Raw genomic sequence first — 72089 nt, 5'->3', positions numbered from 1 at the left:
GAATTGTGCTCCTGAGATGCTGCTTGGCCTGCTGTGTTCATCCAGCCTCACATTTTATTATCTTGGAATCTCCAGCATCTGCAGTTCCCATTATCTCTGTATGAATTGAGTTGGCTTCCAGTGAAATTTGTTTCAACACATTTTGTCTAAAACTGAATGCAAATTGGATGATCGTTTGTACCTAGCTGACATTGGTATGACATTATTCAGGCCTGTCTATTCTGAAGTTGACTCAAGGTCATCAGAAATAGCTGAAAGTTTTATTTTTAACTCTTCCACACTCTATCCAAACAGTGGTTTTCCTGAAAGTTCATCACAACCACTGAAGCACAGTCACCATTCAAATATCGGAAGGAATAATGTTTGATGAAGCATCTTTAAGAAAAAGGGTCATTCAGGAAAGAAAATTCATCTGACAAATGTCATGCGACTATTTCTCCTGCTAATGCAGCTCCTCTTAGAATATAGGTCAGAGCTGTTCTTGTCAAAGCTATTTCATACTTGACACTATTCCATCTTAGATATGGGGCAGATTTTGTAGCATTGACTAATACAGTTAGAACCAATTTAAAACAAAAAACTCAGACGGCAGTTCAAATGCGAATGCCACTGACACTTGTGCTAGGGCAGAGTAGGGTCTAATCAGAAATTGCAAACAATTGTGACTTACTGGTTCTTGTCTTTTTCTTTTAAAAAGAATTTAAACAGGCCTCTTGACATGAAATAGAAAGAAAAAATTCAAAAAAAACAAAGGAGTAAGTAACAATTTGCCAAAATAGAAAAGTAAAGAGACAAGGAATCATTTGCTGATTTTCATAGACCAAGCAAGACATCCACCTCCTCTTCGTCAGTGAGGGTGCGCTGAATCATGCATCAATCTAGTCAACAAGCAGGCCTTTCACCAAGAATCAGGGCCATAAGTTGAGGTGCCATCTAGCAAGAGATGCTGGTCAATCAGAGGCGAGCTGTTCCTGTGCACAACAGCTCCACCAGAGGAGGTTATGGTTGATGCTGATAGAACATATCAGAGTTTGAGGATCTCAGAGACTGGGCAACAAATGTAAACAATGTGGAATTTGTTGCTCCAGGTTGGGGGTAACCAGGAAGGAGGATTCAGGACCGCTCAGAAGCAAGCATCATGTGACTCCCATTGTATGCCGATTGTCTATTATCGAGGCTCTTGTCAGGAATTGATTGCTTTTGAGAGTGTTGCCTCCCCATCCACCTCATATCAAGCACACCTTCGTATGATTTATCACACATGACAAATGAGAGCCCCACTGGCTGTCTTAATCCCAACGTATGTATAACAAGGCCCTTTACGTGGCCATTAATTGACGACAGGAGGGTCGCAATTAATGGTTCGAAGGAGGTGGGGAGTTTAATTACAGAACTTGTCAATATTTCAGAACAAGCAGAAGATTCCTGTGCTAAAATAGTCACTATTCGCAGCCCTCATCCTTTATGGAATTTTCATAGATTCTTTGGGCCCCTTGCTCTACCCACAAACTTAACTGATCCTGTACATTTACTTGATTAGTTGCCGGACCAGCATTATCAAACAAAGCTGAAGCCCATCGTTGAACACTGCATTTAAATATTCAGAGAAGGGTTCTTGTGTGGCAATGATAGTTTCACTGTCTCTGAGTCAAAAGGCCCAGGATCAACCATTATCTGCTTCAGAGTCCTAACAGCTTGATTTTAAGATTGAACTATAATGTTCCAAGATCGATATTTCTCCAATTCTGGCTAAGTCTAATTTCTGTTGTTCTATCATTGGCAGTTGTGCTGACAATGGTGACAGCCATAAGGCTTGAAATTCCCTCATGAATTAGCTTTCGCTTCAAACACTTCTTATTCTTTTAAAATGTTCTCATCTTTGCAAAGCCCTTGATTGATTGATTAATAATCAATTTATTTTTAATTTTGCTGCTCATTATTCTCCTGTGAAGCAGCTTGGATCATTTTATTAGATTCAAGGAGCTGAACTCAGGTTGGTATTACCGATGATTTTTATCTTGTTCTATAATATACGGGAGGAATGAAGAATTCATAAATCACTACCTATATTACACGATATTGTGTTGTAGGTCAACATCAATTAAACTTGTACCATTCTTTCATTCTTGTAAACCATTCAATTTGCATGTGTATTTGTCTAGATTACCTTGTTTGAATTAAAGTTTATGGTAAACATCTTGAAATAAAATCCAACGTGAGAGGAATGGCCTTCCTTCTGCCTCACTCACGTAATTCTGTGGACTACTGTTCAACATTTCCTGGACACTGATGCAGTATGAGGAAGATAGAATTTATCTTTAGCTGATATTGTGATTGGAAAAGATAATAGTTGACTATTTTAGGTGTCTCTGTAATCATTTATTCAGAATCAAAAATAATTCCTATAAATTTATAGTACATTAACCTTATACGTAATAGGAAATGTACAATGGTTATTCTTTGCTCATCTAAATTAGGATTATTCTTTGCTATCCATATTTCATGTTTATACTTCTGAGATCAAAACTGCAGCACATTGCAGGTTACAATATAATTTGGCAAAAGTTTTTGCATAGAAGTCTGTTTCCCATTTCATTCATGGTTCTGATTGATCAAATGTCTTGTCTCAGTAGAACTGATTTCATGAAATACTGAAGTTAGTGATGAATAAAAAGCCAAAGTGATCTTACGTTGCCACTATTTGCCAAATAGTTTATTTTGGCCTTTAACGTATTTCCCAATTGCCTTTGCTTTCTGTCTATCATTTGAAATCTAATTTGTATTTTGTACAATGTGCCTTTTGGTCAGTGACCATTCAACCTCACTTGTTGAAGAGTCTTGCTGTGCCTTGCTGTTTCCACAAATCCCCTGCCACATTTAAGGGGTGTTGCACTGGGGGGAAGACTGCACTCATAAGAGTTCAAAACGTCAATGGACAAGCCCATGCTAGGTGAATGGCACAGGCTATTCTTTCATCATTCAATGAAAAATCTGGTCAATATCCTGTTAAGTGGGTCAATCACATTTTTATCTGTTAAAAGCTTCAGTAGTGGAAATGTAGTGTTAAACATTCTGAATATAATGCATACATTTGCAGTATGCATCTGTATACATTTATTGAGACATCTACAAAGGGATATGGAAAGGTTAAGTGAGTGAGTAATAATCTGGGAAAATGGTGTATAATGTGGGAAAGTGAGAAATTGTCCACTTTATTAGAAAGGACAACAAAGAAGCATAATATCTAATTCGAGAGAAAATGCAGAGCTCCGGGGTGTAGCTAGATCTTGGCAACCTAATGCATTAATCACAAAAGATTAGTATACTTGTGCATCAAGTAATCAGGATAGTTAATAGAATGTTTTATTGCAAGGGGAATTGAACGAACGTTCAGGGAGACTATGCTTCAGCTACATAAGACACTGGTGAGACCGCATCTAGAGGACTATATAAAGTATGAGGTCATTGTACTGAGGGAAGGATGTTAATGTTGGAAGTTGTTTAGACAAGACTAGGAATGATTACCTTATGAAAAGAGGGGCTAGACAGGCCAGGTCCGTATCCTCTGCAGCTTAGAGTCAGAAGTGTCTAAATTGAAACATATTAAATCCTGAGGGGACTTAACTGGGCGGATGTAGAAAGGAACTTTCCTCTTGTGGGAGAATATATAACTCAGGGTCATAGTTTAAAAACAAGGGGTGGCCCATTTAGGACAAAATTGAAGATTTTTTTTCCTCAAAGGCTTATGCATTTTTGAAATTCCCTTCCTGAAAAAGTAGTGGATGCAGCAATGTAAAAATATTTTTAAGACAGAGCTTGATTGATTCTTAATTGCCAGCAATATGAAAGTTTTATCAGGGAAATGCAGAAATGTAGAATTAAAGTTAAAATCAGATCACTCATGCTCTTGTTGAATGGGTGTGCAGATTCAAATGGCCATGTGACTAGCAGTTTGCATGAGGCAGGTGGTTCAAGAAGGTTCCAAATCTGTTCCTTTTAATGTATTTTCCTTACCCAGGGCAGAACCCAGGATGTGGTATTTAGGTCCAGAATTCCTTTACTTGGGAGAAAAATCATCCAGAATGCCACCACACCCCTCCCCACATCCGTTTGTTTTCACTTCTGGTTGCACACAGGGTAAAATTTTCAATGCTTTTTCTGCAGCACAATGAGGGAATAACCTATCACTGCGCTGTTGCTATTATGGTGGCTACATGGAGTTGTAGTAAAGTCGATAGTTGGATCAACAGTGTGCCAAAAGTATGGTGCTAGACTCACTTATGTTACAAATCATATCAGCTCAGCTAGCTTGTGGCCCAGCTGAAGAGACAGTCAAGATTAAGTTTTTCTACCTTTTCGTAGAACTTGGAGGCGAACGGCTGTTATTCTGAAATCCATAGATTTATCCTGGGGTGATGTTCTGAATTCCACCTCACCCCTCTGGACATGGGATGCATCGAGGCCTCCCTTACCTCAAGCAAACTCTTCTTCTTTGGCCAGGAAGCCACCTAGTTTCATTGTGCCTTTCTTTGACTGGGCCTCAAATTCTAAGGGCAACTCAGCACAAATGATGGTTGGGTCTCAAAATAGACTTTCGGTTGGTTGTCTATCATGGAGGTCACTGTCCAGATTCATATGAAAGAATTTCGACAGAAATGAAAACTTATCTCAGCATGAAATGACATCTTTAGTAGAACAAAAGCAGAGAAAGAGAGCAACAAAAAGGGCACAGCTGTATAATACTGCTAAAGGTTAATGAGTACACTGTCAGTTAAACTGGTACCATTACTGAATACAGAATCAATCTTCACTCATGTGAAAATTTGTGAAAAAAAATTCTCTCATATGAAATAACACTTCATGGTTGGCAGGAGAATGCAATGCTCCGGAACTCATTTAAAAGCATGATCAACATTCAACTGGGAACTCAGGCAGAATGAAGGCCCAAGACAATTAGGAAGACTTTCACCAATGCAAATGCAATCTTCAATTCTTTCAATTAAAAGAAAAGTTATCCCATCCACTTGTGGCCCCACTACCCTGCACAAATGAGAGAGTACCTCAGTATTGTCTATGAGGTATTTGAACTTATTCTTGGGTATAACCCCCTGATTCCTGAACAGTGAATTGATCTTTTATAACACATCTCTCAATTGCATCTCCCTTGAATTCCATTGGCAATTAGTAGAAAAGGTAGATTACAGAAATCTTACTACCACAAATGAACTCACTCAAATTTTAAACTGTGGTTTATACTTTGAACAATTTTTCATGAAACCAAAACAAGAACATAAAGAACTCTGATTGCTTAAATATTCAAAGTGTTCATGATTTTAGTGAGAAATGAAATAATTAGCATATTCTCTGCTACTTCACTTCTTCCATCTTAGCCATTGAGAGCCGTACTTTATTGGATCAGAGATCTTTGTTTTAAAATAATAGAATTAGTCATTTTATCATCATTGTATACACGGTGAAATTGTTTTGAAAATAATGCCTTGAATCACTTCTTAGCAGTGTACATTTTACTGCCCTGCAACAGGTTTCAGAAATGTCTAGTTTTACAAATTTCCTCAAGCAAGACTTGACAGAGGATTGTCTCCAAATAAATTGTTTTAGTGAGTAGGCTAATGAACTTTGAAGTCCTATGCAAATTAATGAGATGGCGCCTATTAGAAAAGTTTACTATTTGAAGTCAAATTGATTGGAAGGGCAATAACAACTTATATCTATTTGGTTAATAGAAGAACAGAGAGAAAATTTTGCAGAAGGGATTGGAAAGATGAGGGCTATTGTTTAACCAGACTATAACCTCACAGTTCATTCATTTTAAAAAAAACCTCAGCTACAGCTATATCTCTTTAAATTACTTCAGTTCTCAAATGATGTTGTTCTTTGTCATTTAAATTACACATGTGGCCGCCTCAAAGTTTATTTTGTTAATAGAACTGCATATTGAAATTCTGGTTTACTACTTTCTAAATTGAATACACTCCTTTAAACTTTTTCATCTGCGCAAAATGCTTCAACATGTTAGATTTTTAATAGGCTTTACAATTGGGCTATCGAAAAGGAAGAAAGTACTTCAGTCCTGTGCTACGCTAACCAGAAATATTAGGGTCAAAAGGTGAAATCTTTTAATGGTTATCTTCTCATGCATGTTCTTAACAAAATCCTGTAGTTGCCATTGATCAGAAACTGTACTGGACAAGCCACATAGATACTGAGTCTGCAAGAATAAATGTCTAGCATTGCTCTGGTCTCGTCAAAATCTGTCTACAATCTTTAAGACAAAAATCAGGAATATGGACGAATGCTGTCCACTTGTCTGGTTGAGTGCTGTTCCAACAACACACAAGAATGTCAATGGCATTCAGGGCAACACAGCCTGCTTGATCGACACCCCATCCGTCACCTTAAAAATATGTTTCCTCCATATTGCGGTGCGAGTATGATACAGGCAGCTTCAATAAAATCATGCAAACGTGAATTAGATGGATATTTGTAAAGGAATAATATACAGCGTTATGGGAACAGGCTGGAGAATGGCACTAACTTACAAGCCCGTTTGGAGAACTGACACAGATACAGTGGACTGAATGACCTCACCACAACAATTGTGATCTACAAGATGCGTTGCAGTAATGACCATTCTTTAACACCACCTTCCAACCTCTCAACCTCGGTTACCTAGTGGGCAAATGGAATCTGGTTGGTGTGAATTCTTTGATCTATGGTAGAGGCTTTGACAAGGAGGTACATCGTTAACGCTGATTGGCAGTTAAGAGCAAGCTTTTTGTTATTTTTTTAAACTAGACATGTTGACTCCAATTGGTCAGTGCATTGCCTGGAGAAATGAAAGCAAACTTTGAGTTGAAGGAGGTGCAGTGTGTGTATATGTCCTCTGTGTATTAATATGTTGTGTCCATTACACAGGGTTGCCGCACTGAGTCCAGTTGATAATCCTAAATTGGTTGTTTGAATAATTCGTCACACATTATCCAGCAAATGTTGTCCAATTGCAACATTACTTCAAACGTTCCAACCCTGTGTTGCATAACTTGCAAACATAGGCCAGTTGGGTACATTCAGTACCTTGGTTGTTGCAATCAGCCGAGGGAAAATGCTGTTTCATATGATTTGCCAATCTTTTGGACATTAAGCCAATTCACAGGCCATCTTAAACAGCATCAGAAATAACAAGAACCGCAGATGCTGGAGACCGATGTAACACGGTATGGAGTTGGAAGAACACGGCAGGCCAAGCAGCAACAGAGGAGCAGGAACCTAATTTTCTGAAGAAGGATCCAAACCCAAAACGTCACCTTTCGGCTGCCTGGCCTGCTGTGTTCCTCCAGCTCCACACTGCATTATCAGTAATAAATAGCATGTTTGCAGAGCTTTAATCACACACACTCTATATTTTTGAGTCAATCTTCTACCACCAGTTACGAAAGTAACAGTCACTAGCACTAAGCCGTTATATATGTCTGCCTAAACATTAACGACTTAGCATTTACTTCTGAAAGATCTCAAATTTGCTTTTCAAATGAATTCATCCTCTGTCTACAAACATCAGCAGTAACTGCCATCCCATCTTACTGACTAATCTCCAATTTTGAAGAAATTCTACAAATCTTTGGTCACTTGAACCCTGGCTTTCAAATGAATTGATATTAGTTTTAGTATTCTTAGTGGAAAAACTCCATTATTTTTCTAAACTAATACGCCTGGTTTCAAAATTTTTAAAAAGTGACTTGTTACAAGTAAAGCAAGACTTCATGCAAAACAGATGAATGTATCTGATATCTGATATCTAACAGAATTAAAGACTGTCTTCCTAAACAAAGCAATGTCAGCAACAAACTTGGAGACACAAAACTAGGTTTGATTTGTGAGGAAGATAGAAGGAGACCTCAGGGTGATATAGACAAATGAGTATTCATGCAAACACACGGCAGATGGCGTATAATGTACATACATGTGAAGTTGACCACTTTGTGAAAAATGTGCAGAGTATTATTTAAAAGGTGAGATATTGGGAAATGTAGATACACAAGGGAATCTGGTTGCTCTTGTATACCAGTCAATGAAAGTAAACTGCAAACAATTAGGAAAGTTAAATAGTATGCTGCAAATAGATTTGAGTTCAGAAGTAAGGGCTTTTTACTGCAGTTGTACAAGCCTGAAAAGTAAAAATGGTAATTGTGAGCCAATGAAAGACGCCGTTACTATCGGAGTTGAGACTGGTCGACAACGTAGGTCCTGAAACCAGTAGTATGAGTCATGACACCAACAATATTGATCCTGCCACCAGTAACATGGGTCACTTACAGGTGAGAGAGGAGGCAGATACTGCAAAAATAAAGCAAGAACTGCAGATGCTGGTTTCAGAAATAAGTGCGGAGCTGGAGAAACACAACAGGCCAGGCAGCATCAGAGGAGCAGGAAAGTTGATGTTTCAGGCCGGGAACCTCCTTCAGAAATGGGGGGAGGGAAAAAGTGAGCTCAGAAATAAATAAAGAGAGGAGGGGTGGGGCTGGGGAAGGTAGATGGGATGGTGATAAGTGAGTGCAGGTAGGCAGTGGTGGGGATTGGTCAGTGAGGTGTGGGGAGCAGATAGGTGGGAGAGAAAATGGGCAGGTTGTGTCAGATCAAATAGGCAGGATGAGAGAGAGGGTAGGACATGGGGGTGGGGAGATTTTAAAACTGGTGAAATCCATGTTCAGGTCTTTGGGTTGTCAGCTCCCGAGACAGTATATGAGGTGCTGCTCCTCCAGTTTCCAAGTGGCGTCATTGTGACACTGGAGGAGGCCCAGGATGGACATGTCATCCAGGAGGGAGAGTTAAAATGGTTTGCCACTGGAAGGTGTTGTCGTTTGTTGTGAACAGAGTGCAGATGCTTGACAAAATGATCTCTGAATATCCACTTGGTCTCATCAATGGAGAGGTCACACTGGGAGCAGCGGATGCAGTAGACCAATTTGATGGATGTGCAGGTGAGTCCCAGTCTAATATGGAAGGTTTGTTTTGTGCCTTGAATGGAGGTGAGTGGGTTGGTGTAGGGGGGGGTGTAGCACTTCCTGCAGTTGCAGGGAAAGGTGACAGAGGTTGTGGGATTAGTGGTAAATGTGGAGCCGACGAAGTAATCACGGAGAGAGCAGTCCCTACAAAAGGCAGACGGGTGGGGAGCCAAATGTGTCTTTAGTTGTGGGGTCGGATTGCAAGTGGCAGGAGTGGCAGAGAATGAAGTGTTGTATTTGGAGGTTAGTGTGGTGGTACGTGAGGACAAGGGGAATTCTGTCTTTATTTTTGTTGTGGGGAGGTGGTGTGAGGGCAGAGGTGTAAGAAATGCAAGAGATGCAGTTGGGGGCATTTTTGATCTCTGGAGTGGGGAAGTTACGGTTCTTGAAATAGGAGGACACCTGGGATGTGCGGAAGTGCACCGCTCCATCTTGGGAGCAGACATGGTGGAGGCCGATGAATTGGGAGTAGGGGATAGCATTCTTGTCTAGGTAGCTGTGGGAGTCTGTGGGCTTCTAATAAATGTCAGTTTTGAGGTGGCCACCAGAGTTACTGCAAACTCTTCTTGAAATGCCCGTCCTGGGCCTGACAATGTCAAGTACTCTGGTTTGCTTCAAGGTGTATCTCTTGGCGAGGAACTCCGAAAAAAAGTAGGGTTCAATGCTGGCAGAATGGCATGCATGTGTAAGCTAGTGCAACACTTGAAAAAGCTGAGGCACTTTTTTGACAGAAAGCCATTCAATCTTATTGGTATGAAGTTTCAGTTCCTTGGGAAAGTTGGAGTAAATCTTGGCAAAATGTCATTGATTCTCCTTGGTAAAAATGTTAATGTTCTTGATGGGACTGACACAGTTACAACGTAACACAATGCCTGCTTGTACTAGCTACAGAGATCCACAAGTTAGCCAACTCAGCAATGATTGTTTTGATTCTGTAAGATGTTAATAACTTTGTCACATGGTTAAGTGTTGTTTCAAAATGATTTTTAATTGGAAGAGCTCTGCCTTGAATAGCTGGACACTAATGTCTGATGTTGGAAGGCGTACAGTGTCAAGCTATTCTTAAGTGTTAGCCGAAACAATAATAGTTGTTCCTGACTTGAGACAAGATTTTATTGTCAGCATTCTTGACTTCTAAGGTAACTGATCAAACCTTCTGGCTCAGATCATTAACTTTTGCTATCTGGGTCAATGATTTTCAATTGACCAAGAAAGAGTGCAATTTCCATCATCCCTTCTTCTTGTTGTTCAATTTGTTGCATTGTGTGGTCAGGGTTAAACAATTTGATGTCCTTTTCTAAAAGGTGATCTGAATTAGATGTTTCTTAAAAATGACCAAAACTGCTACAGTAAAAGTATTTGGTGTCTTCTCCCAGACAACCTTGTTGTTTGTGTTGCTTTCCTGCCAGCATTTCAAAATGACAATATTTGACTTGTTTCCCCAATTTTTAGGGACTTCACCTTGGACAGGATGGACAAATTTTCAGGTTTAACTAACTGACAGGCTCATAGTTGAATTATATCCAATTTTTGCACTTTGCTTTTTTTCTCTGGCTTGCATGCAGAACCATCCATGCAGATGTTAAACACGTTCAGAAATAGTCAGCAGGCACCTGACCACTCTTTTTGTATTGAATAAGCTCAGCCTTCCATGTGCAATAATTACATGTACCAGCTACCTTATACTAATCATCAATAACAGTCTGTTTATTTTGTCTGGCTTCTGGGATTACTCGCTGAAGGAGGGGCATTCAACAATAATAATTTCTAGAGTTTGAACTGGCTGTTGAATACTTTTAAGGCTGACAACTGAATATTGGCTGAGGTTTTATCAACATCTTTTCTAATGAGAACATCATCCACAACAGGAACTCATCGTGTAAAAAGAGAGTACTGACATGCAGCTATTCCTGTTTAAAAGACAGACTTGTGCCTGCCCTGTACCTGTGGAATTGTGCCTTCCATAAATATTATCTATCTGCCTGCATCCACCCTTCAATGGTATCAAACGACAGTGGAAAGCATAAGGGCTTCTCAGCTTATGGTGATGGAACCCCACTTTGGAGTACACATCAATTTAAATTGAAGACATGTTTGAAGTGAGGCAAAATATTTGCATAACTTTCTCAGGACATTGTTCCTTATTCTCACCATGAGGTCCTTTCAGTCCTTTTAAAAAAAAGCATTTTATCCAGATCAGTGTTTTCACCAGTGTCACTTTATTATCAGTATTTGCTCATCTGTTCCACCAAACATTTGGGCCAAATTTGAAGGTGTTCCTTCAAATAGAAGTATTTCTGAGAAATATATACCTGAGCAGCAGATTTCCCTGTCCTGAGCTGATATAATTCCAACCTTCCAACAGAGTCTCTTTTACCTGATGCATGATGTCATAATTACATCACAGAATTCCTCCAAAACACATCTGCAAACTTATTAAGCCCTGACTTTACAACAAACATGTCCTTTGACAACAGTTGATAATTCTCAATGAAAAAACAAACAGGTAACAAGAGCTAACAAACAAGTCAACTCTCTTCCCAGGATTTCCTATTGATATGTTAAGACCTGATAATGCTGCAGCCTCTTCTGCTAGTGAGGCTGACAGCTGCTCACTACCTCTGTATACTCCATCCAAGCCATCATGGCCTTGTTCAAAGGTTTCCTCTTCTCATTTGCAGGCCTGAAGACGTCTTGTTAATCGCTCAAAAACCGAAGGTGGACTCAAGGAATCATGTGAGCTGTTCTTGCTTTGGGCCCCTCATCGGGTGAACTTTCCATTCTCCATTCTACATTGTGGCTCTACAGCTTCTGCGGAGGAAACGAGAGTTAAAGGTTGGAATTCCTTTATTTTACTAAACATTGTTTCAAATCTATTCTTTCATGGGAAATGGTTCTACTGTCTTATTCAGAATTGATTTTTCTCCCATCCCTAATTGCCCTGGAGGAGAAAATGATGAGTTATACTCATCAGCTGGTGCAGTCATATGGTATTCATACAACCAAGGAACTGATAAGAAGGAAGTTCAATTTTTTGATCCAGTGACAGTGAAGGAATAGCATTTTAGTCAGAAAGATGTGAAGTTTGGAGAGGAAATTTTGAAGTGGTGGTGTTCACGTGCATCTGCTGCATTTGTACTTCTATGGGGCATAGCTTGTGATTCGGAAGATGCTATTGAAGTAGCCTTGGTGAGTTGCTGCAATATATGTTGTAGGTGGTACACACTGTGTGATGACAGAACATTTCACACCTGTTATTTCACCGTGACTTGAACAAAAACTTGTTAATGAATTGCTGACGGAAAAATTGGACCTATAACCCATCCTAAGGCAGCAGGATTCAGCTAATGTTTTCCTGGGGAAAGCAGCTCAGGATCTGATCAAGCTCGATATTTTTATTCACATTAAACTTGAATTTGTTGTCTAAAGGCAAATAAAGTCTGTATGTCTTTGCTAGTTTGAAATAAGTTTAAAGTAAAAATAAGTGCTTAAATGTCAACACATTGTTGATGCATAATATAATTCATCATTTAAATTGCTCTACAAGGTATGAACAATGAGCTCGCATGACCTCTCTGTACGATAAATAGAGGCGAGATTTCTTCAATTTGTTTGATATTCCAATATCATGTGCAATTATGTTGTTTTTACTTGTTGTTATAGCTGACTACCATGACTGTAATTTTAGAGGCTGTTTAATGAGAAGTCCTTTTAATTTGTCTCTGTTGGTTCCCTGTTTATAAAAACAAGGGGAAATAGCCAATTTTGTTCACTTTCTTTGATTATTATAATCAGTAAAGCTGTTTTGGAAGATTAACTGGCCAACCTCTTCAAATTGTTAGATTTCAGACCTGCTCAGTTGAAATCCTGGCTGAATATCCATTTTACACTCAGAAATCACGTGACAATGTTTAATGCATCCATCGTGCAGCTCACTTTCCCCAACACCACTCCTACTTCCTTTTGGTTACAAAATCCATTGCTGGGAGACTGAATGCATTGAATTTATACTGATAGGTTTGCTGAAGTCTGGTCTCATCTGTTGTCGCCTTGGTCATAACATTCAGCATAGACTGTATACTCTTTCATGCATCTGAAATATTTATAGACATTCTTGTGTTGAGGTTTCTGACAACAGCAGAGTGTCTGCCCTGTGACTTTCCTTTTAATGCCCTATTGGTGATTCCGAGAAGGCAGTGGCACTGAGATGGGATCTGGCATCAGAAGGATCTGAAAGCTGATACTGTCCCTTTGGATCCACAAAAGACTTTGCACGTTAATAACACTAACAAATAAGTACGTTTGCATTTTGGACGCAAGCAGAAGCTAATAAATAAAAAGCAAACAAAAACCCAACAATCATTTTCAGAGTTGTTTTTCTTAAATACTTTGAATTAATTCAACGTGTTTTGCTTTGAATGGAACTTTCTGTGGCTGGATTTTGTTGTGACTGCTAGCTTACCATTCTTCAGCTTAGCTTGTACATTTCTGGTTTCTTCCCTTGTTTTACAGTATGAGAAAATAAAACAGACATGAAAAGAATAGAACACATTTAACAAAAAAAATCACCCAGATAGAGGAACTGTCGATGCCGTTAGAAGAGTGTTCTCTATCTTCTAGTTTCTTTAATGCTATTTGATCTCTCATGGCATTGCCTAGTGACTGGGAATTTATCTTTCTGTAACAGTGGCCTCAATTTTAACAAGCCCATCTCCACTGCTCTCCTCCACCCTTTGCACCCTGATGGGCAGGAAAGGATGCATGAAGGAATAAATTGAAGTCTGGATTTTTTGCTTTTTCTCCCACTTGAATTTTTCTCCTCTCTCTTTCTCTAGCTCACCCATTTTGAATTATTTACTATGAGTTATGCTTTTGATGAGCGTAATTTTACTTCTCCTCGGTCAATTCACATTATGCTCCAGTGAAGTTCCTTGGGGTGATTTCCTAGTTCAAAGACACTGTGTAAGTGCATGCAGCTGTGTCACAGGAACATTGACAAAGTGTTGCAACATTTTTGTTTTTCATTTCCCCATTAAGAAGAGATTGGTTACCACCACATCCAGTTTTCTGAACAAAATATTGGCATTGAGGCCACAACTCCAAGCCATAATTTCTCATACCCAATCTTTTCCTGAAGTGTTCAATGGTCAGTTAAGAAGCCAGTGACTTCTAAAAGTTCAGATCTCCTGCCTCAACCAATGCTAGGCTGTGCAAATAAGAAATAGAAGCAAGATTAGGACATTCAACTGCTCGGGCCTGCTCTATAAGATAATCGCTGATCGCCCCTTATTCTTTCATATTTGGAAATCTATCAATCTCTGTTTGAACTTCTCCAGTTATTGTGCTTCCACAGCTCTGAGGAAGAGAATTCCAAAGATTCATCACTGCCTGAATGAGAAAGTTCCTCCTCATCTCAGTCCTAAATGGCCTGTCCGTTATTCTGAGACAGGTTTTTCTTGAATCTAGATCTTCAACCAGGAAATTGTCCTTCTTCTATCTCCGTTGTCCAACTGTGGAAGAATCTTGCATGTTTGAATGAGATCTCCTCTTATTATTCTAAACTCCGGAGATTATAGGTTCTATATAACTTTTCCTTATGGAACAATCCCTATATGCCAGGAAATAGGTTAGCAAACCTTTTCACTCTCTTTGTAGCAAGCATATCTTGCCTTTGGTAAGGAGACCAAATCTCTGCACAGTAGCCTAAGAGTGGTCCCACCCAGACTCTATATATGTGCAGTAAGTCTTCTTTACTGCTATACCGTCACCACTTCGTAATAAATCTGAGTATTTGCTTTTATTAAATGTTTGATGTAGCTCTGTGGTTTGTATGATCTCTGTTTAGTTCCTTATTCAGGCCTTCTGTCCAACTGGTTCATGATGACGATAATCATAAACAAAACTAGTGTCACCTGCCTGGACTTGGCCCTCATCTTCCAAACATTTCTTATCCATATACTTATCCAAATGTCTTTTAAACATTTTAACTGCACTTGTGTCCAACAGTTCCTCTGGGAGTTCATTCCATATGCGAACAACTTTGCACTTAAAAAAGATTGCCCTCATGTCTTTTTTAAATCCTTCCCCTTTCACCATGAAATTATGCCCCCTAGTCTTGAAATCCCCACCCTAGGGAAAATACACCTGCCATTCACCTTTATCTATCTTTATAAACCTCTCAATTTCCCAAGAGCCAATGAGTATGTCAAATTAGAGTGGCAACTTGGGACTAATGACTAACTCTAAGTGGGGGTTTTTATGAATTCTTACTTTACGTATGCATTCTAATCATGGCACTCATCCAGGGCATCACTTAAATTTCTCACTGATTTCAATTTTTCTTTGTTCCTTTCCCTTTAATTTTGTTCATATTCAGCTTCTTGTCATCAACATCTGCCTTTTGGTCACTTCATGACAAGCTTGTAGTTTACAAACCTCCTTTGGTTCCCATTCTGTCAGCAACAAAAAAATGGAAAGAATGGCTGAATCTTACGTTATTTTGGGTAAGTCAGAGTTGCATCAAGTTATTTGAAGAGCTTATCCCTGGGAAGACTAATGACTTATCTTGTCTGCCTTTAATTTGCTTCCATTGCTAACTACCCCACCCTACTAAAATGTCTTTCATTTCCAATTTCTGCTCCAGCTTACCACAGGAACCTGGTGCCATTTGGCCTACATCCCAGAATTTACTAACCTCTGTTGCACCTGTACCATCTTTAAAAGCCTGATGTTTGTGCACCTGGTCACACATTGTCAGTCCAGAGCTACCCTTGGTTCTAGTAGATGAGCTGGTGTCAATGGAAACTGTCTTCCTCCTCCATGATTGGCAGGGAAGGCCATGACACGAGACAACATCAAACTGGTTTAAGGTTGCTACCTGGGTTAAAGCAGTCTCAGTCCTCTGGATGCATACCCAGCATTGTTGGATGAAAGTTGATGTTCTTTTCAATTCCACCAACCTAAAAGTGCCACCAATTTCTTTGATACTTCACACTCTGTTCCTGCTTTCCACCAAGGCTCGTGTTCTATCACTCTTAAATGCAACTGAATTTCTACTCACGTTCATAACCAAACTCCCAATATCATTAAACCTGTGTGCTCTCTGCTGTGCCTAATCACAAGCTTGCGACAACTGCACACCTACACCAATGGTAATAGCTGTGCCAGCCACGTTCAATTCCTGTAATATCTGCCTTTCTCTCATTCCAGGAGGAAAACAGCCTAAAATAGGGCAGATTGAGTCAAGATAGGCGGTGTTTTGCTTGTTGTTCAGTTCCTTGTCCCTTACGAGGAGAGCATCCTAACTCTGACTGGCCTGAGCAAGACCTCAACTTGTATTGGAGATTTGTATTTGACTTATTGTGTTGGGATCCCTTGAGTAACAGGCTGTTTTCCTTGAGAGGCCTGATCACAATTTGACAAGCATGCTGTCTTTTGCCCCTGCACTAAACAGCAAGCCAAGATGGCGGTATTATAAACCTAGTATCTCTGGCTGGCTGTAGAGGCAAAGCGCAACAAGACAAATCAAGGCAAAAGATGTTGTGATCCAAGTAGGATCAGAGTCAGTGGGCAAGTGTGTAAACAGCCTAGAGAAGTAGACTTGTTGAATGAGTTGGGTCCTTGTGATTGGACTCAGTGTCTTTGCTGCAGCTTTAAAATGATAGCTGCCAGTGCAGGTTGAGGTGCACGATTAAAGTGTAGAAGCAACCTGTACGTGAATTGGAGATGTGTCATGAGGATTCTTAAAGGGCAGGTTCTTGCCAAATGCCAAAGCCCATGGATATGGAGGATGTGGAATATGTGTGGTCATGTTGGTGCTCCACATGAATATTGTTCAGAGCAAGTGGTGAGCTGAATCTGACAAGTGCTTTGATATCGTTGTCAGGTGTTCTCAATGTTTGGCTTGTTTGTTGAGTTTAACAAGTGAAAGGGAATTGGAATATCAACAAAGCAAGTGGTGCCATTAAAAAGAATGTTTGGCATGTGATAAGGATTGTCAGTTGGCATCTCGCCACTGCACCCTATAAGATTCCACTCAAAAGGCCTGACATCAGCCTCAGCTTTTCAAAGCTGAAAAACATCACCACTTCTCCATTTCTCTCTGCGATGTATCATACTTTTCAATGTAGCTCTGTGGCTCTCTGATCTTCTATTTATAAACAAATAAGGCAAATTATTACAAAAAATTCTATTTAATTACATTTTAGCAACTTTTTTACAAAATTTGTGATTTAAATCAATTTGAATTGTTCTTTGTTATAGCATTCGAAGCCATTTGGTGGCATATTTTCAAAGAAATCACCACTCTATTATTAATTTTCTGTTCCTAAACCCTAATCTTGCATATTAGAACCTAGCTGTACTCTGCCATTAGAGACACAATCTTGTGAGCTATTCTGTTCATACTAATTAATCCAATAACTGTTGCCTGGGGAAACAAATGCATCTTTCCCCAATTGTATTAGCAATGCCTAATGCAGATGCTTACGTTTTTTCATTGAACAGATAGATTGCCCATCATATGTGGGGAGAGTTTTACATCAGGAAGGGGGTTTGTTGACTTTCCCTTCCTCCCTAAATCTTGAACTTTAACTGCAACAGTATGTTATTGGTACAGCTAGCTTCTACAAACATTGATTTAATTATTACCTTACTCTGGAGCATTAAGTTTTCTAGCCTACCACTTAAATTATTAAAAGCATTGAATATTGGTCACCTGTCCATAGATGTTCATTTTAGTGATTTTATTTAAATCAACCAATCAGTTTTAATAATTTGGCTAATTCAGGAGACTCATATTTTCCCTTTGGCTGCTCCCCAACAACCTTTTTTCTTTTCACTGTTTAATGCTAAAACCTTAATGTTTGTGCCAAGTGGCCAGCCCAATGCAAAATTTTGCAGCTAAGCATCATTTCTATATCAATTGCTGTCCCTGTAATCAACACAGACATTACCTAGTCTTCTCTTCAAACTTAAATAATGTGTTTTACCATTTCAATCATATTGTCTTTTTAAGTTGAAAATGGGAGCAGTCTCCTCAGTGTTTCTCCCACGCATATTAACAGGCAGTTAGTTATATAAATGATTTCATGGAGGGCTCCAGCCTATTGTTTTCGTCCAGTTTTCCGTTTTAAAGTATTCTTGCCTAACACAAAATTCAGCTTAATGGTGCATGTCAGCTGAATTGAATGAGTAATACAGCCATTATGAATGTGTCAGCAACTTTTTTGTTGTTATTTAATCTCCTAAATGCTTCCTTCACTCACAGTAGTGGTCTGTATAACTCTTCCAGAGCAGTTTCCATGACGTTGCTTGCCCTTTAAACATTGCTCACTGTTTAAACATGATGCTTCTTTTTAAAATTAAACTAAAATTAAGCTCAAGATAAAAAAGAAATGAAATGAGGTGATTGTGTTATGTTTCACAGTCAGCATTTCAGTATATACTTTCAGAGACATAATATACCGGTAAACCTTTAAAAGAGATACTCATGATATCATTACTTTATATGACCAGTGGGTGTAAAGATTTGAGACTCTTCACTTGTGCAACTTGAAGCCCAGCATGCTGTTGGAAGCCTTTTTATCATTGTAACTGAATAGCTGAATGTTAGCCTAATGTAATATCTGTATCTAAAAGTAAAGACCCCATAGTACTGATCTCTCATGAGAGCAAGACAAGTGATGGTGTTTTAACCAGAGTGTCACTCTGCCTGAGGTGAGGGGAGATGTTGAGAAGGAGAATCTTGTAAGGTTATTTTAAGAATTGAACCCAGGCTGCTGGTATTACGCTGTATTGCAAATCGGCTGTCCGACCAATTGAACTAACCGCTGGTGGAGGATTTAAAATTAGGATGCACAAGAGGCCAAAATTAGACAAGCCAAGGTATCTCACAGGGTTGTGAAGCTGGAGGAATTTGCAAGGACAGGGACGTTTTGGAACAAATGGAGGAAACTAATTAGTCTGCTGCATTTACTCAAAGTGCTACATTTGAGAAACCTTTAATGAGTTGAGGAAAGAAAAAAGAGGACTCTCGCCAATATAATTTAACAACTCCATTACAATATGGATTGTATCTGAGGAAGCTAAGACAGTCAATTTTATTATGATGTTCAAAGACATAAATTGAGGAATTTATAGACCAGTTATTTCAACATTAGCCACGGAGAAATGCTTGGAAGCATTGTATGAGATATTATTGATGTTTACTTAAATTTAGTCAGAACCCAAAAGGAGTGGTCAGCATAGATTTAAAAGCAACAGGAGATGCTTCAGCAGCCTATATAAATTCTTTTGAGAGGTAATTGTGTTAGCTACAAGGCCAATTAAGTTGATTTAATTCATGTGGATTTTCAAAAGACATTTGACAAAATTCTCTGAGATGCTTTCAGAGATGATTAAGACACATGGATTTTAGTGATAAACTATCAGAGGGCTTGAAAATTACTTAAGCAATAAAAAAAAGGTGAAGATGAATGGAAAGGGGAGCTGAAGTAATGGAGGTCCTTAAGGGCTTATTGTTTTGTTATTTATGCATTGCACTTCGGAGATCAGGCAGCTGCCTCAATAACTTAGTGAGTAAATACATCATGTGGCTTGTTACTAAGATACACAGAGGCCAGCGTCTCAGGTTTCATACCTAGTCTGTAATAAGTGAACTACAAGCAGGTTTATCATTCCAGTGTAGGGAGGAGAGAAATTTGAAGTTCCGCCTTGGTTGCTGGAAACTGCATGGGTGGCTTTTAAATGAAGTCACTTATAAGGATGGCAATATTGTAACAATGATTCTCAAATGTTTCAAGACCCCTTTTCATAAAATAGATAATTAATTTAAAGATTCCCAAATCCATATTATTAATACCATATATTCGCATTTAAAAAAGTTAAAAATATTAATACTTCTTGCAAAACAAGCAATTGATCACAGAAGCTGTTTGAAGGCAGTCTGATGTTACTAGCACTGAGAGAGCTGGACAATTCACATATAAAGGCAGGGTGTGGCTCTAATACAATTCCAGACATTGTTAATTAACCTGTTCGGAGATGTTAGCTATATACTGCTGGAGGAGGTAGGACTTGAACTTGGACCTCCAGGCTCAGAGGAGGGAACTCTACCATTGCACCACAAAAACCCATCCAATATGATTCTATTGCATGCTAACTGCTTTTATAGTTGTTAACAATGGTTGTTATGTACATCATGAACAAAACAATCAGTTCTGCATCATTATACTGAAGGAAATGGTTTAAAAAGGCAAGTTAGTTCCTTGATTCACCAACAGGGACCTGGAGATGTTAATAGATGGGGTAGCGGAAAGATTTTTTTTTCCAATGCCCAACAAAGGTTGGTCATAACATTAGTCTTAGCCTGCCTAAAACAACACCGCATCAGCGTCAGTGCGGCCACACACATGCAGTACAGTTCACAGCAGTGAAAGATGAAGCTAATGATGACCTGTGTACAAGAAGAAAAAGTGGCAACTTTTTCTTTTTGCTACATTATACTCCTAGGATTGTCAATGACTCTAACTCTGTCATGACACACACCTCTCACCAAAGTTCATGGGCTGTAGTTCTCACTCTTGCATATATAATGTCTGCTCAGTGGCTCTCAGGTAATCCTCCTATGCTACTAACCACTTGCTGCAGACTGAACTATAACCACAAATATGTGAATAGAACAGACTTCATGGCTACCCTGGAAAATACATTAAAAGACAACAGACTCACAGACGAAACCCAACAAGCCATCCAACAATAGTATCAAAGCCATCCAACAAACTAGAATCCCCACACTATACCAAAGAGAAAAGCACTAGATAAACTCAAGAAAGACAAAAACGTTATAATCCTATCAGTGGACAAAGGGTGCATGGTAGTCTGGTTTGTTCATAATGACAATGTTAAGAAAATACAGGCATTGCTTGCAGACAGAACCACTTGCCAACAGGCAGAGATAGACCCCTCACCACAGTGAGGTAATAGGATCACTTGGGCACTAAAGAGACGAAAGGATGCAAGACAGATAATCAAGATGAACTACATGAGAACAAAACCTGAAGGCACAAAAACTCCCTGCTTCTATGGGCTTCGTAAAGTACACAAACTAGACATCCTCTTCAGACACATTGTTTTCCTCCTGGGCAGACCTTCACATAAGCTGGCCTACAACAGAGACTGAAACACCTTTTTGACGGATCACCCCATTCCATTCAACCAACCCAAGAATTCCTCAATATCTTCAAGACAATAAAAGAGAGCGACGACATCGTTTGACTTTGCAGCTTTATTCACATCAATCAACATCTCACTAGGCAAAGAAACGCTGACGACATTACTAGAGGAAGCAGGCACACAAACCAGCAGCACCGTCAGCAATGACAATATACTCAAACTAGAACATAGAACATAGAAAGGTACAGCAAAGTACAGGCCCTTCGGCCCACGATGTTGTGCCATGTAATAATCCTAATCCAAAAATTAAATAACCTAACCTACATTCCCCTCAATTCACTGCTGTCCATGTGCACGTCCAGCAGTCGCTTCAATGTCACTAATGACTCCGCTTCCACGACTACCACTGGCAAAGTATTCCATGCGCTCACAACTCTCTGGGTGAAGAACCTCCCTCTGACGTCTCCTCTATACCTTCCTCCTAACACCTTAAAACTATGACCCCTGTGGGTGTCAATCCTACCCTGGGGAAAAGTCTCTGGCTATCAACTCTATCCATGCCTCTCATTACCTTGTATGCCTCGATCAGGTCACCTCTCTTCCTCCTTCTCTCCAGTGAGAAAAGTCCGAGCTCAGTCAACCTCTCCTCGTAAGACAAGCCCTCCAGTCCAGGTAGCATCCTGGTAAACCTCCTTTGCACCCTCTCCAAAACATCCACATCTTTCTTATTATAGTGCGACCAGAACTGGGCACACTATGAAGTTTCAGCTTGGTTGCTGGAAACTGTACGGGTGGCTTCTAAATGAAGTCATTTATAAGGATGGCAATATTGTAAAGTTTCTCAAGTCCCATGAGGAAACCGCCCTGGATTTGGCCAGCAAATGACCGCACATTTAGTGATAGGGAGGCCCTCATTGGTTGCCAATGCACTAAGCTCCATTGTATCATGCTGCACAACTTTCCCAATGGTCAACGATACAATCTCATTCAAACTTTCATCCTTCTCACACAGCCACATCTCTCATTTCTCTTAGGTGTGTGCTATTGGCACACAGTGAACCTACATCCTGAACAGGCCTATGTGGAGATCCATAATTACACTTCCATCTGCTTTTTCTATCAGCTCATAGACTTTCACCACACTGGATTCTTGTTCCAGGTTAGGTGTGGAATCACAGTATGGTTAGTACATTATCGACCTGTCTTCACAGCTGATCAAGGAAGAAACACCATAATTCTGTGATACTCATAAGACTGCCAGTGACTAGGTACTTGCTCAGTATCAGGCAGAAACTGATCCCATGGCCTCAATCATTAATGACTGGAAAAGTAGATCGCCAAATATCGGTAGCATTATCAGTGGAAATCTATAAACTGGAGCAAGGGATGATGGAGTCTACCAGCATTATTGGTATGGTGCTGGCTCTGGCATGCATGTATTTGGCTGACTCCATGGAGAGTTTGGTGACCACCATGGAGATCCTGATCCAGTGCACTCAGTGCCAGCCAGATACGCCCATTTCCCTCATACTTGGTACTCAGCATTAGTGCCAACACAAGAGACCAAACAACATTTGACCTCACTCCAGGTGCCCTTTCCCCTCAGTGAAATAGGTTGATGCCAGCAGGTACCCATTGTAAAGAGGAGATGCCCACACACCTTCTTGAAACTTCTTCTCAGGACACCATATATAGGATGCCCCTTGCCCCTTCCCTCTGCTGTGATGCCTGCAGAGGTCTAAGCTGATGTGGACTTCAGGCTCTCAGCAGGTTTTTTCTGGGCCCAAATGAGCCCAGGGAGAATAATCGCTATCTCACACCCTGTGATAAGGAACACCGACACTACATTACATAAAATATGGAGTAGTACAGCTATTCCAGATATAGATTGTAAGATACTATCATCCCAGTGTTGAATTCAAGCAAACCAGATTAGAATGTTTAATCAGAGTTCCAAATCATTCCGAACTTTGAGACTTGGGTTTTGGATGGAATGAGGAGTTAGTTACGAGAACAGTAACAGTCATAATGGTAATTATGATATCGGTAAAGATGTTCATGATGACAAAATCTGTTTAAGTAATTAGAAATAAACTTCAGAAACAATTTTAATCAGGTACACAGAAACCTGAAAAAACTTGCAGTGTAATGAGATTCATAAAAACCATGTTTGATCACAAGACTTTGACATCAGTAGGAGAAAAGGTATCAGTCATTCACAAACATGAGAAAGGTGAAGTGTGAGACACCAGAAAGCTATGTTTGATGACTGACCTCATACAAATAAAGGAGTGTTACAAGGCATAAGAAGTTGAAGAACCTTACTGAGATATCTGAAAAGAAACACACAGCCTTAGCATCAGTGTATTGGCAGAGACACACAGCCTGAGGTACTACAGACTAGTATCTCAATATGTAGATCACACTATTGGCCTAAAACACAAGATGAAACAACTAATGGATAGATACTTTAAAGCAATAAACTTGCTGGTCTGTGAGAATATGCCCAGGCAATGATGCAAGCTGAATTGCTCTATCGAGAGCCAGCATGGATATATAGTGCTGAATGTCCTTCTCCAGTATTGCAAAGATTTGATGATTTTATAAACAGTTTAAGTTTCCTTTCCTCCGGTTCTTTTACAGGTTATTTACTTGAATATTGCATTCTGCAGAATATTTAATAAAACTGTGTAAATTCAACCCAGTTTGTCACTTTTACTCAATCAGTCAAGGAATTTCCATAACTCCAACATAGTGGGGAACAAACTGATAGCTTTTACACCATGACTGGAATCGTACCAGCACATTGTTATGCTATAGATGAATTCCTGGAAATATTTGGGCAGTCCAGGAACTATTAAAATGGGACTTGATCACTGCAAGATTCCAACTTGAGTATATTCAAATACCACTACAGAACCTGGATCTCTAACTTCCCTGCACCCCACTGACATTAAAGGTCAAGCACACAATTATAACCTGACAGTCTCGGAGCCCATCACCACAAATAATGCCATGTATTTGGGAGCACTATTTTCTCTCTGCATAGCAAGATCTGAATAAGAAAAGCAAGGATCCAGACACTGACACCTGGAGAAATCCACTACAAAGGTTCCTTCAGTCTGAAAAATATCCACCGTTACCCTGTTTCCAATCACTCAGCAAATTTTGTGTCCATGCTGTTACTGAAAATGTTATTTAATGACCTACAATTTTCCTTCAGTCTAATGCGTGACATTGTATCATACACCTTCTTAAAGTCCATTTACATCACATCAACAGCCTTACTATCATCAAGCTTTTCTGTTACTTGTCCAAAACCTCCAGGAAGCTAACCAATGTAACCTCCCCTTTAGAAATCCTTGTTGACTTTTGTTCAACTCCTCTTAGTCCACGTAATTACTAATGCTTTACTGAGTAACTGTCCCTAGAAGATTTCCAATCAGTGAAGTTCAACTAACTGGTCTTTAATTGCTGGGCTTATCCTTACAACATTTCTTGAACAAGACCATAATGTTTGTGATATTCTAGCCATCTTGTACCTCCCCTGATTCTAGGGCAGACTGAAAGGCTATGGCCATTATCCTTCCAATTTCCACTCTCTCTTCCTTCAATATCCTGGATCCATCTCATCCAGTCCCAGCATCTTGTAAATTTTAAGTGCTAACAGTCTATCCAAAACTTATGCCCTATCAATTTTGTGACTGAGTTCCATCCTCTATCTCAATGGCCTGGATAGCATCTCTCTCTTTGATAAAGACAGGTTCAAAGTGTAGACAAGCATGATCAAATGCATCTCCTGAATCGCCTCTGGCACCAGTGAAATTATTTATTAAACTATTAATGTCTCTAAAATTTTGTACTGCAATTTTATATTTGCAGTCAGAACAACAACACTGGTGAGTTTAGTTTTAGTAGTCCAGATGTGCATCATACAGAATTTCGGAAAATTGTTCTGTACTATTCACTCATCCACATTTTGGAGACCTTTTTTTAAACTCTGGAAATCCCTGGAAAGGCCACATATTTGATATATTAGAGATAACAAGGTGTGGAGCTGGATGAACGCAGCAAGCCAAACAGCATCAGAGGAGCAGTTAAATGCTTAATAAAATGAACCCGTATGTGCGCAATGAAGTGTACAATAACAAAGAATACAATGTACCGTTTAAACATTTGATCCGACGCTAATTTTCTAATGATTTCAGAACCACATTATGCCATTCCTCTTCTGGACTTGACTACATTATCAAAAATAAAATTTGAAATTTAGATTGCATGTGTACTTGAAAGGAAAAGAAAAACATTTTGGAGAGAGAATGAGGGAGTGGTATGATTTGGCTTACGCTTATATATATATATATATATCATGGACCAAATGGCTTCTTTTATTTTGATAAAATCAGTGATTATGTGAAGGAAATTGTCTCTAATTCTTACTAGCATTTTATTGGGAGCATGAACAGGCTTTATTTCTCACCTTCGGTTTATTAATAGTTGTCACAGGTCTTAATTTATTTCTCTAAGAACAGGTTTCTTGATTTGTTTTTATTAAATTACAAGCACGGAGTTGGCTATAGATAACATCACTTGCTATCTGTGTTTTATTTAAAAGAAATTATGAATTGGAAAACACTGAATTCAAGATTTCTTTAATATCTATTTCATTACCCTCTCTTTTACACCTGATACACTAACTACCAGGGCTAGAAAATTCCACAGAATCTGGCTGCCAGAATAAATGTGGAGAAGCAGCAATTCTACTTGGGCTTACCCAAGGCTGAAGATCTCATCTGAAATTTTAGATAGGGGTAATTTTGTAGTTAGTTTGGCTGTTGGCACAGAATGATAAACATCACTGGTACAATACCCAGCCTCAGTTGATTCTTGTCATCAATCCTATTGGAGCCACTTCAAGGAGAGAAGGTAAGATGTCCTCTTTGAAAGAAATTACCCACTCTGAGTAAATGTTTTGGGGCAAAATTAAATACCCTTACAAGAATTCCCACTGAAATTCTGCTTAGGACCTCCAACGAAGCAGAATGAGGAATTATGTTGAGTCGTCTGGGAAACCCTAAGTTCAAGACCAAATTTAATCTGTAGCAGAGTCCTGAAAGAGAAAGAATCTATTCTGTTGTTGCACACCTTATTTCCTGCATGGGTGTAACAGCTACACACATTATTTCCAGCTGCAAACATTTGGGTCCTATATTTAACTTCAGTTGGTATATCTTGCATACCATCTTGCTGTATATTTTCCGTGTTAAAATTGAGGAGATAAACACCAAACATCTATGGATTTATATCCATAATCCATAAATTGATATGGATTTAACAAAGAAAAAATTATCTGAATTGCCAAAGCTGTGTAATTATATTGAAAAGAAGGCAATTGTTATCCAAAGCAATGTTAGAAATTTTGCAATACCGATTATTATCCGAGACGCTGACTTATACATTGGCTCAAATTTTGTTCTCCTACTTTAGATAAACCTCACGCTTATTGGAAAACAGAATTCCCTTTGACTCGTGAGCAATCCCACGACTGGTGCATGCTATAGATCTGTGAGTACACTTGATAATTGAATTGAAAATAATTCTCAAAATTAATTAAAGAGGGAATTGAATGATTTCTCAATTTTAAAAGTGTTTTTACCTAAAAACCAAACTGCCCACACAAAAAAAAACTATATTGGAGCTGACAGAATTGCATTTGATGGGAGAAAAAAATGTAAGCAGAGTTAACAGAAAAGTTAAAACTAAATGAAGTGATGCAGCCGATGACGAGGCTGACATGGCAGCTCCATGACAGCTGAAGGAAATATATTTATTACTGAGATGAATAATTTTCATTGGTTTTGTAATTAAATTTGAGCTTTTATTCCAATTCGATATTATTATGCATTTGAGCTAAACATCTAATAGCATAACATTGTCTGTTAATAAACATTAAGGGCAGATGTTTCAGAGGATAATTTATGGTTATTTATTAATACACCTTTAACAATATTTCGGTATTATCTGATTCATTTAAGAAACATAATGATATTTCATTAGATTGAATAAGCATACTTGCTTAAAGAGACCAAGAAGACTATGGTCACAATAATAGTAATTTGGAAGTAAATCTCCAACACAATCCAACAATGCCATTATTGTTGTGGAATCCTAAAGCTCTTAACTGGCATTTTTCTTTAAATCGCATGTGGTTTGTTGAATGTTTCTGAAACTGAAAATAGTTGGCACTGTGTGGGAAGCTGATAGAGGCAATGTGCTGGTGATGCAGTGCATGATGAAGGTTATGCAAAGATTACGCCATGTTCTGTTTCCAGTTGAGAAGTGAAATGACTTCCTTGATGGCAATCTCAGAAAGGATTCATGAATGGAGATGCATAACCCTCTGTTGCTCTCTTGTGCATACTGCCTTTGTGCTTTATGTGTAAAATTGAGAAGATCGAGAGGAGTGTGAAATTCATTATGGATGTATAAATACATTAAGCTGCAACAAGAGTGAGGCAATCAGAATAAAGAGCAAAAACAAAGTTGCAGGAAAAACTCAGCAGGTCTGGCAGCATCTGTGAAGGGAAAGAAACAGGGTTAACGTTTCAGGTCCGGTGAGCCTTTCTCAGAACCGGTTCTGAGGAAGGTTCATTGGACCCGAAATGTTAACTCTGTCTTTTTCTTCATAGATGCTGCCAGACCTGCTGAGCTTTTCCTGCAACTTTGTATTTGTTCCTGATTTACAGGATCTGCGGTTCTTTCAGTTTTAATCAGAATGAAGAATCAGGTATACCAAGATGTAGAGCTGGATGGGCACAGCAGGCCAAGCAGCATCAGAGGAGCAAGAAGGCTGATGTTTCAGGTTTCTGAAGAAGGATCCAGGCCCAAACTGCCAGCCTTCCTGTTCCTCTGATGCTGCTTCGCCTGCTGTGTTCATCCAGCTCTACGCTTTGTTATCTCAAATTCTCCAGCATCTGCAGTTTCTACTATCTCTGAAGAATCAGGCACCTGGGTATTCAATAGTAAATTTGCAGACATGATCAAATGGAGATAATCAAATAGTTCAGGATGACAGACAAACAAAATCATTCAATGCCCCAAACAGGCCATTCTGCCATCATATATTAATAACCCCAGGTCCCAAAACAAACCTATGGATCTTAAGTGACTGAAAACAAAAAATGCTGGAGATCACAGTGGGTCAGGTAGAAACCATGGAAAGAAAGCAAGTTAACATTTTGTGTAACATCTAGGCTCAAAAAGTGAGCTTGGTCTCTCCATGGATTCTGCTTGACCCATTGTGACCTCCAGCATTTTTATGTCTTTAGTACAGATTCCAGCATCTGCAGTAATTTGCTCCCCAAATGATCTTAAGTCTATTTTTGAGCTATCAGACCATCATCCAACAACTTATGCAGCTGTCACATGGTTATGCTATTTTTGAGATTCAGTGTGGAATATTTGTTCTTTCACAAGCCCTATGCTGAGAGCTCTGGACCAGTGGTGGCAGAGAGTTGGGGCCAGGGCCAATGGCGCCAGTGAGTCTAGGGTTAACGGTGGGTTTCAGGTCAAGCAGCAGAGGCATAAGGAGGTGGGGACAGGGCTGTCTAGGGTCAAGTCTTATCAACTGGGCAGAGATACTCGACCCATGGGTTCATTAGATGGAACGATAATCATTGAACAGACATTCCAAGCACAATGGCCACAATTACAGAGAGAAAGGAAAGATTTTGTTGAGCATGATTAAAATGGCTTTGGATGACTGTGATGCAATGAAATTGCAAAGTGCATTAAAAACAATCATTCACAGGCTAGGCCAGCATTTATTGCCCATCCCTAGAGGGCAATTAAGAGTCAACCACATTGCTGTAGGTCTGAAGCCACATTTAGATCAGGCTGAGTAAGGACAGCATTTCCTTCCCTAAAGCTTTTCTGAACCAGATGATTTTTCTGAAGATCCCGAGGTTTTGTGGTCAGCTTTAGGCTTTAAATCCCACACTCCAGATGGAGATCCAGGGTAGTATTTCTCAAAAGTGAATTGCACACTATAAATGGAAATTTCTTGTTTCTTTTCTCTCTATCTCTTCTTTACTTACCATGGACCTCTTCCATAGAACCAGCTATGGCTATGGCTTTTACTACTTAGGAAGCACAATTCCCTAAACAACGATACACTTCGTCCTTTCAATTCTGGCCATTCCAGGCCCAATGCTAGTTTATCACAAAATTTTTACCCACTCAGGCCACTTCTGCCTTAAATATTTCATTAGAGTAATTTCCAATTCATACTACTACTCACAGCATATACTTTAGCATCCCCCAGGACACATGTCTTGAAATCTACAATTTGCTTATATTACAATTGAAGTGCCTGGTTCCGACCAACTTTCTTTTTGGTAAAGTCTGATTTACTGGAATGTCTTTTTGGGTGATTCTCAATTGGGCCCACCCAGGGAAGCCAATATTGGAAAGTGAAGATGAATAATGAATCCTGACTAACCTTGGCCAGTTTGCAAAAATCCTATTTAACTCAGGTTTGTTACATGATGAGAGAGACAATAGTGGATAAGAGTCAAGGAAAAATCCACCACATGTTTATTAAACACTTCATCAAGGAAAATCAATTTTGATCTGACTCCGTTATTGTTCTTTGAGCTCTATCAAACTCTATCAATTTATTCACAGGACTTTTCAATACACAATGTTAAAAGTTCCAAGTAAACAGTCTCAAATCTACACTGGCTATCTACTTCTGACACGCACTTCTGAGGATTCACTACATACTAACCATAGATTCCCACCGCTGCATTTGAACTGTTTGTTTCAAAAGGCAGGTAATAGCCATTTAATAAGGCTGGGACAGGCTGTTCATGATGAAACCCCTTGAGGGTTGAAAGATAGTTGAGGATCTGCAGTTTTGATTTGGGCTCCCCCTCTCATTGGGGCTGGTTCTGGTCTTCAGATCATTTTACCAGTGTAGTTTCTCTGGAGATGGAGCTGAAGAATGTGCAAAACAAAAACAGAGTGAGCTGGGGCTCCAGGTTGCCCCTTTCATCCAACTCTTTCTGCCCTTATCAAGGATTCTGTGGCCCGTGTCCAATATTAGCTTCTGGAGGGGACAAGAAAATCCAATGATGTGACTTATTTGAAGATCCTGGAAATAGTACAGTATGGAGCTGGAGGAACACAGCAGGCCAGGCAGCATCAGAGGTGTAGGATTGATGACAAAAAGGGTCTTTCTGAAGAAGGGTCCTGACCCAAAATGTTACCTTTCCTGCTCCTCTGATGCTGCTTGGCCTGCTGTGTTCATCCAGCTCTACACCTTGTTATCTTGGAAGTTTCTGTATTCTCTTTACCTCCAAACAGGAAAAAGTTCTGAATTAGAGGCACAGGTATTTAGTGTGTGGATTGTCGGGAAGAAATTCCACTCAGATGTTAAGCTTTCAGCGGAAAGGCTGGACTGTGAATGAATTAAAGTAACAAAGAGTTTCATGTATTGAAATAGATTGGAGAACAACTTGAGGAACAAATTTTTGATGAATGGTAAGACAAATAATGAAAAAAAGAGATTTATAGAGTTGCATTTATGCCCATTAGACAGGTCATTGAGAAATTTACTTTGTATGCTGCTATAACATAAAGTTTAAACATGTGATTAAAACTGGATTAGCATGAACTAAAACAACATGAATTCATTTAGACCTTAATATTTGCAAATATTGGAGTTGGAGGCTCAATGTGTTATTGAGGAGCTGGTTATTAATTAGTTTGCTCATTAATTGGTTACCAAACACGTTAGCTGCAAACAATCCTTTTGTTTTTTTTCCCCAAACAGCTAAATTCTGTTTAGAGATAGTATGAATTGTGGATGCTAGAGTCAGAGATAGCACAGTGTGGAGTTGAAGGACAGCAGGCCAGGCAGCATCACAGGAGTAGGAAATCTGACGTTTCGGGTCGGGACCATTCTTGAGAAAATGGGTCCCAACCTGAAACATCAACTTTCCTGCTCCTCTGATGCTGTGCTCCTCCAACTTCACACTATGTTATCCCGAAATTCTGTATACTTCTTTTTAAATTAGTATTGCAGTACAGAATATTGAATTGATTTTACTGTCAAAATAGTGGTACAGCTAGAATTTATGTTGTTCATTCTCAAATCATTCAGCAAAATCAGGCAATGAGTTCGACAACATTAAGCGAGAGACGATTGTGAAGTTAATTCCAAATGCCACTGTCGTTAAGTGTTACTTTGTTTTGTGGAAACAAAATTTTACTAACTTCCCCAGCCTTAAATGCATTGATTAGTTTGAAGTTGCTGATGTTTTTCATCTCACACCCATCGAGACATAAGCAAGAAATTCAAGTTTCAAAGAATCAGAACAATTTATGCTAGCAGAGAAAAGGATATGATTGTTTAGCAGTTCTCATTGAATCAGCACGGTATTGCGATGTATTAGGATTCACTTAAAGTGCACTGACTATCGAATCTAACTGCTTACAGGTTGCTAGAAAAGAAGAGTACACCGCAGGAACAGGCCCTTCAACCCACTATGACTGTATCAATAATTATGCCATTCTAAACCAGTTCCACCTGCCTGCACATGATCCACATCTCTCTATTCCCTGCCAGTTTGTGTGCCTGTCTAAAAACGTCTTAAACATTGCTATCATATCTGCTTCTACCTCCTTCCCTGGCAGCACATTCCAGGAAATTATCACCCTCACAAGTCCCTACTTGCTACTTCCATTTAACTTTCCCCTCTCACCTTAAGCCTCGGTCTTCCACTATTTGACAGCTTTCCCCCAACCACCCAAATCCAGGAAAAAAAATCTCTGAATATCCACCCTATCTCTGCCTCTCATAATTTTACATACTTCTATCAGATTTCCCAGCACCTCAAATATTCCAGAGATAAAATCTAAGTATGTCCACCTCTTCTTATAGCTCATTCACCCCAATCCAGGCAATATCTTTGTAAACCTCTTTTGCATTGTCTCCAATGTTTCCACAGTGCAGTGACCAGAATTGCATACAATACTCCAAATCCAGTAAAATCATCTACAGATACACCATGGCTTGTCAATTTTAAACTCAATGCCCTGACTGATGAAGGCAAGCATGCTTCCTGACCATCTTATCCACTTATATTGCCACTTTCAGGGATCTATGGACTTGCAATCCAAAATCATCTTGTGTGCCAACATTCCTGCCATGTACTATATATTTTCCTTTTGCATTGATCACCCAACTGCATCACTTCACATTTGTCTGGATTAAACTCCATCTGCCATTTCACCACCCAACATTCCAACTAACCCATATCCTGCTGTCTCCTTTGAAAATCCTTCTTCCCTATCCTAAACTCCACCAAAATTCATTGCCATCTGCAAACTTACTGAGACTGTCTTTCATTCAAATCATTTTAATACATTAGATGGTACAAACTGTATTCTGTTTATTATGAACAACTAAAAGGAAAATATAATTTTATTCAAGCAATCAATCATTGGGATATATGGCTAGCTATTTGACTGCGTGGACATTGAAAGTCATACTCAGTATTTTTGTACTGTAGGTAGAATGTGTTTTGAAAAAAATGATATAGTCAGTATTCTTTACTACAAAATCAATCTTCCTGCTGCTGGATATTAAGTATTACTGCAGCCAGAAAAGGCTCCCAAGAATGAATCCAGGCCTGAAGAAATTTAGTTACGAATGATAAATTTTAAAAATAGCACATTTTATTTCCGGAGAAAGGGGGAAAATAATTGTAAGGAATTAAAAATCACGATAAGACAGAGTAATACTTTTCCCATTCATGAAAAGATTAAAACCAATAATAATTGTTGAAAATATTAAGAAAAGCATCTTCACAACAAGTGGGTAAAGTGTTAGTCTGAGAGTGTGGTGACAGCAAGCTTAACTGAAACATTCAAAATGGAATTAGACTGTAATCTGAAAATTGAAGAATCTGGAGATTTAGCAGGAGAATGAAACAAAGTGTAATGCTTATCCAATATCTCGTGCAGACATAATGGGCCAAATGGACAGCTGTATAACAATAACTCTGCAATTCTCTAATTTTGTCTCTTTCTTTCAGGGTTTAATTGCTGTTGAATATTTCCAAACTCTTTTTTTTTCACTTGACAATTTCTTTTCTTTCTCATTTATTTCTGCCTTATTGTTCTTTTGCTACCTTTTATCTATTATTCTATAATCAATTTGCTGTAGAAATTTGCTTTCCCTTCTCAGAAATTCCACAGTTAATTTTACAGATTTTCGATTAGAATGCTTCTCTCAACTCTCTGCCAGTTTGCCTCTCTGCAACCTTTCTGCAACTTTCCAACATAAATTTTGGAATACTAAATGCCTAAGGGCAAGTCTAATTATTGTTAGCTTCCCTTTGATACTGTTCTGCAGTAAAATGTGATCCATTAAATTGGAAATTAATTAACGATTGCTGGTTAGAAACAAAAATGAGTATTATCACTTAGAAATTTAATACCTTGCTGTTGGGAGTGAGAAAAAAACAGCTGGACATATAGCCAATGCTGAGTCAGATCATTTCTAAGCCAAGTAGCAATAGATTTCAAGTTAGATACAAATTAGAGCCTAATTAGTTACAGCTATTAACTTCAGTCATCAAACGTTCTAAAATGAGGCCGCTGTACAATAATTTAACTTTAAACACAATGTAACCTCAAAAGTTTGTCAGATGAAAAATGTATGTTAAGATCAAATAATAATTGCCTTGATTTCAGAATGCTCTACGCATAACAATATTTTGCAGAAAGTAATAATTTAGCATAAGCAATGCTCAGGTCCAGTCAGACCAAAAAAAAATTTTCAGAAGTAGTGACAATTATCAATTACCCCTTTCATCAACAAAACTGCTGGGACATAGGTGTGGTAGGTAAATTTTATTGGTTGATATTTTAATTATTAAAACTGATATTTTAATTGTAGAAACTGTTAATCTTAAATATATCATGCGATGTCGACGGTTAGAACACAAAAGGACTTTGCATGCAAAGCACAATGTTATTACGGGATAATCAAGTTGTACTTACTTGACAGTGATAGGATTTCCTGCTGAATTACCTGCCTTGGCAGTGAAAGATCTTTGTATTCTGTAGGCTAACAGTATAAACGACTACAAAGATCAATCAAAAATAATGGGTTGCATCTCACCAGAAACTAGCTATGTGTCATTTTTGGCAGGTTTCATACAAGCTTTCTCTCTGAGTCCTAGCAACTGTTTTGATGCTATCTTCCCAAACTTTTCTCATTAACTGAACACTCTGCACAAAGGGGCCCCACGCATCATGCTCCCCAGCTCACCAGATGTGGAATTATTGGCTACTGCCAAGCCATCTGTCACAAGCACCATCTAACTGTACACCTGCAGGGATTCTATGATTCCGCCAATTCAAACAAACTTGAGGGCAGCACAGTGGCTCAGTGGTTAGCACTGTTGCCTCACATTGACAGTGACCTGGGTTTGATTCCCACCTTGGGCGACTCTGCATGGAGTTTGCACAATCTCCCTGTATCTCTTTGGGTTTGTTCTCGTTTCCTCCCACAGCCCAAAGATGTGCAGGTTAGGTTAAATATCCATGCTAAATAGCCCACATGGGAAATGCAGGGTTACAGAGAATGGGTAGGTCTAGGTGGGATGTTCTTCAGAGAGGTGGTGTGGACTTGATGGGACAAATAAAGTCGGAGAGTAATACAGAATGGAAACAGGCATCGTGGCCCAAACTGGTCCATGCTTACCATGGCGCCCAGGTAATTATTTCCATTTGGCCGAGATCCCTCGAAACTCTTCCGATCCATGTACATATCCAAAAGTTTTTTTTTAATGTTGTTCTTGTACTTGCCTCAACCACTTTCTCTGGCAGCCCATTCCACACACACCACTATCTGTATGAAGAAGTTGCCCCTCAGGTCCTTCTTAAATCTTTCTCCCCTCTCACCGTAAAACTATGCCCTCTAGTTTTCAATACCCTATCTCTAGGAAAAAGACTATATGCATTCATCTTATCTATACCTCTCAGGGTTTCATATACCTCAATAAGGTCATCCCTCAATCTACTACGTTCCAAGGAGTAAAGTCCTGTCCTGGCCAACCTCTCCCTATAACTCAGGCCTCTAGGCCTGACACCATCCTCGTAAATCTTCTTTGCACACTTTCCAGTTTAACTATGTCTTTCCTGTAACATCATGACCAAAACTGTACACAATATTCCAAGTGCGGCCTCACCAATGACTCGTACAACTATAACATCCCAACTCCTATACTCAATGCCTTGGCTGATGAAGGCCAACATCCAAATGCCTTTTTCACTACTCTGTCTACCTGTGATGCCACTTTCAAAGAACTATGTGCTTGTACTCCCAGGTCCCTCTGTCCACAGCACTCCTCAGGACCTTACTAACTACTGTATAAGTCCTAACTTGGTTTGACTTTCCTAGATGCAACACCTCACACTTATCTGTATTGAATCGTATTTGCCAATCCTCAGCCCATTTCTCCATCTGATCAAGATCCCTCTGTAATTTTTGATAACCTTCCTCACAATCAACAATATCTCCTGATTTTGTATCATCCACAAATTTAGTAATCACGCCTTGTACATTCACATCCAGATCATTTATGTAAATAACAAATAACAATGGTCCCTACTCTGACACCTCTGGCACACCACTACTCACAAGCCTGCAGTCTGAGAAACAACCTTCAACCATCACCATCTGCTTCCTACCATTGAGCCAATTTTGAATTTGATTTGCTAGCTCTGCTTGGATCCCATGTGATCTAATCTTCATGACCAGCCTGCCATGCAGAACCTTTGTCAAAGGCCTTACAAAATAGACAACATCCACTGCCCTACCCTCATCAATCCTCTTGGCTATCTTTCTTGAAAAACTCTAAAAGATTTGGCAGATAAGACTTCCAGTGCACAAATCCATGCTGACTATCCCTAAACAGACCTTGACTATTCAAATATTGGTTGATCCTGTCTCACAGTATCCACCCTCCAATAACTGGTGTCAGGCTCCCTGGATTGTCTTTGCTGCCTTTTGCAAACAATGGGACAACATTAGCCACCCACCAGTCTTCTGGAACTTTACCAATGGCAAAGGGTGAAGCAAAAATCTTTACAAGGGCCTCTGCAATTTCTTCCTCAGCCTCCCACAATGACCAAGGATGGACTTATTAACGTGCATTAAGGCTGCAAACACCTCCTCTCTGGTAATGTATATGTAGTCCAAAACATCTCCACTTGTTTCCCTTATTACCTTAGCATCCATGATTCTCTCCTCAGTAACAACTGGGGAGAAATGTTCATAAAAACCTTTCCCATCTCACGTAGCTCCACACTTAGATGTCATGCTGATCTTAAAGGGGACCTAGTCTCTCCCTAGCCACCTCTTAATATAACCATAGATCCCCTCGGGATTGTTTTAATTCCATCTGCCAGATCCATCATCCTCTTTTTTGCTGTTCTGATTTCCCTCTTAAGTATCCTCCTGTGCTTTTTATAGTCATCTAAGATTGACTTGGGCCTGGTAACTTAAGCACAATGAATACCTTCTTTCTCTTGACCACAGCCTCAATATCGCTCATCTACCAGGGATCCCTAAACCTGCCAGCTTTTCCCTTCACCTTCTTGAGATTCTTTTTAAAAGCCTCCCATTTGCCAGCCTTTCCTTTTCCTTCAAACAGACTCATCCAATCCTGCCTAATGGTCCCAAAATTGGTCCTGCTCCAGTTTAACACCTTAACTTGTGGTGTTGTCTTATTTTTTTTTGCCATGGCTATGCTAAACATAAGACTTATGGTCCCATGACCCAAAGTGCCCTCTGAATGACACTTCAGTCACTTGCTCGACTTCGTTTCCTAAGAGGAGGTCTGTTGTTGCAGCCTCCCAAGTAGCGCCCACTACATATTGATTTAGGAGACTTTCTTCGACACATTTGACAAATTCCACCCCATCCTGGCCTTTTACACTCTGCGTGGCCTGGCTAATACAGGAGAAATTAAAATCTCCAACCAGTACTACTGTATTATTCCTGCAGATATCTACAATCTCTCTGCACATCTGTTCCTCTAGTACCCACTGGATATTTGGTGGTCTGTAATACAGCCCAAACAGACTGACCATCCCTTTCTTGTTTCTAAGCTCTAACCATATACCCTCATTTGATGACCCCCTTAAGAATATCCTCTCTAAGCACTGTTGTTATGTTCTCCCTTATCAAAAAGACAACTCCCCGCCTCCTTGCTTGTACTTCTGTCACACTTGTAGCTCTGTATCCTGGAACACTGAACTGCCAGCCCTGCCCTTCTCTGAGCCATGTTTCTGTTATGGCTATTATACCCCAGCTCCCAGAGCCCATCCATGCTCTGAGTTCATCTGTTTTACCAATCAGGCCTGGTCCCACACTGCAGGGATTCAATGGTCAATTGATGGCAGTGTGCAGTTGTTACCCTGGAAGTATCAGATGGAGGGAGGTAGGCATCCTGTTTAACTGACAGGAACCTGAAGGCTTTGCTGGATGAGGGGTTGTCAGTCACTGTCCACGAAGCATGCTCTGAGATGTCGGTGACTGATGGAAGAACAAACAGTGAGTCGAGTCAGCAAATGAGAGACTGGAAAAGTGCAGATCAATGAACAATGAAGTAAGCGATCACGTTGCCACTCAGTAGTGAGAATCTCATCTTGATATTCATGACATGTTTGGAAAATGGGATTATTTTTGCTCTTGATAGAGAGAATTTCATTGCTGCTAATCTCTCTCAATTCTCTCAACATTTTCATCAAACCCCACATGTTTTCATTATCCCACCCAATGAAATTTATTTCCTTGTTCAAAATTCTGGATGGAATACCCAATGAGTTACTGTATATAGGTACCTTCTCTAATACAGCCACTAGGAGTAGGAGAACATTGTGTGGTGTCCGTCAACACCTTGTCCCCAGAGATATTGAATGTCTTTTGAAAATTAGAGCAGACATGAGAACTTGGGAATCCTCAAACACTGAGTTATCAAATTTTGGAAGCACAATAGCAATGTTCTAGAATTTGATTGTATCCAGATCAGTGGGATTAGTTGGATGCTATCTGACAGAATTAGGAGTTAGGATTTTGGGACTTTGCAGAGTGTCAGAGTAACCAAGCATTTTGGACATGTAGCAACACAGCTGAATGCAGGGTTTGACTGGGACAATTCCAATATTTGACAAAACTAACCAGACCTGGTGTTGGTGGTTGGGCATTGGAGTACATATTTAGAAATTCTTGCAAAGATTTGTAGCTCAAGTTGTGAGTGAGGTTGTTGGCTTGCTTGCTGAACTGGCTGGGTGTCATACAGATGTTTCATCACCATGTTAGGTAACATCATCAGTGCAGCCTCCGATGAAGTGATATTGTTCTACCCTGGTTGGGTATTTATATGATCCGGTCTGTCAAGTTGAGTTGTCAGTTCCCATTCTGTTCTGGATGAACACAGCAGGCCAAGCTGCTCTTGACGCTGCTTGGCCTGCTGTGTTCTTCTAGCTCCACACTTTGTTATCTCAGATTCTCCAGCATCTGCAGTTCCCATTATCCCAGTCCTGTTCTGCATTGGTTTGTATATGGGGTCTAATTCCTCATGTTAGTTGATTGCATTTTTGGTTGAAAACCAGGCCTCTAGGAATTCCAGTGCATGTCTATGGTTGGCTTGAGCTACGATGGTCACATTATCCCAGTTAAATTGATGGCCTTCATTGCCTGAGAGCACTGAGATGAGGGAAAGTTCATTACATCATTTTGCTGCAAGCTTGTGTTTGTGTATCCTGATGATTAGCTTTCATCTGGTCTGGCCAATTTAACATTTGCTGCAGTCATTGCAAGGTATTTTGTAAGCTATGCTTGTCCTGCATGTCATGGGCATGGAGTCTTTGGTCCTTGAGAGTGTTTGTTGAAGTGAGGCTGTGGGTTTGTGTGCCACCATGATTCCTAGTGGTCGTAGCAGTCTCGTTGTCAGTTCTGATTTGCTCTTAATACAGGGTAGTGTGACCAGTGTATTGGGGTATACTGTGTCCCCTTGGCATTGTCTATCTAGTAGGTACCTGCAGATGAAGTACCACAGTACAGAGGAAGACAACTCACACTGACCAAAACCTCAATTTTCATAGAAATCACCCATCCTCAAATAAGCATCCACAAGCAAAGCTGTGTTAGGACACTACTTAAGCAGGTGACAACTCACTGCAATATTCCAGAACTATGCAAGAAGGAGGAAGAACACCTATACAAGGTCTTTGCTAACAATGGATATCCCAACAACTTCATCTGCAGGTGCCTACCAGATAGACCACTGGGACAATGTGACATGCCTAGCTCAAGCCAACCTCAGAAATGCACAGGAATTCCTCGAGGTCTGGTTTTCAATCCATAATGTAATTACACTGTTTCAGTCGTAAATACAATGGGCACTGCACTAGAAAGAAGTAACAACAGCTATTTAAGCCAACAGATGAAGCTGTTGGTCTTCTGAGGACAAATGCAGTGAAGGTGACAGGCTGATTGAAACAATGCAGTTTTGAATATGTGGCAATCTGATGATGTTAAACCCTTCTAATCCCAGGGTCTAGGAGTAAACGAGGCATCTGAAAGTGAACCAGCTTCTGAGAGCGCATCCTAACAGATACAGTGTATGCTTGTAGGCATCTTTTACTTTGTTTTGTGCATTATTTACTTTTTTTCTGGCTTTAATTTGTTACAAATTGTAGTTTTAGCCATTTAGTGTCAGCTAATTCATGAGAAATATCAAGCCAGTAGAAATGTATCAGATAATGCTTAGAGTAATTTGACAGTGTTGCAATTGATGATTTCTACTTGCTAACTTCAGAAATGTAGATGCTTTAATTTTATTAGCTGTGTATGTTAGGCGGGAAAACTAGTAGCAGTGGGCACAGCCTTAAGATTAGAGGAGGCAAATTTAAACCGAAATGAGGAGACATTTCTTCAGCCAGAGAGTAGTGGGCCTGTGGAATTCATTGCCACGGAGTGCAGAGGAGGCCGGGACGTTAGATGTCTTTAAGGCAGAGATCGATAAATTCTTGATCTCACAAGGAATCAAGGTCTACGGGGAGAGTGCAGGGAAGTGGAGTTGAAATGCCCATCAGCCATGATTTAAACGGCGAATGGACTCGATGGGCCGAATGGCCTTACTTCCACTCTATGTCTTATGGTCTTATGGTATGTGCATGTGTGTGTGTGTGTTAACCAACATGTATTACTATAATTTTACTATGGTAAATCATGTTAACTTCCTACATTTCAGTAAATCAGAGTGGTTAACAGAACTTTAAGCTGACACTTGGAAAAGTGGCAAACAGCTATGGCACTTTGTGATTCCAGTTGTGTCATTTTGAATTGCATGTTCTCTTACCAGAAATATGTATGTGAGGTGTTGATATTTTATCTGAATGGGGAGGAAGAAAAGCATACGAGGTAAATGCTGCTCATTAAATCTCCCAGTTTTAAGACCTAAAGTTCACAAAACTCCTAAATTGTTCAATTCTTTTTTTGTGCTGCATGTGTAAATTATAAATATGTTCAGAATAGATTAATTAAGTAGAGAATGGCAGGAAGTAATGGGCATAATCATTTCCAGGTATTTTTGGTCAAAAGATTGCTATTGAACGGTTTATGATGAGGATTTGAGAGATGCTTACTCATCAAATCAGAAAAAGTTAATGAGTAATATGATGAATGATCTGCCATTAAGTTTTCATTAGGTAAATAATGCCACTGAGTGGATTCAGGCAGAGGCAGAACATTGCAATGGCTATGCATTAGTTATTTTCATTCACCAGTTGATGGTGTATAGAAATTTTAATTTTAACTTAGAAAGTTCAAAAGATTTTTTTTTGAAAAAGAATTTCAAAGTTCAGCCAGTTTTGGTCAACTTCATTGAGCAACATAATGCAGTTTCATTACAGCTTTCAAACTGACCCCCTGTCATTTTGCTCAACAATGTATACTCTTCACAGTATTGCCCATTTCGCAAAAACTCTACAAGTAAGTTGGTTGATTTGTTCCAGCTGCTGTCCAACACCTCATATTGCAGAACAAATGTTACTTTGATGCTTCCTAACTGCTATGCTGAGCTGCAGATTTGGAAAGTGCCGATGTACGTGCATGAGCATAGAGGCTGGTGATTGTTTTTCCAGTCCACCACGCTACCGTCCAGAGGCCAGTTGTTTTCTAATTTATCTAACTGATGAAAAATTTCCAACCTATTCCAAGCTTGATGCCCAAGGGTTTCTATAGAGCTATAATGGAACAAAAAGTTGTGAAATCTGAATCTTACCCAATTAACATCCGAGTCATATAGGCCTAGAAAATTCAAGTTTAACAGCTACTGAATTTGGTGATTTCACCTGTGGTGAGATGGAGCTGAATATGCAAGCCTTGGGATAAGGAGTGATATGGTAGCTAGGTCTCCCTCTCTCTGTCACCCTCAAGTTGGAAGCATACATGGCAGGGAATCGGCTGAGATTGGATTGCACTAGGTTTTGTTACCCCATATTTTTGAAACAGCTTATGAACACCCAAAGTTGAAGTTCACATTCCTACATTGGCAATATACTAGAAGAGATTTGGCTCCCTTGAAACTTTACCTCAACAAAAACATTTGGCAGGAGAGAAATGAGAGCTGTCAAGAGCAAGTATAATTTTTTTCTTTTCTTGATACATATAATTTTTCAGAATATACCATCCTTATCGACGCTGAAATTTAGGAATGACCATCAAATTCTAAGCCGTACTGGCATGAATTCCCTCTGCCACTATATTAGAATATTGGTGTAATTTGGACAGGCACGAGGACTATATAGGCAAATAAGCCATTTCACTGTAATTTGCTTCTTACACACGGATAAAATATTGTTAAATTAAGCTGGGAACATCATATTTCCACTGACTGGGGATGAAGTTGTGACGATATCCTGAAAATCAAGAAGAAATGTAGTGGGATATATTTTTCAGCTTTCACATTCCAGAATCATTGAGCACATTACATGCCAGTGTGTCACTGTTGCTGACCACTTAAAAATTTCCTTTGATTTTTAACAAGTCCATTTTTCAAAAGCAAGTGTATCAATTTCTTAGATACAGCAAAGTTTTTTTGTGGACAAGTTTAAAATATTCTTTATGATGTTGCTGCAGAAATGTAACCCTACTTATTACCACAAAGCATTGTTGCAATGCAGCATTGCCTCATACTTATGAGAAATTGTAACCTTAGCAGCATGAACATTAGCAACAGAATCTGACTCAAATATATATGAGCTGCTGATTCCACATAGAAACAGGCAAGCAGTCCATATTTCAGAACTACCAAAAATTCAATTCCGCTGTTTATTATTTCCTTCATTATCCTTTTTTGTTTAGAATTTCTTCTACTTTGCATCCAAAATTTGGGAGTTGCAAATGTGATAAAGTGAAGGGCATCTGTTACCAGCCGGCAAAATTTTGCCTTCCCTAGAGTGATATGGATTATGGCAAGAATGTTGGAAAAATATAATGCAAACGAAAATCTTGACATTGAGGAATAAAAATTCGAACGTTGCTCCTATAGCTTTCAAAGGCAACTCCAGAATCTTCTTATTGAGCAGCAACTAGCATATTTCCATACACTTGCATCTCATTATGAGGCCAACTTACCTCATTTATATGTCACTTCCAATTCTCTCCTTCTTTCCCACGAAACTAAAAGATCAAAATTTGAACTTGTAGGTCAGAACAGAAATGTAATAGCTGAAATTTGCTGATTTCTTGGTCCTGCCATCATTTAACTTTGTTTTCACCACAACCTTGAACACCAACATCCTCCAATTTTGTCCCTGTAAGTCAGCATAAGCAAACCAACATCCTCCCCATGCCATCATGTCTGCTCCAAGACAACTCCCACACAACCTTTACACTTTATGTTTGACCTTGGAGCTCAAAGACACCTACAGCTTGCATGCTTCTGCTAGGTTGCTTTGTCCACAGGGAGACACAAGCAACTCTACTCTACATTGGATGCATTTTATGGCTCTTTTCTTCATTTCTTAATTCTTACTGAGTTTATGCTTACCTGAAGGCTGCCAACCTCTGTGACTTGCATCGGAGGCTCTTGGTTCTACCAAAGTTTAGGGTTCCATGTCCTTGCAGACCACATTTTGGATAATCGTTAGTCCTGGCAGTAAGATGTAACTGGCCCAAAGAGTAAGGCATTTAAATTGGGGTGCTTTGGAGGTGTCCATTTGGGGACAAAACCACACTAAGTCAGGGGTTTCCTGCCAAGTCTGTCTGGAGAGGTGAGCTGCGGTTAATTCTAGGTGTTTGTTCAATAATGAGGAGGTCCATTTTGTCCAAAGGATGGCTCAAGCCTGGAGATGAGTTTTATTGGACTGGATCAATGAGACAATGATTATAGTGAAAGAATACCATTCAGGATAGGAGGATGAGATCTCATAGAGCTTAGTAGAAGGCAAAGAGCTCTAGAAGGAGGCTTTTCACGGATCACTACCATTTTGGCTCCTACATGAGGAGAATGTATAGCCAGCAAAAGCATTTTAAAAAAAAAATCATTCATGAGATGAGGATGTCCCTAGCTAAACCAGAATTTATTACCCATCCCTAATTGCCTAAAGAGCTGTTTAGAGTCCATCACTGGTGTGCTTCTAGACTCACATGTAGGCCAGACCAGGTAAGGATGGCAGTTTCCTTTCCTAAAGGACATTGGTGAATCAGGTGGGTGTTTCTGACAATCAACAATGGATTCATGGTCATCATTAGACTCTTAATTCCTGATTTTCTTTTTTATTGGATTTAAATTCTGTCATCTGCTGTGCTGGGATTCGAACCTGGGACCCCAGAATATTATCCAAGTCTCTACGTCAACAATAATGCTATAAGGTCATCGCTTCCATTCACAAATTCATGGGATTTGGGGTAAATTGGAGACATTACTGATTCTATAAGAAGATTGAATGGAAACAAGGGAGAAGGCTAGAAATCATCAGCAACACAAAAGTGAACATGCAGAATGGGGAGATCATCTTTCTTCATAAGTAGACTCTACAAGTCATTCACAAGAATACAAAGTTGAAAACTTGACATCTTGGATCCAAAGTCAATTGTGTGGTAATAGTACAATATAGAGGCTGCAACATGCAGAGAAAGCAGAAAAAGTTATTAACTTTTACTATTCAGGCTGAGAGTAAAATTGTTGAGTGTGATACCTTGTCAGTGGCTCTCGATGGTCTGCTGAAAGTGCCTTGCTTAGTTGCAGGATCACATTCCTCAACTGGAACTTTTGCAGATTTTAGGATCACACACTGGAGGTTCAATGCTTTGTTTCCACTTTTCTACAGAGGTTTGCTGACATCATTCTGTCTCTCACTGAGAGGAAGGGGCACTTTGAGTGAGTTCAATATCCGTCAACTCCTCTTACCTCACTTCTTACAACAATGCAATTTAGGTTCATGGACTTGTCTAGCAGACACTGAATGTGTTGGAACTGGGTCTCTATGGCGGTTACCAAAATGACAGGCACATACATACCACAGCCAGCATGATACTGATGACATTTATGGACTCCTCCATCCTTCAATCCAACTACCAAATACCTCCGACAATCTTTTTGCAATTCTGGTGCCAGACTCTGCACTTTTACATAGTCCTTAATAGGTAGGACCATGAGATCATTAACTTCTATCTGTGGCTGAGCAGGTGCCTGGTTTCTGTCCTCCGAGTGAAAAAAAACCTTGAACCTTCTTCCCTCAGCCAACTGTGCACCTGGAGTATTGTGTGTGTAGTTTTGGCCTCCAAATTTGAGGAAGGACATTCTTGCTATTGAGGGAGTGCAGCGTAGGTTGAGGAGATTAATTCCCGGAATGGCAGGACTATCATGTGTTGAAAGATTGGAGCGACTGGGCTCGTATACACTTGAGTTTAGAGGGATGAGAGGGGATCTGATTGGGACGTATAAGTTTATTAAGGGATTGGACACTCTGGAGGCAGGAAGCATGTTTCTGCTGATGGGTGAGTCCAGAACCAAAGGACACAGTTTAAACATAAGGGGTAGGCCAGTTAGAACAGAGTTGAGGAAAAACTTCTTCACCCAGAGAGTGGTGGATATATGGAATGCTCTGCCCCAGAAGGCAGTGGAGGCCAAGTCTCTGGATACTTTCAAGAAAGAGGTGGATAGAGCTCTTAAAGATAGTGAAATCAAGGGTTATGGGGATAAGGCAGAAACAGGACACTGACTTCCTGTAAAGACTCCATCCCATTCTCTCAGTTGCTCCATCTCCATCGCAAACATTCAGATGAGGCCAACTTCGACAAGGGAGCCTCTGAAATGTCCACCTCCTTTCTCAAATGAAGCTTCCCCACCTCTGTTGCCAACAGGGCCCGCAATCAGGTCTGACCCACCTCCCGCACTTCGGCTCTCATCCCTTCTCTTTTCTCCCGTAACAACAATAGGGTTCCCCCTATCCTCACCTACTATCCCACCAGCATCTACGTCTAGAAGTTCATCAAATGCCATTTGCCACCACCAAAATCATATTCCCCTCCCCTCCCTTGTCCGCCTCCCGCAGGGACCATTCCCTCTGGGACACCCTGGTCCACACTTCCTTCACCCCCAACACCTCTCCATAACACTAAGTCACCTTGCCCTGTAACTGGTGAAGGTGCAACCCTTGCCCATTTACCTCCTCCCTCCCATTCATCCAACGGCCCAAATATACCTTCCAGGTGAAGCAACACTGCCTGCACTTCCCAGAACCTGGTCTACTGCATTCGCTGCTCACAATGTGGTCTCCTCTACACTGGGGAAATGAAGTGTAGACTTGGTGAACACTTCACAGAACATCTACATTCTGCTTGCAAAAAAGACCCCGAACTGTCTGTTGCCTGCCACTTTAACGCACCACCCTGCCCCCTGACCAACATCTCCGTCTCTGTCTTGTTGCAGTGTTCCAGCGAAGCCCAATGCAAGCTGAAGCAACAACGCCTCATTTTTTGCTTGGGGACCCTACAGCCCTCCGGACTCAAAATTGAGTTCAATAATTTTAGGGCCTAAACTCTTCCATGTCCCAGACCCCTAACCCACACACCAAGCCTTGTTACCACATAGCCTGCTATTACACGCCCCCTCTTCTTAATCACTAACAGTCCCCATTAACAACTATTCACCCTCCCAGCCTGATCGTTAACAACTCCTCTGTCTGTCCAACTGTCTTTCTCTCTCTATGGGCTCTATCCTATTGTTTACTCCCTCCTACACCCAGCCCCCTATTTTCTGCATATAAAGTGACGATTTCCCAGCCACCATCAGTTCTGAGGAAGGGTTGTTGGACCCGAAACGTTAACTCTGTTTTTTCCTTCACAGATGCTGCTGGACAGGCTGAGTTTTTCCAGCAACTTTGTTTTTGTTCCAGTTGTGAAATTATTTTTCCTGCAATGAGACAAACAGAAATTATGCAGGAGGTAGATGGAAAAGCTACTAGTAATGGCGCAGGAGCAAGAGATTGAGTGGGGAGAACAGAAAGTGTCAGTTGTTTGGACAATTAAATGGGTAAGGGCCAGCATTTGGAAATGATGCATGCACTACTAAGAGTAGTAATCCACTAATCTTGGTAAGATATGTGTGCAGTGGCATAGATAGAGTGAACAGTGGCCCTGTATCTGTGAGGTCGCAAAGCAAAGATGGTGGTATTTACCACTGTGGAATAGAGAAGATTATTCACCTTGTTCCTGTTCTTCTATAGCACTGCACTGACCTGGTCTGCGATCGCACTTCAGACTGACTGACTGATTCTGGTGGTGTTGCCTCTTTTGGCGGTAAGCAGAATAAATCACTGCCTTCCTTTCCATCAACCAATCCACCAGCATTTCCAGGTCTGTGTTGGCATAGCAGAGTGTCATCTTCCTTTTCTGGCCACGTCTTAAGTTATAATTGTTGCACAATTCTATGTAAAGATCAATTCCTGGCTTGCAGCAACTGAAGTGTTAAGCAGCTGGGCTTCACCTCGGCACCAATGACACAAAAGCCTCTCCAACCATACAATTCCACAAGACCAGTGCCGTATGGCCCAGATGCAGAACCAATGAGGCTGAGATCAGGAGACTGTATGAGGAAAGGCTTTTTGAGCCATGGCAGACCAGGCACCATGAATCTCACTTGACAAAATACCCAAACTTAAAATAAGAAAATTTAACCTATTTGGCCTTTAGCTTGTTATATTTGGTGCAATTCTGCAGCATTGAGCTGGACAGATGTCTCTTTATTATGTTCCCGGGAGGCGTTAATATTTAAATTTTGCTTTAGTTAAGGTTAATTGAAGGCGCAATAGCCTGTGACCAGTTTTCTGGTCTTACTGCCTAATTGGGAGATCAATTTCATTGTGTTGCATTTCAAATAATGACAAGTTTTTAGAGACAGGCTGTACTAAAAACATTAATTGATTGTTGAGTTTACAAGAATTGTAAAGTTATCACAGAAGGCCACAACCTTATTATTTCCAAAGGAGGATTCTCTATAGGTTACTTGATGGCTCAGTGTGAGAATTATGTGAAATAATGAGACAAAACTCAAAAGTCCAAATTAAATTCTAATGTCTTTATTAAATTTGGTAGGAAGAGTTAGCAACACAATCCATTTGAGAGGTACAAATGCAGTACAAGAAGTTACAAAGATAATCACCTTTTGGGCGGTTATCTGCTATGGATTGTAATTTTCAACACACTGAAAAATGTTGCACAGTTGCATTGTCAAATGATACCTCACAATAATCTTTACATCCTTTTGTAATCTTTAACCCTCTTATCCAAAATTGGCAAAATTCATTGACAGGATCATAGTGTCCTATTAAAATTTAAATTAGTATCATCCAATGAGATTTTGATTTATTTGCTTGAATGATAAGTTAATTAGCATCATAATGAGTTCCAGATTAAACATTATTTTTCGGTAAAACTGGAATCAGCTGCTCTTCCTTCCACATAGAGACAAAGACTGAAATCATTAAGCAATGATAACTTGTGCCGATTTCTTGCAACCTCAGAACACTTACTGCTTGAGTCAGGCAAATGTCTTTTTTTTTGGAGTGCTATCACCCACTGAAACAGACACTGGCTCCTTCCAATTTCAAGCCCCCACAGATGTGTTTGTCAGGATCCAGCATGAAGACAGCAGCCACATCCACTGGTCAGAAAAGCAGAATAAGCCCACCTGTGCTGACCCTGGAAACAACAACTTAATTTTACATTGCTCAAGCAATTAGCTGCCTTAAGTCTTAACTTCTACACCTTTCAATGCAGGGTGTCCTTCTACCATGTGGATTACTGGCTACAGTGCACCTGCAACGGGCCCAGAAACTGAGGTATTGAACGATTTCTAGATGAGAGGCGAGTGGAGCAAACTCGGCAGGGCTTATTAGGCCGGCCCTAGTGACTCAATCTGGCGTGCAAGGGGTGATTTTGTGCCTAGAAGGATCTCTGTTGGACCAGGGAGCCTGATCTGAAATATGCTCCCCACCAAATCCCTGAGCTCTCATAATTTTACATGGAACTCTCCCAATCAGTGGTAATGGGGAGACATCAGTATGTTAACATTGATTGAACTCTTTAGGGCCTCAGGTGAACTAAAGAGAGATGGGAGGGCCATTTATCACCTCATCTGCTGGTAAACTATCAGCAGAAGCAAGTAGTCATTGAGCACAATGCCCGCAGTCAACCGTCTCACACGCACCCACCTGCTAGCCAGTTCTCAGGGTTATGAAATGGGGTATGGTACAGCAATTGAAACATAAAAGGTCGGATATTTTTCAAGGAGATGTGAATTGGGAAATTCCCTGACACTACAATCCTGTCTCCACCATGGCCATTTTGGGTCTGAGAAGTGTGCATTGGCTGGAAATCTGGCAACTATATCAACACGATCGCTTTGAACTGATGGTTGGGTCACTGATTTTTTAGATTACCTTATTGTGAATGTCTGTTTGAACTGCAAGAATCTCTAAAATACACAGACCTATAGGCAATGATGACACAGTCTGCAAAATAGAACTGACTTTGTTTTCATTGACATATTTACTATATTGGAAAAAGTTAAACTACACATGAGGAGTTTTTCAGTGCTTGTGAGTTAGTTTACATAACTCGAAGAAATGAGATGTTGTTTTAAGCTTTTTGTCACTGACACAATGGATGGCTTTGTGTGGTTGATACAGTCATGAGAAGCTTTAAAAAAACGTATTTCAAAGTAAATAGCTGTTGCTTTTTTTGTTTTTGGTTCCTGACCTGAGACAATTGCTCCCTTGTGGTTCAATTTTCCTCTGTGAAGATATAAATCACATCTACTAACAAAAAGGGTCAGCTCTATCAAAACTACAGTTTTAAATCGTATCAGAGAGGGTCTAGGCCCGAAATGTCAGCTTTTGTGCTCCTGAGATGCTGCTTGGCCTGCTGTGTTCATCCAGCCTCACATTTTAGTATCTTGGTCGGTTTTAAATGCCTACCCAGGTGGGTTTGCTCCCCATTTGTTTACACTGTGCCAGGGAAAACTGCTACAAAGAGGAATGGGGATGGGAATACTGGAATCATGTCCCATTCACCATCCTTAAAAGCCTCCAGATTTAGTTGAACTGTACAAACATCCAGGCTCAGACTTTGTATCAAAGTGAAACACAGCCTTGAAGTATAGTTATACGGTGGCTTCAAACCAAGTTATAACCATTAAGCCTGATGTTAAACATTAAACATAACTTTGAAACTGTGATCTTCATAAACCAGAGACAGAAGGAACTGCAGATGCTGGAGAATCTAAGATAACAAGGTCTAGAAGTAGATGAACACAGCAAGCCAAGCAGCATCAGAGGGATAGGAAAGCTGACGTTTCGGGTTTAGACCGAAAACGTTAGCTTTCCTGCTGCTTTGATGCTGCTTGGCCTGGTATGTTCATCCAGCTCTACACCTTGTTTTCTTCATCGATAAATCACTTTTGTTTATGGATTGTATTACAGCTTGCAGTTTTCCTTTTTGTTGGCCATGAAGAATATGCTTCTGTTCCACTGGCTAAAGCAGAAATCACTTTGCCTTTTATCTGGGCTCTCCTAGTTTGAATAGGTCTCACAAATCTCAAGCACAAATTTCACTAAATACCTCAAGAATAGCACAGTTTCCTAACTCCACAACGTAATAAATGCCAAACACAACCTCATGTAGCTATTGCTCACAGAATTCTCCGTATCAACGACTGAATATCAAATAGGATGCAGAATAAGTTGGAAATGTGATTTTGCTTGATTTGCATCCCTAGTCAAAATTCACATTCTCCGAAACAGTGGTTAAGTCTGAGCTCATTAAGTTGATGTGAGACTGTCCAAAATTCTGTTCCTTTTCATACTGGAATCAAATTGATCTTATTCGTCACTCCTGTGAATGTTCTGCAAAAATAAAAGCTCTTAAGCCCTTCCAAATATTTGTGTTAAATTCTCTAAGCATCAGGCTCATTTTAAACCTTAGTTTATTACTATTATTTTGCAGATATTGTGGTGTTAGATTTGTTTCCTTGAGCCACTTTCATTTTGAATTTGAAAACCAAACATTTCTATTCTCTGTTTTCATCAAAGTATTTGCATATAAATGAGAGATTATATTTTGTTGAAAATATAACGGTATATTATGTTGAACCGAATGGCATAATACTGCTGCTTGCTTTCAGTGGGATGTGAGAGACAGCAAGCAGTATTGTTATCGATGCAAGGACATAGATGTGATCATTGGCCTCCAGGCACCAATGAAGTAGATTCAAAAAATATCATCATAATATTAATATGGAGGTCTTACATTTGTGGTAGGTCACATTTGTGCAATTTGTTAACAATTGCACTAGATGTGTCATGTTTCAAAGTCACTCAACAACTCATGGTGCCAATAGAAAGAAGGGTCTGCAGATTGACTCTGTCAAGGGCTCATCACTTCCTTCAGGTTCATTGCTGATTTATTTTTCTGAAATGGTGTTTCTTTTATTTTTTTCAATATTTTTCAATAAATTCTGCAACCCGCAACTCAATTATGTGTCTGAGAACAAATTCAGATGGTGCTTCCCTGCTTCTGATTGCTTTAGAAACAGTTTTATTACAATCAAGGATAAACTCAGAGGTCTTTTTTGGGGTATGGAAGGTGAGTCTGAGCTGTGAGAAATGCTGAGATTACACTTTCCTGGTAATATTACTTCTGATGCTATGTCTTCCCAATCTGATACGTATTTTGCTTGTTTAAAAATAGAAGTTGCTGCAATAGTAACTTTGCTGCTCTTTGTTGCTTCACTGAAAGGTTCTCCGATGTTTCATTGCCAAAATTGAGAATTTCAGCCTTCATGTGCCTGAACTACAGTGTTCCTGACTTTTTTTTAGCTAAACTGGAATATTCTCACTTTTTCACAGCTGCATTGTATGAATCCCTCTGTTCAAGGCATTAATAAATGATCCCCTCTTTAATCAGAGTTTCTGTCTGAATGACTCACTTTTTGAATTTGAATTAGCTTTAGTGTCACATGTACTCAGACGAGTACAGTGAAAACTTTACAAGTTGCCACTTACAATGCCATCTTAGGTACAAGGGCACCTAGGTACAGATTCTTGAGTACAAACTCTTAAAACAAAGCCAGAAAATAAAGAAATAAGAACAGAAGTTTCTGGAAAAGCTCAGCAGGTCTGGCAGCATCTGTGAAGAAAAACACAGCACAGCACCTGTGAAGAAGCTCTGAGGAAGGGTCACCAGACACAAAAAGTTAACTCCGATTATTTTTCTTCACAGACACTGCCAAACCTACTGAATTTCTCCAGCAACTTCTGTTTGTGTTCGTTACTTACAGCACCCACAGTTCTTTCAGTTTTTAAATGCAAAGTCCAGCATTACAGACCTTCAAAAGTACAATACCAATGTAATGAAGCAGATAAATGGCAAAATCAGCTTTCAGAATAACCAGTCCTTCCATGATAATGTAACAAAGAAGGAGCAAAAAAAAACTTTAAAAAAGAGAGAATTTAAGACAAAGTAAATTTAGTCCATTTCATGCTTGCAGGCTTGAGGACCTGATCCCCAGTTGGAATCCCAGGGCCAGTACCATCACAATGCCAAAGAAAACATCAGATGGAGTCACAGACTGACTGAGTGAACCCTCCAAAAGGAGGCCCAAACTGTTACCAAAGGCAGTCCCAACCCACTGCCAAAGCCACCTAAAGGAATCCAAGGCAGAGCTAGACCAACCACTGCGAAGACGCTGCAGAAGCCTCAAGGAAAACCCAGCCACTGGAATCCTGGGCTCGGGCACACCTTGTCTTCAACTGCTGCCAAAGCAGCCTGGTCAAAGGACCCAGCAGGGTGGCAGCTACAAGGAACTGCCAGAACAACAGCACATTCTCCACTGCAGCAGCAGCCTCCAGGAGCCTCCTTCCACTCCCACTGGTGACCGGGGGAACCCGCAAGGTTCGGTGCTGGGACCGCAGCTGTTTACAATATACACTAACGTTATAGATCAAGGCATTAAAAGTGATATCAGAAAATTTGCTGATGAGACAAAGCTGGGTGGCAGTGCGAAATGTGAGGAGGATGTTATGAGAATACAGGGTGACTTGGACAGGCTAGGTGAGTGGGCGGATGCATGGCACATGCAGTTTAATGTGAATAAATGTGAGGTTATCCACTTTGGTGGCAAGAACAAGAAGGCAGATTACTATCTCAATGGAGTCAAGTTAGGTAACGGGGAAGCACAAAGAGATCTAGGCGTTCTTGTACATCAGTCAATGAAAGCAAGCATGCAGGTACAGCAGGCAGTGAAGAAAGCTAATGGCATGCTGGCCTTCATAACAAGAGGAATTGAGTATAGGAGCAAAGCGGTCCTTCTGCAGCTGTACAGGGCCCTGGTGAGACCGCACCTGGAGTATTGTGTGTACTTTTGGTCTCCAAATTTGAGGAAAGACATTCTTGCTATTGAGGGAGTGCAGCGTAGGTTCGTGAGGTTAATTCCCAGAATGGCGGGACTATCATATGGTGAAAGATTGGAGCGACTGAGCTTGTATACATGTGAGTTTAGAAGGATGAGAGGGGATCTGATTGAGCCATATAAGATTATTAAGGGATTGGACACTCTGGAGGCAGGAAGAATGTTTCCGCTGATGGGTGAGTCGAGAACCAGAGGACACAGTTTAAAAATAATGGGTAGGCCATTTAGAACAGAGTTGAAGAAAAACTTCTTCACCCAGAGAGTGGTGGATGTATGGATGCTCTGACCCAGAAGGCAGTGGAGGCAAAGTCTCTGCATACTTTCAAGAAAGAGATGGATAGAGCTCTTAAAGATAGTGAAATCAAGGGTTATGGGGATAAGGCAGGAACAGGGTACTGATTGTGGATGATCAGCCATGATCATAATGAATGGTGGTGCTGGCTCAAAAGGCTGAATGGCCTACTCCTGCACCTATTGTCTATTGTCTATTCCTCGCCCAAAGCAGCCGGACAAAGGCAAGATGCACTTGATGTTAGGAAAAAAAAACAAATTTAGGAGTAAAATAAAAGATAAAGATATGGTAGGCCTCAATATAAGAAACAGATGGTCAGGAGCCCAGATACTTCCCATGCTGCCACTGTCATCTTGATTTAAAAAAAGCAGTCGAACTAAATGATTCTTGTTTTTTCCACAGCTCTTCGTAAGATCGCTTTTGCCACAGCTCTTAGGAAAATCGCTTGCCATTTTAACAGCCTGCAGAAGCTTTTAATTAACTGAACAGGCCTTGCATTCTTTTATGCCTGCCCACTTCAACTTCCTTCACTAGACTGAATCCACTTAGATGTTCAGTCCATCCCACATTAACTAAAAAAGTGTCACTGGGTCCAAAACGTTAATTCTGCTTTCTCTCCACTGCTGTGTTTCTCAAGCAATTGCTGCTTTTGTTTCAGACTTCCAACATCTCCAACTTCTTTGTTTTTTATCATTTTAATTACTGTGTACATGGCATGTTCACGCGTGCGACCTCAGATTAATGTTCCTTTCACTGTCTTTTATTCCATTTCTCTCCTGCTTGCTATATCAGTGATACCTAACTTGAGCTGTAATTAAGATTGGATTGGTTGGATTAATCCTTTTGGATTACTGAATCCTTTTATGTATAACTCGTAGAGCTTCGATATCTGTTTGTCGCTGAACTGTGAGTAGGTGCCATGACCATAGATCAGGATCTCTTGTCACACCATGTCTATTAACAGCCTGAAAAGCATTTACCATTCTCCCTTGTTGAGGATTACCATTAGGATTTCTTCCATAGGATTCTTGAACCTTCAACTCCTTTCTGCTGCTAATTGTGTTGTATGAGCAAGTAACAAATTTGAGGCTAAAGACCTCAGAGTGTTGCTTGCCACATAGTTTGAGCAGTAAACAAGTCTCCAACCCACTGCCATATTGTACAGGCATGCCAGCTTATTACACTGTGTGAGCTGCTGACCATATAGAGTTTGGTATCACCATTCTTTTTGAGGGCAGCACGCCACAGGCTCTGCTTGATCTGGCATAACCACCACCTGACCAAACTAGGAGCCACTGTTTTGAATTAACAAGTATATCTTATTGCGTGCTAGCAACTGGTGACAGGTTACACTAATATGATGAAGGTTGCATTTGCTGACATTATGGATGTTCATGCAATTCTTGGTGAATATGTGCATTCTCATGAATGGCTGTAACAGTGACCAAATGACAGGGGTTGAGTGGGGTGGGGAGAGGTTGGTAAAAAGATTTAATGAGGAGGACATTGGACCATAAAAGGTGGAGGCTGCTGGGTTGGGTGGGAGAGATTATGCTGGGTGGGCAAGAGATTGGGGTTGGGGTGGAAGAAATGCTCCACAGTGTGAAGAATGGGCCCAGTACATTCTCTATTCCCAACACTGTTTGATTCCCTTTTCTATATCACAACTGTTCTGTGCACATAGTGCAGACTTTTATTCATAACACAATGGCATAGAGAGCAGGAACTGCATACACATGTATCGTCAAATGCGTAAGCACTCACTGTCACCCTACAGTTTCAGTATCATCAGACACTGTCTATGGTAAACATTATGTCAGAGACTTTGAAGAGGACCAGTTGTTAGGTCTCAGTCCTCCAAGATTCTGAACTATTTCGTTAACAAATTTAATTGACAATGTCGTATTGCATAAAGTTAATGGCACTTCTCTGCATTAACACTTTCAACATATGTGCAACAGAGCCTCAACAGGATTTCATCATATCTGCACTTTGCCTGGAATGTGCATTTGGGAACTTATTTCTTTATTGATACACTAACATTTTTACATCTTGGACCAATGTTTGTATCGGATAAAATGGAAGCTTATTTTGTTCATAATTGACAATGCTTTGGGCAGTAATGGTATAATTCCTACTTATCCGCCCGGATATGGATAGTATGCAGTTGATAATATCCACTGGAAAGGTCACAGATCACAATACCCAGTGCAGTAATGAATGGTCACCTAACATTAAGACTGAAGCACCTTTTTCCGAATAAATAATAGGAAATTGTATTGTGCATCGAACTAGGCTACAACAATCCTGGGCTTTGTTTGATGTGCATAGAAATGTGCAAAGTGTTCATATTCCCAATTGTTCATCGCAATAATCACAAAATTGAGCATAAGTTAAATAAATGCACCTCTGGCTGCAATAACACAGGTGTCATAGGCCTGAAATGTTTAAGGTAACAAAATGATACAAAAATCAAACACTTTCAATGAACTCCACAGAAGCTTAGTGTAATGAAATCCATCTGGAAATTGGATATGAGTCACTTTCGATTGCTTCTGTCAAATTATCTGGGGATTATATTTGGCATTGCTTTACAGTAAAATGTCTCTGTTGAACTGAAGCGGTTTATAATAAATGTTTATTATAGATTTTTTTCTTTAACCTTACCCAAGGAGCAAACTCTACTTCCTATATTAGAATAGATTGGCATCATTTTGTGATGTACTTCGCTATTATAATTGAATGGAAAAACATATGAAAGTGTGAGATTAAAATAGCTGTTTATTTCTCCAAGACATTTTTTTTCCAATATACTCACTATTAAATCATAGCAGGAAGCAGATACTGAACATCCCACACAAGTCATTACAAATCAAGTTCAAAGTAAGTATTGAGATGGAAAGGTGGTATTGGAAATAACATGCAGAACAGACAATCTGGTGGATATGTTGCTTGATACAATATATTTCTATATCTTTGAGGGTGGCCCCCTTGAGTCTATCAAAGCTGACAGGAAACAATATCATTTGCACAGCTAGTTCTTCAGTGATAAATCTTTTTTTTCCTGCAGAATTTCATGCCTGAGTTGAATGTTCAACTTAACAGCGGGACTTACTTATATCCATAGAGAAGATCCTGAAGCTTGTCTCGGAGCCTTCTGTATAGTCACGCTGAGAGATTTTGGTGCCCAGCTGGTGGCTTGTTACTTCTCAAGAGTTGGTTTGTGTGACTCTTTTCCTTTGGTCAATGTCCTGCTTTTAGAACCACAAATGCAGTTCATCACACAATTGTTTCAGCAAGGCACAGCAGTTAGAACTGAATAAATGTTTTTTTTTGCCCTCTAACAGTTGAACTGCATATTGTAAACTGCTGGAATTGAGTGGAACAATAGATGTGATTTTAATTGCAAATTTCATGAGCAGGTGTAACATAGAAAAGCCTGCTGCTTTGTTTGAAGTGCCAAATTTAAAACTGATCTGGATGAAAATCTCTGTAAAAGGTCAATGCTGGTGTGTTGAGGCAAATATCTTCATATAGTTTGCTTCAGATGGAGAAAAGAGACTGAAAATGACAGCATGATTGCACAACAGTATAACATCAGATCACTGCAGTTTTGATTGTATTATTACCTTTATGAGCTTGTTGTTTATTTAACACCTTCAGGCAAAAAGAATTATATTCCTTGCCAAATTTATTTGTGGACAATTAGTTATTATTCTATCAAAATGGTATTTCATAACTTGGAGCTCATTTTAGTTTGCTCAATTCAGTGATAACAAGACCTCTAATTAAGGTGTGTACACCTCACCTCGACGAAAGCTAGTATTCTGTTTACAGTAATTAATACAAACCTACCACTGGATGACTAAAATACCTTCCTGGGAGAGGTGAAAAACTACTCTTAACATGAGGTCATTTTGTGGTTCATGCACAAGGATACCCTGATCAGTTCGTACCTCAGAATCCTGTAATCCCTTTTCCTTCCATTTAAAATTCTTCCTGAAAATGGATACAATCGCATTTCCCCAAAATATTCTCCACTTGTCAGATTTTTTGATTAGTCATTTAACATATCTGTCTCTCAATGTGCAAAACAGAGGCTCAGGAAGTTTCAAGAATTAGAGTGAGAGGATAAATGTGCTCTATACTTCTCAATAAGAAAAAAAGAGATTACAGAGGCCTTGCAGACATATCTGACCTAGCATTGGATGAGGGTAAAACAGTCCCTCCATTATTTTCAAAATGAAAATAACTGGAAAAGACAGCACCAAAGAACACTGTCAGCAGACACCGAAGGACACTTTGAACATTTTTGCTCTTTCAGCCAATAGTCACAGAGAAGAAAAGCAGGGTATAAATCATTTATTGACTCAAATATAAAACTTAAGGCCATCTGTACTATTGGACACAATTGCTGAAAATTCTTGGCACTTTTGAGGAGAATCAATCTTTTCTTAAAGACGTTAAAGAACCAAAAGAGTTGCCTGCTTATTCCACAGGATCTGTCATGGAGATGCAGTGACAAGTACAGTTGCTTTTTAATGAAGAAGTTAATTCCAGAATAAAACCCAGACCACAGTTGGAAAATTTGTATTATCACAATTGTTAATGACACCAAGTGACAATTTAAATGCTTCTGCAACCAGGAAACTGATTGCAATATTCAAAACTGCAATACAAAGGAACTTGGGGGTACTTGTGCACATAACAGAAAGCTAGCAAACACGTGCAACAGGTACTTTTGAAATGTTGACTCTTATTTCAAGGAGGTAGGATATAAGAATAGGGAAGTCTTACTGCAAATGTACGGGGTGCTGGTGAGACCACATCTAAAGTACTCTGAGCAGTTTTGGTCTAGTTATTTAAAAAAATATATTATTTCATTGGAAGAAGTTCAGATGACATGCAGTAAAATGATCCCTAGATTATAACCAAAGCTTAAATGGATTGAGATTCTACTTATTGGAGTTTACAAGAATGGGAGGTGATCACATTGAAACATATAAAATTCTCAAGAGACTTGACAGGTTAAATGTTGAGAGAATGTTTAATTTCATAGGAGAATATAAAACCAGGAAGCATAGTCACAGAAGAAAAGAGGCATCATTCTAACTGCTTTTCTTGTTCATTCTTGCTTGTGGTGTTTGACAAGGTATTTGCCAAAACTTGTTTCCATAGCCAAACCACATTCCTCAGTGATTGCCTCCAGCTGAGAGTCACTCCAGGTAGATTCCAACACAGGTTTCAACTTTTGTGTTTTGAATTAGGATTACAAGTATCTCCATGACTTACCAAGCTCCTTGGATGGTTATTCTCATTGCATCCTGAAAGCCACATTCAGTGCCATGTGTAGCCATGTGTACACTTTCTCCAAAAGTGCTGCCTCACACTATCTCAGAGCTGTTCTGATCCCCAGTTCTATTTCATCCCCTGGCTTCTTTGAAGGCATTCAAAGGCAAAGGTCACCAATTTATGAATGAGATAAAGTAGAATTTCTCCCCTCAGAGGGTTTGAGCCTTTGGAACTTCTTGTCACAGAGACCAGTGGGGGCAGAACCCTTGTGTTTAATTAAAGCTGAGATACATAGATCCTTGATCAGTCAGGAGAATCAATGGTTATGGTAATATGCAGGTAAATGGAAATGAGAAAACTTGGAGCAGCCACAATTGTGTTGAGCGAGAAAGCAAGTTTGTGGGCTGAATGGCCTTTTCCTGTTCCTATTTCTCAGGGACTTAAAGATTACATGGCTATAAAGAATATCAACATGAACTTGATATGTTTAGGTGAAAATATCATCCCTCAGAAAAGGCTCACCATGATATAGTACAATGATTTTGTAGTTAAATGAAGTATCCATAGAGAGGAAGATCTATATCCATATTATTTTTCAATAATATTCAATGTGCAGAGAGCGTTGCCTGCATAGATGATAGCTGAAGGATGCATGAAAAACCCAGTAAGCTTCAGGATTTCTGGTAAGTTTTTTTTTCCACAGAAAGAAGCCTTCAAGATCAGATAATGACCACATGGGGAATGCCTTCGTGAAGTCTAAGAATGAACATAGGAAATAATTTGCACCAGACTGAATTCAACAAGAATTAGTAGAGTCTGACTACTTCAGTGACATTACTGAATTAATTATTTAGCTGTTGGCCCTCACACAACATAACACAACCTTGTAATCTGAAAATGAGAAGCTTGTAGAAGATTCGCAGAAATCTAAAATGCAAACAACTGGTGGTCCCACTCAAGTGCCACAAAACAGAGGTGTTTTGATGGCGGAAAATAAAAACCTTTTTATTTCAGAAATGACCAAAACTTCAGGATCAAGGTGAACAATTAGCTGAAGGAAATCCTATGATTCAATTAATGAGGGAACACTAGTTCTTTAGAAAACAGCAAAGAAAGAGAAGAATTTTTATTCACATCCTAATGACAGATAACACATGGGGAAGGAGACTATCCCCTGAAGAGGACCATTCAAGAGATTTGTATTTTTACAGATCTCTAGCTTATTCTGGCACCAATGATGGTGCAGCCCTATATTTTCATAGCTTCCCCGAGGTGTCTTTGCCTACAGTTCTGTAGCGTTACAATTCATCAAGTGTCAAGTTGATAACATTGTTGTCAGAAAGAAAAAAAACTGTATCCTAGACATAATGGAAAATGCTTCACTTCCTCACCTCTGGAGTAATCTTAAGAATGTTCTTAAATTTTCTTGCCATTTGTCCCAGAGTTAGAAAATTTGAAAATGTGCTCTTAGAATTCTGTACAAAAATGCAGTTATCCAAACCAACAACTTCTTTCAGTAGAAAGATTGCCTCGAGACAATTTGGGTGTATCCTAACTTTAAACTCTGGCACCAAATAAATTAGATTTTGCTGTGCCAATGTGAATTTAAGGCCATAGTGCATTCTAGAGTCACACCTGATGCTAACTGTCATACAGATCACTAGTTCTTGACTCAGAGCTGGACTTCCATTTCATGCCAAAGCCCAAGAACAGACCAAGAGACAACCCATCAAACAAATTTTGAATCAGTAACCTGTTAACTCATCTTTCAAAAATAGATATCAAGCCAAATTATAGACCATACAGGAATGTCCTGAGCTCACTGCTGAGTTGACTCTAAAAGAATTCTGACAACACATCAAAGTGGCAGTATTGGATGCTTACGAAGGGTTTACCAAAACTCATCACCAAGTCTTAGGACTGCTTTGATGAAGTTGTCAGAGAAAGCCAAGATCTGCTAGTATCAAAAAGGTCATTTCATCAGGTCTCCTGGCTCAGTCAAGAGTAAAAAAAGACAACTAATGATGAGGTATGCAGCAGACTTCAACATAAACTGAAGAACATGTGTGAGAATGTGTGTATCGTGCTTGTGAAAAATCTCAAATGTATGCTGACACTGGCAAAATAAGCTTCTATGAAATATTAAAATCGGTCCAAAAGCTCCTGAGGCTAGCAATGGTAAGATAATGCATATAGAAAAGAGATCAGTCCTGGTTACTGATCACAGTACTTTGAAACATGTTTTAGCATCGAGTGCATCATGCACAATACAGCCATCAAACACATTAAACAACTGCAATCAAAGAAGAACTGGATGACAGCCCAACTCTGGAAGAAACTGTGGCCATCGTCAATGAAATAAGGAGCAACAAATCCTTCAGAATCGATGGGATTCCCACAAAATCCTTGGTTCATGGTGGCCTAACCGGACAAACCAAGCTCCATGAATGGCCTGCTGAGATAAGCCAGATTTTCACAGGACCTTAGTGATGCCATTATTATCCCTTTGTACCAAAGAAAGGAGAAATATCAGACTGCTCCAATTACCATGGGATCACTCTCCTTTTTACCACTGGGAGCATCTACTCTGGAATATTTTGGAAGAGACTTGGGCGTCCAATCTTGAAAGAAATCATCTTAGAGAGCCATTGTGCTTTCAGACCCAGCCAAGGTACTATAGATGTAGCATCTGAACTTACACAATTAGAAGAAAAGAAGTGTCATGAGCAAAATAAAGGCCTATAGTCCTCACCAAGGCCTTCAACACTGAGTAGACATAGACCGTCTCAAACTGTTCAAAAACTTGGATACCCACCTGGATTTTGGCCATGGTGTAGCACTTTCAATCCAAACATGTCAAGCACAAGCTCAAAGCCTCTTGAATGTCTTCAATGAGTCTTCAATGGCATGAAACAGGGATATATGGTGATCCTGGCCTTTTGGAAGACCTGAAGGAAGGAGGTTGTCTATACTTCTGGACTGATAGAGCTCTTTATAATGTCAGGAATCTTCAGGTTCACATGAAAATACAAGAAAAAGTTATCATTGTGTTTGTATTTTTGCTGTTGGCTACATTCTCCTTGCACAAAGACAGTCAACAAATACCAAAACGTTTTTCCAAGGGACAATATCTCTTCAGATGAAATTCTGGTTCAAGAAAACTGAAGTCTTGTATCAGTTTGCACATGAGAAAGTAATGTAGGCTACCAAGCATTGTCATTGCTGACACCAGCAATGGTCAAGTCAGTGAACAATAGACTGTCAAGAACAGAGTATTCAGAAAACACCGCAAACAAGTGTTGACCAACCAAAGCACCGTGCACATTTGAAAACTGAAGTGCATAAAGCTATTATCATCATTGTCCTGTCATCATAGATTGGAGTAGTGTACTGAAAACCATGGATCACTATTCTCAGATACATCACAAATATGAAAATTTGATTAAACCATAAAATTGTGCAAATTGACTCAACTATCTCATTCAGGTTAAAAGAATATGCACACTACTTGTTGTAGCCAAACAATTTTTAACTAATGGCAAGTAAGGTACACAAATGCTAACTTAGAATTCTTTTATTTAAATTTACACATTTTTAAAAGAGCCTATGCACGTAGAAACGTTTAGAGTCATAGAGTCACAGAATGGAAACAGACCCTTCAGTACAAATTGTCCATGCTGACCAGATATCCAAAATTAATCTAGTCCCATTTGCCAGCATCTGGCCCATATCCATCTCACCCCTTCCTATTCATGAGCTCAACCAGATGCCTTTAAATGTTGTAATTGTACCAACCTCCACCACGCAGCCCTCAGCCTCCAATGATCCAGGGAAAATAGCCCCAGCTTATTCAGCCTCTCCCTATAGCTCAAACCGTCATACCGTGGCAACATCCTTGTAAATGTTTTCTGAACGTTTGCAATTTTCACAACATCCCTCCTATAGCTCGGAGACCAGAACTGCACACAGTATTCCAAAAGCCGCAACATGACCTCTCAACTCCTATACTTACACAAAGAGATGAGATTAAATACATAACATCCAGTTGGAGAAGAAGCAAGAAAATCTGAAGCATAGTTCTGCCAGCAGTCTGAAATACAGGCATCATTATGTTGTTTTCCTTAAGTTCCTTACCATTTAGTTTAATTCTTTCATAAGGATTAAAGTTGCAGTTACACAAATTTTCAATATTTAACTTAGTGATTGAAGATTCACCCTTCCAGTGTCTCTGAAGATGAGTTAGGGTTAGAGTTAACATCTTATTTTCAACAAAGTATCTAATCACTCAAAATTTTCCTTTACTTCTCTGTTCAAAAGAGAGAGAGATAAAGCTTTAGGTGCTTTCTGCTTCACAAGCTGGATGTTTCTTTTCTATGGTCCGCATACAGGACTGCTACCACTTGACCAGGAGCCAATAATGTGTTTGTTACTATGCTGAGCACTTCTGAATGAACACAACTGGTCCCGAATGAAAAACGACAATCAAAAAATCTGTCTCTGAGCATAACTGCACTGATCATACCTGCACAGAGCTTACATGCCAAGCATTCTCACATTCTTGTACCAATCCAAGCATTCTGTTCTCGTGTTCCTGTACCAATCTCACATATACCTTCCTAAGTGCTTTGGTTAGTGTTGCCTCAGCATCATTCTAAGGGTCTGCTGACTTGAAAAATTGAAGTCTTGGAAACAGCATTGTCTCTAAGATTGAGGCCATCTTCTTCCAAACCCAACTGTATTGGACCAGTCACATTAGCCAGATGAATTGCATTGTATAGAGAGCTGACCACTGGCAAACAGAATGGTAGGGCCCACACAAACTTTTCAAAGTGTCCCTGACGAAGTATTTCCTGTGTGCCACATTAATTATTGCCACAGTTTGATGTGAAGGCCATAGACCATGTTGCCAGATGAATGCTACATTAGGCTCGCTGTTGGCCTTATTGAGACTGATTGAAGAATGAACATTAAAAAGAATAAGGTTCCCCATGGTAGGTTCATGCAGAAAGTAAGGAGGCATAGGATAGGGGGAAATGGGCAGATTGGATTCCGAATTGGCTGACTCTTAGAAGACAAAGGGTGGTAGTGGATGGAAAATATTCAACATCAGTTACGAGTTTTGTGCCACAAGGATCTGTTCTGGGTCCTCTTCTCTTTGTGATTTTTGTGATTTTTGTGAATGATTTGGATGTAGGAGTAGAAGGGTGGATTAGTAAGTTTGTGGACGATACAAAGGTGCGTCAAATTGTGGATAGTGTGGAGGGCTGTTCTAGGTTACAAAGGGACGTTGATAGGATGCGGAGCTGGGCTGAGAAGTGGCAGATGGAGTTTAACTCTGAAAAATGCGAGGTGATTCATTTTGGAAGGACAGATTTGAAAGCAGAATACAGGGTTAATGGAAAGATTCTTGGCAGTGTGGAGTAGCAGAGGGATTTTGGGGTTCATGTTCACAGTTCTCTGCAAGCTGCCACCCTGGTGGATAGAGTTGTTAAGAAGACGTATGGTGTGTTAGCTTTCATTAATAGAGGGATTGAGTTCAAGTGTGATGAAGTTATGCTCCAGCTATACAAAAGCTTGCTTCAGCCACATCTGGAGTATTGTGTCCAGTTCTGGTCACCTCATTACAGGAAAGTTGTGGAAACATTGGAAAAGATGCAGAGGAGATTTACCAGGATGTTGCCAGGAACAGAGGGAAGTTCTCACGAGGAAAGGTTGAGAAAGCTAGGGCTTTTCTCTTTAGAATGATGAAGGATGAGAGGTACACTTCTTGATAGAAGTGTACAAAATGATCAGAGGTATAGATAAAGTGTATGGCCAGAGACTTTTTCCTAGGTTGGAGGTAGCTATTATGAGGGGGCATAGTTTATTGGTGAGTGGAGGTAGATATAGGGGAGACGTCAGAGGTAGGTTCTTTACTCAGAGAGTGGTTGGAGCATAGAATGCATTGCCGGAGACGGTTGTGGAGCAGGCCTCATTAGGGACATTTAAGCGGCTATTAGATAGGCATATGGATGATTGTATAAGGTAAGGGTGGAGGTTAGATAGACCTTAGGTTTAGGGTAAAAGTTTGGCACGACATCATGGGTTGAAGGACCTATAATGTGCTGTACTGTTCTATGTTCTAACAGAAGGACAAGGACATATCTAATTGTCCCAACAATGGCTAACCATTCACCTCTAATCAGCCTGAAAGAATCTGCTGGTCACTGAAAGAGCTGGCCAGTCACCAGCCTTGACTAATCTGTATTGATCCTTTCCCACCACATTATTTAAATCTCTTCAAAGCTTTGCACCTCCCTGTCTCTGCAATATTCCCAGACTAGGCACTTCTCGTTTGTCCAACTCTCACCTCTTGCATGCTCCTCACCAATGATGGTTATGCTTTCAACCAACTAGGCTGAAGTGCATTTTTTCTTAAAATCTTTGACCATAAAGAAGTGTCAAGCAAATGAATAAGATCAGAGAGCAAAACAGAAATAAAGGAAATGAGAATTTCACTTTTTGACTTCCTTTCTCAAGTTTGTGATTCTTTGTCTAGCAGAATATTACTGTTCAAATTGGCATTTCCTCAAATCATCTTTACTGCTACTATATCCAAATCTTCATGTGAATTACAACCCAAAAATCAGCCATCAATGAAGGATGCCATTCCAATCCACCACTATACTGGTCCTCCCAGTAAATAACAAGAAGGAAATGACAGGAAGTATCTCCTAGATATAATTATTGTATTTGACTGTAGAAGATTCTCCCCTTGAACACAAAAGACGTGTTGAAGACAGGGTTGAAATGAAAAAAAAAACATCAAATGTTTACGATTTAATGTTATTGATTAAAGCAAAAAGCACTGTCAAAGAACTTGGTGGAGCTATAACATAAAGGCAATGAAATCGTTAGTCCAGATGCTTTGCTGAACATGCACAAAAGGAGCTCTGCCATTATGATATCAGAGCTCATGAAACTTTAGACTTGAGCTGTAGGGCTCCAAGTAAGATGACATTTCTTTCTATCCTTTGCACATTGTTATGTTCAATAAAGCCGGTTGCTACTCTCCCACAAGTATGTAGATCACATCTTATGACATATCCGATCTGACCATATCACTTTCGGTGCAAATATCATTTTACAAGAGAATGTTTCACATGATGCTCAGATCTACTGCTCAATCCTTGCTCATTGATTTGTTCTGGTAACATTTTATTTTAAATTGCAAAATCTCAGGATCTATTCATTTTGTAACATTTTGGATTGACAATGCTGAATAAATTCATGAAAGTTTGCACCAGGTTTGTTTCAGAATGTGTTTGTTACATTGGCAGTGAAAACAGATTTATTGTTGGAAAACCAACATGAACTAGCAGCAGCCATTAATTCGAAGGTAGACACTGTCATCCACAATGTGGCCTCATCAGAGTTTCACAGCCTGAATATTTGCTGAAAGAATTTCTGGAGCATTTGAAAATAATGGCCCAGAGGCAAAATATTGCTCAATACTGCAGACTAAAATCATGTTCTTTCCATTTTGTCGACCGAGAGACTGCTGTAGTGTCAGTTACAGCAACTTGCCTCTATATAGCACCTGGAATGGAAAAGAAAAGTTTCAAAATGTTTCTCAGAAGCACAATCGGACTTAATGTGATGTCATGTCAAAAATGTGGATAGTTAGAGGATGATTAAAAGCCTGGCCAAAGGTAATTCAGAACGTTTTTGAGGGGACTGATGGTAATGAAGAGGCAGCGGAATTTAGACCTGGAACTCTTGACTTCATGGCCGAATTGGTTGAAAGCATAACAATTAATGGTGAGGGGCACACAAGATGGAGAAACAAGAAGTGCCTGGAGTACATTGGCCTGGGAATAGTTGCAAAGACAGGGAGGTGCAAAGCTTTGAAGAGATTTAAATAATATGGTGACAAAGGATCAAGACAGATTAATAAGTAAAGGGTTAATAAGTGATAAGGTATTGCATAAGGAATTGGCTTATGGCAGCAGAGTTTTTGTTAAATTGGCATTGAGGAGCAGTTGGAATATTCTCAATTGGCATCAACCAGACTGTCCACCCCTCAAACATGTACAGACTAATGATGTGCCCTAGATAAACAAAACAATGAATCATAGTTCAAGTGTCACTGTGTTGATATTTTATTCAGTTTATTTCAGGATCAGGAATACTGGCTATCAATAAAAATGATTATAAACTTGATAGATTGTAGTAAAAATGTAACTCGTCAACAATTAAGTTAGAGGGAAGGAAACCTGCCATACTTAAACTGATCTGCCCTGTATGTTACTTAAGGTTAGATTAGATTCCCTACAGCATGGAAACAGGCCCTTTGGCCCAACAAGTCCACACCGCCCCTTGAAGCATCCCACACAGACCCATTCCCCTATAACCCACACATCCCTGAACACTATGGGCAATTTAGCATGACCAATCCACCTAAACTGCACATCTTTGGACTGTGGGAGGAATCCGGAGCACCCGGAGGAAACCCATGCAGACACGAGGAGAATGTGCAAACTCCACACAGACAGTCGCCCAAGGCGGGAATTGAACCCGGGTTCCTGGTGCTGTGAAGCGATTAACTATCTTCTCCAATCATCTCAGATTCTAAGAATCTTCTAAAGAAGAAGGTAGCCTGCAACCATTGACTGATGGCAACCAGGGATGGTCTATAAATGCTGGCTAGGTTAGCAGATATTCCATGAATGAGTTAAGAAATTTCAGATTTATGTATACGTGTTAACACATACTGGATTGGAAATTCTTTTGGTCCATTTTTTCTGGTCCTGTAATGTCTGGCAAACACTTAAAGTGGGAGGTGTGAGACTGTCTAAGGTTGGATAGGCCTCAGTAATGTTATTTGGATGAATTACTGGGCAATGCTATGCCTACACATGAAGGTTGTCCATTTTGAATTGGTTAATGGCAGCGCACTTGTCAAAGCAGCAGCTATGTAAATACAACACATGGGAGGAAAGGGAACTAATGCAGTCATGGGCTGGCAATGAGCCAGGAGAGTGCCATGGAACTGGACGACCAATTGAATACCTTTTTGGCTCCATATAGCTCATAATAAGGTAACAACTTAATATTTTGGTCGAGGATGGTAGTTGTTCCTTGCACTGTTTTCACGTGGGGAGGTAGTGGTGTCACAATATGTCACTAGATGATTAATCCAGAAACCCAGGCTAATGTTTTGGGGACGTGTGTTCGAATTCAACCATAGCAGATGATGAAATTTGGATTCAATAAAAATAACAGACTAAAAAGCTGTCCTGACAGCCATTGTGTAATCATTGTTGACTGTCATTAAAAACCCATATGTTTCACTGATGTCCTTTAAGAAAGTAAATCAGCTGTCCTTACCTAATCGGGCCAAGGTTTGACTCCAGGCCCACAGCAATGAGTTTGACTTTGAACTGCCTCTAAAAAGACTTGGCAAGCTGCTTAATTCAAGAGGTAATTAGGGATGGGTAGTAAATGCTGTCCCAGCTAGAAAGGCCTGGATCCCAGTAACAAGCTTTTTTTTAAAAAAAACAAGATTCTGTTCAGTGTAGCCAATTAATCTTGGAAGATCCTGAAACTGACTTTGACACCTCACAAATATATATAATTTTTAGTTTTTTTAAAAAATTCATTCACAAGATGAGGACATTGCTGGCTAGGCCAGCATTATTTACCAATCCTTAATAGCCCAACAGGCAGTTAAGAGTCAACCACATTGCTTAGATCTGGAATCTCACATAGGCCAGATCAAGTAAGAGTGACAGTTCCCTCCCCTGGAGGACATTAGTAAACCAGATTTTTTTTTGCTGGCAGTTAACAATGGATTCATGGTCGTCATTAGACTCCAAATTTCAGATTGCCATTGAATGCAATTCCGATTCAAATTCCACCATCTTCTGTGGTGGGATTCAAACCCAAGTCCCCAGGACATTGCCTGAGTCTTTGAATTAACAGTCCAGCTAGGGTGCAGCTAGGCTAACGCCTCCCCAGAATGTATGAGAATTGGGCCAACACAATATTGAAATAACTCCACAGAGGCCAGTATCCCATTACAAAGTCATCCTTTATTTACACATGAGCAGTCCCTGACATGCGTACTGCCTCTTCATAGTGAGCTATCAGTGTGCCAGAATATCTGACACTCCCCTTTTTATCTGTCAACCAGGGATGCCTGATTGGACCAGATTAACTGCCCCAATCAGGGGACTCATATTCTAAGTGCAGTTGGCTGATTTCATTACAATCACTACAAATATTTATTCTGATTTTTTTTTTCTCAAATTTTGGAAAGCAAGGCATGAGTCCCTAAAACTGGTGTCACTGCACCTGTTTTACAGCTACAAACAGATCTAATTTTTACTCTTGAGTGTAAGGGCAAAACTAAACTTTATTTTGGTGAATGGTTAAATGCATGACGCAACATGGTATGAAATCTTACCAATCAGGAATATCTTGGGTTGAATGACAGATTTAAATTGTTGACTGATCTGAGATAAATCTGAAGGTTTGGTTGTGGAGGAGAGAAAGAAACAAGCTACATGGATTATTGCTCCTAATCACCATTTGGATATCTCTTCTATTTGACCATATAGATTGTGGATCACAGTGGGACTTATGGAAAATAACTTGCTAACACTCGATGTGAAAAGCTTATGTTATAAATGGCTATATACTTGTGGCGTAAGAGATTTCACGTATCTGCATCAATTATTGACTTCAGATGCCGGCGCAATAATCAAGGGCAGAAATAATGGAAACAAAAATCAATTATTCCATGTGTTCAATCATATTTCTGTTGTTGATAATTAAGACCTAACTGATATCCAGTGAACTCTACAATGCAAAATTGTGCAATAAAACTGTACAAAAGTATTTGGAAAAGCTAATAATGTATTAGCATAAGGGCTTTGCTTATTTTAATCCTTTTTTGAAAGTTAAAAATAATTCAAGAGAACTAATTATCTATTAAAAGCAAGGCTGGGAATAAAACCCTCCAGGGCTAAGAGCTTTCAGAGATCAGCAACACTTCTGAGGATTTTGGTGATTTTTAATCAAATGTCCATGTTTTAGATGACATCTGCAATTTTACGTGCAGTGCATGTCCTCTAGTATGGAAATACTGTAGTGTGTTCACATTCTGTGTCAAAACCTATGGAATGCCACTAGGTGGAAGAAAGGTTTTGGAATTACAATAATGTTTCAAGCAAGCCATTAAATCATTTTGAATAGCTTAATTTTGCTCTGACTCAAAGTGCAATCTAAAATTTATAAATTCTGAAAATTGTTGTGTTGTGTAATTTCAAAGTGACAGCATCCCTTTATTTTCCATTAGTCAAGACTGCATTTGTTCACTTCCAATCATATGCAGGGAGGTCTTGAAAGATATGTTGATGCAAAAATGTTCGGTGCTATTTCTTTCATTTGTGACACTGAATAAATTGTCTTCCTGCCTTTGTAAGCTCTGCAAAGACCCCTTATTATCAAACCTAATTTGCAATGCAACAAATGCTCCAAGTACCAGGCAGGATCACAAGAGAAAGAGAAATGGGAACAGAATTTAAAATCAGATATAATGAAAGGTGTTGACAGAGTAGCAGAGACTGTTTCCATAAGTAGGAGGGTCATTAACCACAGATTTACAATAATTGGCATAAAACCCAAGGGGCAGATGAGAAGTATTCTTTCACCCAGTGGTTTCTTTTAATTTAAACTGCATGACTGATAGGATGGTATAAGCAGATTCAATGTTTATTTCCAACTAGAAATTACCTGAAAAGAGACATTTCTCAAGGTGCAGGGGAAACCAAAATAGGGAGCAGAAATAATTGGGAGTGGCTAACTAGTACGATGAGGTGATATCAACAGTATAATAAAACAAAACCATTGTATTACAAAATAACATCACTGGTGTGTTTCTTTTGGTGGGTAGTGGGGGTGCAATATTATGAAATATTATAAAACACAACAAAATGGAGCAAAGGTCTAACATGAAGGGCAGAGCAATTTGCATGCTGATGTTTTCATATTGCTATTTATATAGTTATTTTTCTACTTAATCCTGATACTGCAAAGGTTTCCTTTCACATTTATTTTAATTTCAAGCTAATTTGAAATAGTTGGGGGGAGTCTGTCTTCAGAGGGAAATCTATATTAACATTAAGCAGGTTAAATTATAAAATGCTGTGGAACAAATTATCCAAAGATGCATACGAAGTATAAGGCACTTGAAATCTTATGACCATTGGATATACAGCAAGCCAAGGAAAAATGGATTTGACTGCAAGGCATAGGCTTCTGCTACGTGATGTACAAAAGGGATTTCTGCAAAGGTTTGATTCTGCTTCTGGACTGAAATTACTGAAATTTAGAAAAAAACATCCTTTCAGTTCACATGTACTCTTAACCGTTACAAAAATCACCTCATCAGCACTGAAGGCTGTAGTGTCAATTTTAAAAGTTACCAGGAAGAAATTGATCCTGAAGCGCCCATAATTGAGGTAGAAATGGTGCTGGGTATCAGGTAGGCAGGTCGATGCTGATCTTACAGAAACAATAAAATAATGAACGGAATAGATAAGGTAAAAGCAGGGAGGTTGTTTCAGCTGGCAGGCAAAACTAGGACTAGGGGGCATAGCTTCACAACAAGGGGGAGCAGATTTAGGGCTGAGTTGAGGAGGAACTTCTTCACCCAAAGGGTTGTGAATCTCTGGATTTCCCTGACCAGTGAAGCAGTTGAGTTTACCTCGTTGGTTGCTTTCAAGGCAAAGAAAGATGGATTTTTGAACAGCAAAGAAATTAAGAGTTATGGTGAGTGGGTGGGTAAGTGGAGCTGAGTTCACAGAAAGTTCAGCCATGATCTTATTAAATGGCCGAGCAGGCTTGAAGGGCCAGATGGCCCACTCCTACTCCTATGATCCTATCTAACATTCTTATGATATGGGTTTTTGCCTTTGTCAGGGTATTTGTACATAATGAGGCAATCCTTACTTTACCTGTTATATCGTAAGCACTAGATATAGCTAACAGTATTGAACGATTTATGAAAGATTTATTGCAACTCCCAATATATACATGTTCTCGTTACAGGCATTTCAGGGTCTGCTCTAATACTAAGCTATTTGACTACAAACAGTAACACTGTTCAACAGTGTGTCATTCTTCAAGTGACCCCAGTTAGGATGGAGTCTGAGATCTTTATACCCTCTGGTTGTGTGCTATGACATGGTGATGATATCA

This window comes from Stegostoma tigrinum, chromosome 1, assembly GCF_030684315.1.
Source record: "Stegostoma tigrinum isolate sSteTig4 chromosome 1, sSteTig4.hap1, whole genome shotgun sequence".
In the NCBI taxonomy this organism is placed as follows: Eukaryota; Metazoa; Chordata; class Chondrichthyes; order Orectolobiformes; family Stegostomatidae; genus Stegostoma; species Stegostoma tigrinum.
This window is presented reverse-complemented; position numbering follows the sequence as displayed.